Here is a 62,633-nt window from a genome sequence, read left to right on the forward strand (position 1 = left end):
AGTAGAACTTTCAAATTTCACATAAAAAAAGATATGTTATGATGGGTGAAATTACGTACACGGATTCTTTACAGTTGTTGCTACTCTTTAGTTAAGGTTTGGACCTCTAAGCAGGTTATGTGTATGAGTTTGGGTTTATGTTACTCCGTAATTGGGAGTTTAGCTTCGTTGCTTAATTGCATATGTAAAAAAAGTGTATTTACTGTGTATATACACATATATATAGACTTATTGAATTATTGACGCATTGAATAATTGATTAAGACACACCGACATATGACGTGCTGAAAAATTGATTTTGGCGCACCAAAAGGTGACATGCTGAAGACGTGTATGTGACAAACTGACCAATTAATTTGATTATGTAATGCCCCGAAATGTGTCTCGTGAATGTGATGCCCCAAAAAGCGTCTAGTGAATGTGACCGATTGACCAAGTGAATATCGATGTACCTAATAGTGTCTAGTGAATGTGAATTATTGAACGTGTATGTATATGGATTGATAGCTATTATTGGAGCATTGCATTCTTGTATAGTTGTTGGTACGCTAAGTAATTTTACTCAGGTATGCATGTTTCTTTTTTATGCAAATTAGGTTACAGGTTCTTTTGGGAAGAGTCGATCAGGGGCGGCTTGGGAAATTTTAAAGATCATGTGTTTTCATAAACGAATAGTTAAAAGATTGTTTTGTATTCAATTTTTGTATTATTTTTTAAAATGTAATGTTTTATATTTGATGGAAATTAATGTATTGAATTCTAACTTACTGTGTAAGTGGCACGTCAGCCTTAACCAGGGTTAGGTGTTACGTATACACATGCAACTCGCACAAATAGACGTGCGGAGAATACGTTGTAATACATTGACACTAAAGTTCTAACCTAATTTAAAGCAAGTAATTTTGTAAAAATCATTAAGTTGACTTTAATTTAGATGCGGTCGTTATGTGAGAATGAACAAAACCTTTAGCAAAGTATAAGAGTGAGACTGAGAATATTTAAGCATGTCGAATAATTTAAAAAAAGGGAAACAATTGAATGTTGTCGAAATGTTGACAGGCTAAAGGTTTTAATAGTTAGTTACGAATAATTGAATAATCCTGTCGAAATGGATTAAGGGTTTCCACTGTTCAAATATGTAGACAAAATTATTAAAGTTAAATCTAATTTGCCAAATTCAACATCATGCGTGCATATTCGTTAACGTTGATATGCATTAAGTAACAAGAAATTAAGTTATATCAGGGGGGGGGGGGGGGGGCACATCATGAAAAAAAAAATTAAATGTCTTCAAAGTTATATTAAACTTGTTTGTTGCCATTTTCTCGACTTCTGTTCGATGTACATCGTTATCAACGAAGGTAACTAGAAACCTAAACCAACAGCTCACCCACAAATCATCATCCTCCTTGTTCACCAGAGTCAAAGCTATTCGACGAACCCAACAAGAAAAAAAAGGTGGCCATCAATGGCATAATATAGGTGGTTTCATAGTTAATATGTGTGAGGGGCTACAATGTTTTATCAGAATTAATAATGATTAATACTTAGTTAATATTAAAATAAAAATTAAATGGTCTTTTGTCTAAGAGTATCAAGTTGTTGGATAAAGATGTTCTCATCCAAGTTATGAGGGTTCGCTGCGAGCAAAACGGTAAATTTAGGATGAAATTAAAGCAATGTATAATGATATTAACAACAAAATTAAAAACTTAAATCGACCTAAAATCTTTAGGAGCATTTACATACATCTTCTTGCTAGGTTGCATTATTACGTATTTACCCATCCCTTAAAAATCAATTACATATTTTTCCTCCCTAAACCACACATATTACATATTTCCCCAATTTTATTAAAATTAACTAATTAAATAACTGTTTTACCCTTAATGACATAATTAAATAAGTATTTGCATACATCCCATTCCTTAAAACATCAATTACATATCGCCTCAAGTTCATTCCAAACCAAGTCGATTTAAAGACGAACATATCGAACACTAATAAACCAATTGACATCGAACTTTTTAATCAATAGTCAATAACAAAAAGTTTTTGATTTAAATTTTTTTACCAACAAAAACAACTCAAGTATAATAAAAAGTGTACATGTGACGGTGGTAGTCATTTATGGCTGTGATGAAATGGCCAGAAGCTTGCCATAAAAATTGAGCTTGTCGGAAGTAGGTTGGAGAAGATGATTTGATGGTGTGGATTTAACTCTATAATTACTAATATAACTTTGTTTTTTAATTGATTTATTAATGGTAAAAGATATAAGTAACTTCGTAATTTGATATGAAAATAGCAAATATATAATGGGAAAATTCTCAAAATAAGCATTTATGAAAACAAAATTCTAGTTTTAGGTACTATTTGTAAAAAATTCCAAAAATATGTATTATAAACTAGTCGTGACGAGTAGTTTGCAGAAACCAATTCGAAATCGCCACGTGTCCTTAAACTAACTGTAACGAGTACGTTCACTATCAATTACTCGTCACGACTAAATAAGTTTAATGCCTCGTAATCAACGCCCACGAGTAATTCATAAGTCATTTAGTCGCGACGAGTAGAATATAAGGTTAAATTAGTCGCGACGAGTAGTTTATAAAGTTAAACTAGTCGCGGCGAGTTAACTACTAATAAACTACTCGTGTAGGGAATGTAAACCAGGTAAACTAGTAGTCGCGACTAAGGATTTATAAATAACTCGTGGGCCTTGATTACGATGCATGAAATTTATTTAGTTGTGACGAGTAAATGATTAGTGAACGTGCTCTTTACGGTTAGTTTAAGAACACGTGACAACTTTTAATTGGTTCTACAAACTACTCGTTACAACTAGTTTATAATACCTATTTATGAAATTTTTACAAATGATACCTAAAACTTTGTTTTCAAAAATACTTATTTTAGGAATTTTCTCATATATAATTATTTGTTTGGATGTGAGGATATATGTAATTAAGGGTGTTAACTAGGAGGAAATATATAAAATCCTAAATCCTTAAAATGCACAATTAAAGGGTTAAAAGTTAAAACATATAACACATAAAAATTTAAATAAATAAACTATTATATTTTGATAATGAGACGGAAAATAAGCAAGAGTCAAGAGACAATGTCCCAGATTTGGAAGACAGGACCGTACGGTCCGAATGGAGATACAATCACGTGAGCAGCAGCTGCCGTGTGGCAAGGATTACACGTGGAGACTTATTAGTGGCATTCGTCCCACCAACTAAAAAGATCATGATGGCTTCGACCCTTGGAATTTAAGTTCACGTTTTTACCATTGAATTTTCCACGCCACCGTCTCTATCCACATTTGGATAACGTTAGCCGACACTTGTATATTCCTTCACTTTCACAAAACTAGCATTTGATTTAAGTTGAAGTAATTTATAAGTTTAAAGGATACATAAAACACTCCGGCTTCACTATTGTGTAAAATGGAGGTGGGAAAAAACCATCCCATTGAACAAAAATTTAACTAAATTCAACCATAATCGATAAAATCGAGTGGTTCTGGTTAAGTGAATCTGCTAACCGCATTCGGTTATGGTTAATGTTAACGTGTCACTGTTATTCAAATTTAGCCGAAAGCGAACCCAGACAATGTATGTTTGTGATTTTTCAATTTTACACCTTTATTTCCATCTTTTGTACCTCAATTTCTAGATTCGAACATTTACATTCATGTTGTAACTGTATATAACTGAGCTTGGAACGCCATAACCAAGCTTAGAATTGACATATTTCAGCTTCAAAACTTCATAATTGAGCTTGGAGCACGATAATCAAATCACTTTCAACTTGAACAAAGAAAAAGAAAATGCATTGGACAATCAACCGAAATAACGACACTGATGGTTAACTCATCATTAGGTTATATTTATTGACTTATGGTTAAGAAATTTTTTTTAATGGGAGTCGGAAGTTTTGGGGGATTGATTGTCTATCGCAATATATTAAATAGGCAAATTAGAAATAAATAATCCCAACTTTTGTGTATTGCCCGATAATAATCCCAACTTTAACAATCACTACCAGCGGTCCCAACTTTCAACTATTTTTGTCTCAATGGTCCTCCATTAAAAAATACTTAACCACTGTTATGTTTTTTCCCAGGTTTCAAACCGATGTTTTAGGACTTTTGATCGGAATAATGATACGATTCAACCGATGTAAAACTTATCTCGAAATTGTTATCCAAGCGACGAAACAATGTTTCAATTCGGGTGTTTGAATTTTCAATTAACAAAAATCAAATCATTTGAATCACCATTTCGAGATAAGTTTTGCATCAGTCGAATCGTATAGTTCTTCCGATCAAACGCCCTAAAACATCGGTTTGAAACTTGGGAAAAAACATAACGGTATTAAGTGTTTTTTAACGGAGGACCATTGAGACAAAAATATTTGAAAGTTGGGACCGTTAGTAGTAATTTTTAAAGTTGAGACTATTATCAGTCAATACACAAAAATTGAGATTATTTATTTCCAATTTGCCTATTAAATATTTTCAATCAGTTTGATTCAGGTCACATAATAAAAAGAATCTTTTAAGTGGAGGGTTTGTATTTAACGAAATCTTTCAACATCTGATTTTTACTTTTAAATTTGCAAACCGGAAATATTTGCTGATTACTTTTTTTTTCTCAATAATCAATACACTATAAACATGAGAACGAACGCCTTTAAAGAGTGAGGATATGATAGAAAACATGTTTTGTGTAGGAATTGTGAGAATAAATCCTGGTCATGCATAATCAATATTAACGGTCAAGATCTAATTTACTAATTAGTTTAGAAACTATAACCTTTTAAATACAAGCAAGGGCAATATTGTCTTGTTATTACGTTTACTAAAAAGAAACCCCTTTTAATTTCCAAAAGAAAAAAATAGCACATGATTATATTTCGGCAGTTACCAAAAATTAAAGGAAAATTAATTACAAAAATTATCATGGACTGACAACAATCAAAATAGCATGTAGTAAACAAAAATAGGTACGTATAATCAAATTTTCCTTAATTTTGTGATATATAATGTTGAAAAGCACGATGTTATTATCAAATAACAAAATACTATATAGTAGCACAATGTCATATTAATAGCAGCACATTGTGAATGTATAATAGCACAATATCAAATATTTTTCTAAAATGTGTTATAGATTGTTTATATATTGTTATTGGCTCTGCTACATTTGTGTACTATTATTTAGTGGCAACTAACATTGATGCTTAGTGTTATTAAGTTTTTTCTTTTACTTAATAAACAACACAGATGGGATTGTTTTAAAAATGTGCTAATGCGAGGTTATTCTTTGCATTCGAAACCAACATTAAAAAATCAATACGAAAGTTCTTATATGTAAAATAAACAAAAAAAATTTGTTATAAACACAATGCAATATCCTACCAACACGATCAATCTTGTTAACAATACGGAAGTGCTTATATGTAAAATAAACATAAATTTTCTGGTTACCAACACAATGAGATATGTTACCAATACCATAATTCTCGTTAAAATACAAAATATTTAAATTAAACATAACTGTTTAGGTTACCAACACAACTGGATATGTTACCAGCACCATAATTCTCGTAAACAATACGAAAATGCTTTTATGTAAAAGAAAGATAAATGTTCTGGTTACCAACACAATGGAACATGTTACCAACACCATAATTCTCGTTAACAATACGAAAGTGCTTATACAAAAATGCTTTTATACGTTAAGTTAACGAATTATTTTTTTGGGTTTTAACGCTCTAATTTTACACATGGTATGTATACCGTAATGAACGTAGCGGATACCGACCAAATTCACATCGACCCACCGTAGTAACGCTCGAGTTTCACCGACGCCCGTATTCGACGCTGGTGATTTGTTTGCTGGCTCGGCGCATTGCGCCGGGTAAAAAAACTAAAAATAAAAATAAAAACTATATTCAATAGTCCAAGGAAGAACACAATTGTGAATTAATTTTTGTAAACCAACTTCGAAAATGCAGGTATAGAACACGCAAGTCCATCAAAATTATGATTTGTTTGATGTTGGAAGATCAATTTTTAAAGAATATGGATTACATAAATTAAAAATAAAAAAAAATCGGAATGCATTAAATTAGGACTTGCCTAAATGAACACTTAAACAAAAATACCAAAATGTCCTTTCTTATTTATTTATTAATTTTTCATGGATCAATACATCATTGGTTCCTACTCTTCTCACAAAATAAGGCATTTGTATTTGATCCTTCCTCCGTCTTTAAATTTTCATTTAGAGAATTTGATAAGTAATACTTTTGTTTTTTAACGATCTCCATAAAAAAAGGTATATCTATGTTATATAGAATGTTATTCAAATATATATATATATATATATATATATATATATATATATATTTTAAAATCTTATTAATAGTCTTAAACTAAACAAAAGGATAGACAAATAAGTTATAAAAAAATCAACCGTAGCAGAATAGTTAGATGAAAGGGAGGGAGTGATATTGACCGGTCATATCTCACCAAGACACCGTGTGACATCACATTCCGTCTTCATTTGATTTCAAGAAGGTAATGTTTAAACTCTCGTACCTTATGAATGCCAATAATCGATGGTTGCCACTTGGATTTGGATGTGTTAGTAGTTTCGCCGTCTGACTATCAGATTTAGGAAAAAACATTATAAGAAGAAAAAACATGCTACATGCTATATGCTGTCAAAACGGATTTTGGTCAACCGTAGAGCTTAAGGTTCATGTTAATATTATGCAACAAAGTGACAAGCATTGTTTTAACAGTTAAATCGAGCCAATTGAGGATCTTATAGTTTAATTATAACATTTTCTAAGAGAGGACGTGGCACCAATATGGGTAGAGTACATGGCTTCCAAATTACATGGCATCACCGTCGTCACCCTATGTGGGTAGAGTTCATGACTTCATTCTATGGCAAAGGTTTACCACATAAAATTGATTTATTTTTGACATTTATTGTACTTGAAGAACTAAAAAACAAACAAAAAGTTATAGGGTATTTGTGGGTAGATGTTGCCACTAATATGGCGGTACTGCAGGATTGAGCGGTACATGGGCAGCACCCATAAGTGCCCCTTCCCCCTAATAACTGAGTATTAATTTGATTTAGGTTAATATAAGTTGAACAAAATAACGTTTCAAGTGAAACATAATTATTTCAAAAGTCACAACTGGATGAATATTTTGAGCGTCAAGTCAAATTATTGTTATCCTTATTGTTGGGCTGGACCACCTAATGGGCCGGGGTGCAGGAGACATTTGTCGGTAGTTAAAAGTCCAAAACACGAACCGTTACCGGACGGACCTGATTTCATGTTTTTGTCACCAAATAGATTGTCAGTTTTCACAAATTACAATTTTATAAATATATTTGTAAAAATTTTCTTTTATTACATTGCTCAAAATTTTGGCATTTAAACTAGATACATGTGTTAAATAACTCTGATTACATTTATATAAGTGTGATAAAACTTGTAATAAATATTTATTAGTCTTAATTAGTAAATGCTTTTAAACCTTCTATAAAAGTTGTGACAGGTATTTGTTGTTTGGAATATGTAGGACATGGTCCACATGGATATCACAAATGGAAATTATCTCATTTTAGTAATTTGGGATGCGTCAATTACAAATGAAATAAAGAGATGATAAATGAGCAAATAAGAAGAAAAGAAGAACAAGTCTTAAACCCATGATCTTACATATGACATGTAAGACTCTTGCATTACTACTCTTTTTAAATTTTAGATATAATAAATAATAATTAAATTCTTTTATACATGTTCAACGAGGAAAAAAATTTTGGGTTCCCCTAAGATTTGGACCATGTACGGTTGACTGCTAGACACATGTTTATGCTAAGGGGTATACACCCCTCAACACTATTCCCTTCATTCGTATGTCTGTGTTACGTCAGTTTTCTCCCATCATTCAACATCGTCCTTTAATACCATTCAACCAAGGAAATACGTCATTCTCCTCATTCTCCATCATTATTCATTTTCTATCTTTTTTTATTAAATAAGTTTTTTTGAAAGGAAATGAAGCCATTAAAAAGGTTGGCCCCACCACCATTGGGTGAATGACTCGAATGACCATGGTCATTCCCTCAGGTCACGCGTGAACCATTCTTGGACGGGGCGGTGTTCACTGGTGTCACGCGGATGACATGGCAGCCACGTCGGACCATTTGCCAACCCTTACCTGTGTATACCGGTGGGTCTTAGGGTAAGTCGAGGGAAATGGTTCTATACTTGCTATCTCTCATGCATACAAGTTTAAAATGAATATTTATGTTCCAGTGTTACTAGGATAAAGAAAAAAATAAGTTATATGAGGAACATGCTTATGTTTAAGATAGAGGGATATGCTTGACTTGAAAGGAAGACTCTGCCTGACTTCTTACATCGATGATAGCCGAGTACGAGAGAATATACAAGTATATAACGTTATATGAATAGAGGCCGGTTAAGTATATACATAGCGAAGAATAGAAGATGATGCAAGAGTATTTATAAACATATTTATGCATATCGCATCTTATAGATTCAACTGTATAGAGTAAATGATTAATTGAAAATTGAGTACATATGAGACACATGGAAAATTTGTCTTTTAAATGAGAATTTCACTCTTCATCTCACCTACTATGGTTTTGTTATTTGCAGCCTAAGTTTTAATCGGGGACAAGCCACTTTTAGTTAAAGAATATTGCTCTAGCATTAAGGTGTCAATTTTATGTCCAAACCCGAGTGGCGGATCTAGACATCAATTTCAGGGGTAGCGTTCAAAATTTTTTTTTACAGTATTTCACAAAATGCAAACCAAGGGCCTTCTCTGAGAATCATGAAATTTTTTTACGCCCGAAGGCTGAAAAAATTGGCTCTTAAATTAGTTGAGTAATTGGGTTTAAACATTAAAAACACATATTTTTTAAATATCTATAATTAAAAAATAAAAATTCAGGCCTATCGGGGTGTCGGGCCGGAATCGGTCGACCACACAGCCCTGCCTCATAGCCGCCCTTGATGTATAGAAACACGATAATTCATAAATTTAAACACATAGGGTGCAAATTTCTCCTATTTGGTTTTTAAAAGCTTGAAATCGAGACATTACATCCCCTTCTTTTACTTTATCAAACGTTTCTCTTTCGACCGCACAAATTAAAGCATTGTTTAAATACTCATCATCCATTCGGTTGCACAAATCCGTCTTGATAAGCTTCATTTTAGAAGAACATCTTTCAACAGTTGCGGTTGCAACCGGTAAAAACAACGCTAGCTTCAATGTCGATAAACCAAAGGAAAAGTGGTGCGCTTTCCTGTTTCCACCATGACACAAGCAAGGTCACACATTACACACATTTTTGCAAAATTATCATCTTCCTTTAAAGTGTAATAAAAGGTCGTAAGATCATCACCCCAAATACACCATCTTTCTTCATTACTAAAATCATTCGGACGCATCTCATAAAATGACACTATCTTAAATATATCAAACTTAGAAAATGAATTGTAAGTGTTTAAACCAAACATATTTTCTAACAAACTAGTTGAGACCTCACTTAATCTATTTTCATGTTCTTGAATTTGCATATCCAAAATCATATTAAAAACTTCAACCTCAAAATTGTGTCGAGTGGTAGTGTCTGGTGAAACACTATTTCATGTCTAGCTAGTTTCCAATTTCCAAACAAGTATTATTTTTTAAAATGGTTAATTAGTTTTAATTGGTTTGGGCTTTAAGCTTTGGTTGAGCTCTTCTTAGGTTGAACTTTTAAATTGGTTGAGCTTTAAACAAATAGGGGTAACACCATATGTTTTTAGGGGTAACAAAATACGAAAACCTGCCTCAAAAAATATTTTTTTACGCTATCGACGAAAAGTTGAGGGTTAGCAGAGGCTACCCCTGATGAAGAGCTAGGTCCGCCCCTACTATCCTCTTATTTTGAGAAGGCGAGTCCCAGAATTTAAAGAAAAGCTATTTGATACCAGCCAAAGAGGGGCAGGACTCTTTTAAACATAACACTAATAATAGTTTCGTCATTAAATTATATATTCACATGATGTCGATAAGAATAGCCAAATGATTTTTTTTGTAGAGTTTTACTAATTATACTTTAAATAATATATCCCTTTAGTCCATTTGATTTTCATTCAGATTCAACTTTTCTCAAATCATGTTCGCTCTATAACTTATAAAAAAGGCCGAATACAAGGACATGTCTAAATTATTTTAACGACATTACGGTATAATTTTGTTGAAAACAAAGTGATATTCAAAATTGATTATCTTTTTTGTATCGTAAGCTATGCTTATCGTATCGATACCATGACGAACTAAACCGATTCTGACCGATCAATGATGCTAGAATGTCGCTATATAGTAAAAAACTATTAAATTCAGTTCCTAATCACCTGAGCAAGCTAGGGTAAGTAGGGTGTCGAACCACGAGGAGTGTGTGGTCAGTGTAACGTGAAACTGGTTCATAACATTATGAAGTAATTTGTCAAAAGTGCTGATCACACTAGCAAATAATTTGGTTTTAAAATCAATTATGTTATTAGCAAAGATTCAATCAATAAACAAAGCAAATCACACTCGGGAATCCAAATAAGCAATTAAACCTAACAGATTAATTATCCTAAGTCAACTAAAGGTTATTTAACGAGCTAAACCGTAGGCATCAACAATAGCTAACACACGACACTGGTTCCTGCAAGTGTGACTCAACTAAGGGCAATTGTACGCTTTCTTGCAATTAACTAGCCAACACAACCCTATTAGCAATTATTATAGTACCCGAAAAAACTAATCGTTCTGATCGACAAAAACCTAAACCGACTGAATGCACCGAAATACTAAACATCAATACTCACATATTAACAAAGATAATTACAATTAGTTGTTCTAATACATGAAGAATATACTGAATAATTACAAACTTTGAATCCGGGTATGACTCGAAAGGATTAGTCGCGATTCGTCATCTCTCGGTATTCGATTTCGATGTTATGGATCATGTAGTTGAAGCAGAGATGATTGAAATTGATGGTTTTCTCCTTTACTGCTCTCAAAATGCTCTGGTAACTACTTCTAGAGATGTCTTTTCTCAAACCCTAACTTTTTCCTTATATAGGGTTTTTAATTAATGTTGTGACTCCGTAGTTTAATTTAGTCCAGCATATGGTACTCTAGTTTCAGCAAATGGTACTCTAACTTTAGAGTATGATACTCTAATTCAACAAACCATACTTTAAAACTTCCTGATTTGCATCCCTTCTCTACGTAGCATAGGATACTCTGATTTCAGCAAATGATATGTTAAGCCAACTTTTACCCAGATTCTTCAGTTTTGATCATACACTATCATACATCATCCCGGGTCTTCATTATGTGCTCGTACAGGTCCATATTAACTGCTTTAATCACCTGTGACCTGAAATATAACAAACACGTATGAAGTACCAAAGTTCATGAAATAAACAACTAAATATCTACAAATTAATGAACTAAAATATGTACAAACTAACCGACCATCAATCAACATCAGCGTCAGCATCATATTATCAATAATTCAATATAGCATCGAAATTTGTTATAATTTCTGTAGTTGTGTTTAAATATTTTTCTCAACATTCTGGTATTAAATCCATTGAGACGGAATTGAATTTTAAATAGAGTAACGCAACAATCCAACTTTGATCGAACAACATCGAATCCTGTATTGGTATTATCGGAACCGATCATGCTATTTGCTTTTATGATTTTCAATCGAATCGATACCGACCGAATGACCACCGAATTACACGGTATTTGTATGACTGTATCATCAGAATCGATACCGGTATTTGTTTTATGATTTAGGGGTGTGTTTGGGATTGCTTATTTAGTCCAAAAGGACTTTATAACTTATGACTTTTGAAAAGGAGTTTTTAAAAAAAGTGTTTGGATTAGCTTCTGTGGGTATATATGCATTTTTAACCCAAAAGTCATAAATTTCTGACTTCTCAAAATCAGTTTTTTTACACTAAATGAAAAGTTAAAACCTAAAGTTCTTTTCCCTTATCCAAACACCTTTTCTATTTTCTCCTTTTTGCAAAAGTTAAAAAATCTAAAGGAGGAGAAAATAAGCAAAATCCCAAACACCCCCTTAAAACATCTTTATATTTTAATTATTATCAAAAATATAAAAAAGAAAAGGAAAACAAAAATGAAAAGCCTCCCAAATGCCATTAATAGCAGTTTCACACATCCAGATTTGCCTGTAATTCTTGGGGCTTTTGGGAAATGAAATGATTTACGATTTTACGATTATTAACTCACTCACTCACTCACCGATCACAAGCTGACTTTTGCCATTAATTGAAGCTTCATCATATCTCACTGGGCCACCGTTCCATAATAGCATATTCTCTTCTTTTCTTCAGGTATCATCACAATTCCCGTTTACTTTCATTCATACGCGTTTTGATCTGCTTTATTTCTCATTTGATCCGTATGCACGCCAACTGTTCGACGTAATTCCCAGCCCACCTTACTTCTTATTATTCGATTTCGTCTTCCGATTAAGTAATTTAAGTCAAGTTTTTATTTTGTTTTGTAGTAAAACGTATTAGGAAAAATACCCTTTATTCTAAATTATGGAACTGTGATGTTTGTGTGAACAATTTGTGAAAGTTTTGCCTTTTTGTATGTGGGTTTGTCGGTTTTTTTCGTTCGGGTGAATAAGTTTCGAGTGCATTGCAGATTTGCAGGATCAGGGTTTACTTACTTGAACGTATTCGGAGTATGATATTTGCGGCCGCATAAAGTTAAGGATGAAGCGGTTTGTGTACGTCAACGATGACGAGTCGTTGCACGAGCTTTATTGCGATAACCGTGTGTCGAATAGGAAGTATACGTTGTTAAATTTTATCCCGAAGAACTTATGGGAGCAGTTCAGGTAATGTTATTGTTTGAGGGATATAATGGATTTGTGTATGTATTGTGACTTATTGTGTGAATTTTGGTTTCAGTCGGTTTATGAATCAGTACTTTTTGTTGATTGCTTGCCTTCAACTGTGGCCGCTTATAACGCCTGTCAATCCTGCTAGTACGTGGGGTCCGCTTATATTTATATTTGCAGTGTCGGCAACGAAAGAGGGGTGGGATGACTACTGTAGATATCTGTCTGACAAGAAAGCGAATGAGAAAGAAGTATGGGTTGTAAGACAGGGTTCTAAGAAACTAGTAAGTCAATATATTGCAATGTGTATGTGTTTTTAAACAAGCTCAATAATCCCATATCCTTTAAAATCAATTGATTGATCTTGTTATAATAATTGGTGTTTCACACTTTTACATAATTGAATTTTAACTGAAGATTCAAGCTCAAGATATACATGTCGGTAATCTGGTGTGGCTGCGTGAAAATGATGAAGTTCCATGTGATCTTGTTTTACTCGGTACCTCTGAACCACAAGGAGTCTGTTATGTGGAGGTATATTTCCTGATTTATTATTTGTTGTATATGAAAATGAGTATTATTTTTAGGACATCTTTGTTGTGCGTTAAACTCTAAGTTGAAGGGTTACCATCTGAATAACAAGGCAGTGTTCTAATTTCATTGCCTCCAAGTTTTGGGAGCATTTAAGATTGGCAATTTGGTACTAATATACAAATAAATGCTTATTACTTATATTTACAATTAGGCCTGTAAATTAACCAAACGTTCAGTAAACAGTTCGTGAACTGTTCGACGGAAACTTTGTCTATTTAATAAATGAATGAACATGAACAAAAAGTTTTGTTCATTTAGTTAATGAACAAACATGAACACATGTCTCGTTCGCTCATTTACATTCGTGAACGTTCATTTATGTTCGTTTGTTTACGTTCAATATATGTTATTAGTTTACGTTTGTTTACGTTCGTTATAAATTTTCATTAAATTTTTATATTCCCATTACGACTTTGTTTAGTTTTAATAACCTTTTATATGCCCATTACGACTGTTCGTTTATACTGTTAACAAACGAACATGAACGAAAAAGAACATGCTCATTCTCTTAAAGAACGAAAACGAACAAGAAAACCCATTCGATCAATTGTCCGTGTTCAATCATTTGTTGAACGAACACGTACATGTTTCGTTCGTGTTCGTTTACAAGTCTGTTTACAATCATGCCATGTGTTAAAGTTTAATTCTAACTGAATTCAAAATATCTCATCGGTTCTATTGGTGGAAAGTAGAGCAATTAGATCCAATTATTCATTAGTTTTGAGACTATTTAAGTGCAATGATATTCGAGTCTTCCAGTTTTCTGATCAAACTATTCATTACTATGTTTTTGTATTTATAACCTTAAATTATACAACATAATATGCAGACATCCGCCCTAGATGGTGAAACCGATCTTAAAACAAGGAGCATACCTCCCTCTCTCATGGGTATTGACTCTGATTTGTTGCACAAAATCAAGGTAATATTTTCATATACTTTATAAGTTGAGGCATTCTGATCATCATCTCACACCTTTTTAATAAATATTATAAATTTGTGTATTTGTTTGGGCAGGGTGTGATTGAGTGCCCGAACCCAGATAAGGACATTAGAAGATTTGATGCAAATCTACGGCTTTTTCCTCCTTTTATAGATAATGATATGTGCCCTCTAACCATAAAGAACACAATCCTACAATCATGCTATTTAAGGAATACGGATTGGGCTTGTGGTGTTGCTGTATATACAGGCATGTTTTTATCTTCTGAGTATTATATGCCTCTCTTTAATACAAGTGATTTATAATAATTGTATGTGATGCATGTTTTGTTTTCTAGGCAATGAGACCAAATTGGGCATGAGTAGAGGTGTAGCAGAACCAAAGCTTACTGCTATGGATGCAATGATTGACAAGTTGACCGGTGCTATCTTCATATTTCAGATTGTAGTGGTAATTGTTTTAGGTATAGCTGGGAATGTGTGGAAGGATACAGAAGCAAGAAAGGTTTGTCACTTTCATCATTTGCAAGAAAAATAATATATATTCATTGTAATTATTATGTGATCTCGATTTAAATGATTTACATCTTCTTTATGCAGCATTGGTATGTTCTATATCCAGATGAGGGTCCGTGGTATGAACTACTGATCATTCCTTTGCGATTTGAGCTTCTTTGTTCTATCATGATACCCATATCTATAAAGGTAAAAACTCTATGATGTCTTTATATTTTGCATGCTTTGTTATATATGAACTTTTCCATTATAATTAACTATTTTTTAGAAGATATGTGAAGAACAGTGACCCATATAATTGAACAGGGACTGGAGTGATGGTAAAAAGGCTGATTTTCTCTTTTTTTGGCAGGTGTCATTAGATCTAGTTAAAAGTTTGTATGCAAAGTTCATTGACTGGGATAAACAGATGGTTGATGTAGAGACTGGAACTCCAGCAAATGCAACAAAGTAAGAGAAGTACAGTTTGTTTGTTTGTTACTTTGTTTACACATGTCTATCTCACATTACTCACTTTATTGCTGTGCGTTTTCTTATATATGCCAGCACAGCAATTAGTGAAGACCTGGGACAAGTTGAGTACATACTCACAGATAAAACAGGGACGCTTACAGAAAACAAGATGATTTTTAAGAGATGTTGCATAGCAGGGACGTTCTTTGGCAATGAGAATGGAGATGCTGTAAAAGGTTACCTTTTTCCTACCTTGACTTCATTGACTTTTTATGTACTTGTGCTTTCATATCTGGAGTTTCTCTTAATGTTTTAATTGTACCAGATGTCGAGCTACTCAGAGCCATCAATACTGGTTCTCCAGATGCCATTAAATTTTTGACTGTCATGGCAATATGCAACACTGTCATTCCTATCAAAAGGTTTTTGCTCATTGACTTTGCCTTTTTCTTCTTTACGCCATCTAATCTGGACACATTGTTAATAAGTAGATCAGTAGATGTGACTGTTTCAATTCATTATGGTTCTATCTCACTGGCATGATCTATTTGTTCTTGCAACTGAAATTATCTTCTGCTTACAGTCCAAGTGGCATAGTTTCATATAAGGCTCAGTCTCAGGATGAAGAAGCTCTAGTGCGTGCAGCTGCTTCAATGCATATGGATTTTGTCAACAAAAGTTCTAATATTCTTGGTAAAAGTTCTTCTTTAGCTCTAAGCTTAGCCAGATTAATACAGTGACATTTTTAATGAACCACGTGTTGGTTTATTGCAGATATCAACTTTAATGGTTCAGTAATTCAGTATGAGGTCCTGGACTACCTTGAGTTTACCTCTGACAGGAAAAGAATGTCAGTGGTTGTTAGAGATTGTAGTACCAACAAAATCATCCTGTTGTCCAAAGGAGCAGATGAAGCTATCCTTCCTTGTGCATATGCTGGTACTCATTAATTTGCAAATATTGTCTCATTTTTTTGTAACAAGTTTTAAAATTTAATCACTTTTAACCCTTGTAAAACGTGGTAGGGTTTCAAACGAAGACATTTTCTGAAGCTGTAGATCAATACGCCCAAATGGGTCTCCGTACATTCTGTTTGGCATGGCGTGAGTTAGATGAAGCTGAGTATCAAGAATGGTCTTTGATGTTTAAAGAGGCTAATAGCACGTTAGTTGATCGAGAGGTACAGCAAATACCCAAACATTCTCTCTGTTTGAGGGGCATTAATGTAATTTATAACTCAAAATTGGTTTTTGCAGTGGAGAGTAGCCGAGGTTTGTCAAAGATTAGAGCATGACCTTGAAGTACTGGGAGTTGCTGCAATTGAGGACCGTTTACAGGTAATGAATGCTATATTTTTTTCAAAAAAGGAATCATAATAAGTAAAAAAGCTGTATTTATATCTTGTATGTTGTTCAGGATGGTGTACCAGAAGCTATTGAAACGCTAAGAAAAGCTGGTATAAATTTCTGGATGTTGACCGGAGACAAACAGAATACTGCTATACAGATTGCTTTGTCATGCAATTTTGTTTCTCCAGGTAGGCCTTTTACATACGCATACATTTTATGTATATATTATAACATAGAAGTTGAAGCTTTTACAACTTACTTGCTGGAAGTATGCAGAACCAAAAGGTCAACTTCTATTGATTAATGGGAAAACAGAGGATGAAGTTTGCAGAAACCTTGAAAGAGTTTTGCTTACGATGAGAATAACAAAAGCAGAACCTAAGGTAAAAAGTAAAAACTCACATTTGTTATGTAACTAGCCTTAGGTTTTTTACCTTTTTTTTTCTTTTCATTTTATAGGACGTGGCTTTTGTCATTGATGGATGGGCTCTTGAAATCGCACTAAAAAATTACCGGAAAGCGTTCACCGAGTTAGCAATATTGTCAAGAACAGCTATATGTTGTCGTGTCACACCATCACAGAAGGCACAGGTACACTTTTTACTAATCGCCTTTTGTTTTTTAAGCTTTTATCTTAAATATTAATTAATTTTGTTACAATTTGTAGCTTGTAGAGCTTCTTAAATCTTGTGATTATAGAACTCTTGCCATTGGGGATGGTGGGAATGATGTGAGAATGATCCAACAAGCTGATATTGGTGTTGGAATAAGTGGAAGAGAAGGATTGCAGGCAGCAAGGGCTGCTGATTATAGTATTGGAAGTCAGATCTAAAACTTAACTAACTAACTAATGTATGATTCTTTTAGACCCCTAATTGAAAGCTTACTATTTTGTTTGATTTACAGAGTTCAGGTTCCTTACAAGATTGATACTTGTTCATGGACGGTATTCATATAACCGTACCGCGTTTCTTTCACAATATTCGTTCTATAAATCCCTACTCATATGCTTCATCCAGATATTGTGAGTTTAGTCATTAAAATGCCTAATCTATTTATTTTAATTTTCTAATATTATTATGCAAGCACTGACTTAAATTCTTTTCAGCTTCTCGTTTGTTTCAGGTGTTTCTGGTACTAGCCTTTTCAACTCTGTCAGTCTTATGGCTTATAATGTTTTCTACACAAGTGTTCCTGTGTTGGTTAGTGTTCTTGATAAAGATTTAAGTGAGAAAACCGTTATGCAGCACCCGCAAATATTGTTTTACTGTCAAGCAGGGAGGTTAGGATTCTTATGAGTTATGACTGAAACTTATAATAACATTCTTTTTTGTGATTCTAATTTTACATGGGATTGATCAATATGTAACAGGCTTCTGAATCCTACCACATTTGCTGGGTGGTTTGGCCGTGCTCTTTTTCATGTGAGTTGTGTTTCTTAATTAGCATTTTCTTCATCATTATACACACACATACACACACACACACATAGAGGATCAGGATCGTTTGAGAGCTTCCAAAGAATTAATGAACTTCAAGAATTCCTAACAACCAATCATTTTATTTATCTGTTTTATCTATTTAATATTATTTTAATCATAGTTTTGTCATTTATATGTAATTTTGTGAGAACATATCACCAAAATGTAATCCCAAGTTTACATATGTGCAATAACCAATTTACATATATGTAATCATAAAATTACATTTAATAAATGACAAAACTACCCTTAAATAATATTAATTATATACAATAAATAAATAAATAAATTATTGGTTGTTAAGAGCTCTTAAGTTCTCATATTATTTGGAAGCTCTCAAATGATCCCGATCATGTATATATTACACACACATACATTTATATGTTGATATAGACTATTTATTGTTGTGATAATTAATTTTTTCAGGCAATTGTTGTGTTTGCGATAACTATACATGCGTATGCATTTGAGAAAAGTGAATTGGAAGAGGTTTCAATGGTGGCGCTTTCTGGGTGTGTTTGGTTGCAGGCTTTTGTAGTCACATTAGAAACCAAGTAAGTTATCACAATACATTCTGTGCTCATTGCTATCTTTTGTCAGTTATCTGTTTTTGATTCAGTTTGCTTATTGTCTTATTGATTTTTTTATCCGATGTGCAGTTCGTTTACAATATTGCAACATGTTGCTATATGGGGGAATTTAATAGTTTTCTATATTATCAATTGGATTGTGAGTGCTTTGCCACGATCTGGGATGTTCACAATCATGTATCGCCTGTGTAGACAGCCAGCTTACTGGAACACCATGTTTGTAAGTAATCCTTCCATTTATGATTTCTACGGTCGTGTTGCGTTGGCCTGAATAATTTTTTGTCCAAAAAGTTAATACAAATAATTATTGCATATGATTACAAAAAACATGTTAATTAGATAGTAATGTAGTTTCTTAGTTAAGATAACACTTTGTGCTACTTCGGCCCTTTTCATTTTTTACTTCAACTTTTTTTAGATGGGCTTGTAAACGAATTAGGCCAAAGTCGCACAATGAATGAACAAGATGGGCAAATATAAATGAACATACATAACGGAACATAGATGAACCATAAGCGAACATAATTGAACAAACACCAACTAAAAGTAAACTTGAACATCAATTGTTGGGCCTAAAAAAATAGACTAAACTACATGAAGTTTTATGGACATGAAAAAATCAAATGAATAAATAAAGGAACAAACATAACAAACGTGATCTAATGAACATAAATGAACGTAACGAACAAACACAAATGAATTTAAATGATTGAACGTAAACGAACGTTTATGAGCATAAATGAAGAATGAGACCTGTGCTCATGTTCATTCATATATTAAATAAACGAACTTTCCACTGAACGGTTAGCAAACTAATGATGTGTTCTTAACTTGTTTTTCCTTTTCAGCTCATAGTAGCAGCAGGGATGGGCCCTGTACTAGCTTTGAAGTATTTCAGATACACATACAGATCAAGTAAAATCAACATTCTCCAACAAGCCGAGCGGTTGGGTGGGCCCATCTTGTCACTGGGAAACATAGAACCGCAACCAAGAACCTTGGACACTGATAATCTGTCCCCCTTGTCGATTTCTCAATCTAAAAACGGGAGGAATTCGGTATTTGAGCCGCTTCTTTCTGACTCCCCAAGCGCAGTGAGACGGTCATTTGGACCAGGTGCTACATTTGATTTTTTCCAGTCTCAATCCAAATCTTCAAATTATCCAAGAAATAAGGACAATTAACACCGCATTTCTCAACTTTAAGATAATATAGTATAAAACCATAGAGCCCATACATTTTGTAAAGTTGTACTCGAATTAGCGATGGGTTTATTCTGTATGTCGAGCGGCTTTTTTGCTTTCTATGTTCTTGTCATGTCAATTTTACTCGAGTTTTCGGATGGCATGAGTAAAGAATGCATAGGCTAATTATATCACAAAAACAAGCAAACATCTTTGATGAGAATCTATAGCTCTTTTTTACGGTATTGGTTTGTGCTCGTTAATCCTTGACCCGATTCAATGCATTTGTGTGAAGCAACAAAAACGAACATATTAACTTATTTAGCATGAACATGTATTCTTGCTTATAGCAAAGCTATTGGTATTAGTATGGTATAGGGATGGTAAGATGAGGCAAACTTTTCCTTTGTCTTGAAAGATAAAGAGACCTGCATATCTTAGAAAGTATATAGATAATATAAAGTGTACGACAGGGAATCAACACAACAAAACAAGTACTAAAAAGTAAAAATAATAGCACTATAGCTACTGATAACACAAAAGATGTAAAAGATAGAAGTAGAGATACTTAAGGTGGCACGTAACCCTCTCTTTAAAATGCGTATATTCTCTCTTATAACAAATTTAGGCATCAAGGTCACGCTAACACAAAACTAAGGCTAAGCCAATTAATAACTAGCAAATTTATTTGCATTGACCAAGCTAAGACAACAGTAAGGCTAAAGACAATTACAATGGAAAACTAAGTCCCTAAGAAAATATCAGGAAAAGATAAGTGATTAATATATAGAACTAGTTGTCATTGCTCGACAATTGACATGATGCAACAGAAATTTTGTACATGTATATCTACAATCTGACCTATCAAAGTACGTGCGAAAGTCGTTTATGATATCGGAAAATACTATACTCCTTCTCCAATAAAACTTTGTTTTTGATTATCATTAGCATGGGCTTTCATAATCCCAAATGTGAAACTAACCAATAACCGAACCAAACCCATATGTAAATTAAAAACCAAAAAACAGGATTAATGGTTTCCTAAAATCGAAATATCAAAGTTATGTTTTGACCCGCTTGAAATCCAAAGCTAATCCCGTAATACAAATATAGAACTGAATGTGTCCTCAAAACATATTTGACATTCATACAATTACGTTTTGAATAATAATTTTATCATTTTGGATGACATATTCGTTTAATTAGGGGTTCATCACTTCATCTGGTCTGCAAAATGTTTATGAAAGACTTGAAATTAATTCCATATGAATTATATGGTGTTTGGTTCATCATTTATGAATGAAATTAAAATGTTAAAAATTGCCCTTTGAAACAAAAAAACTCCCCCTCCAGTCCTCCACCATATCTCTAATCATCAGTGTAACAGAAAGAAGTTATAACTGAAAACTGATCTCTAACTAACTCAAACAACTGGTAACTAATCTGCAACCAACTCATATAACTGATAACTAACTTATATAACTGAATCGATGTAGTCTTCAACTCTTCATTGCTGGTCAAACATAGGAGAGTTCTTTCTTTATTTATTTTTATAGTATGAAGTTTCTCCATTATTATAAAGGAAAGTGAGATCTCTATAAATTCGATGGACATAATTTTAATATTATTTCATTATTAACCAATCTAATACATTCTTTGGTGGAATATTTTCCATTTTTAATTGTAGTTCCTTCACATTATGTGACAGAGCTTAGGCTGAGGGGTGCGGGGCTTCAACGGGGGCGCTAGAGCCCCTCCGCTCGCGCCCCCAGGCGCTAACACCACACCACCGGGGCGCTAGCGGGGGCGCTAACGGGGCGCTAGCGCGAAAAAACATGCAGGCGTGAGCCTGTTAGCGGGAGAAGAGAGAGAGAAAGGTACATAGGTTTTCAAAAAGAGCCGTTGAGCTCATTCCAAATGCAAAAAAAATTATTTTCACTGGAGCCCCTCCACACCAGGGGCCAGGGCTCTAACGGGGGCTCCAACAACCTCCTTATCCAGTTTCTCTCTCTGCCACACGTCATAATATTATTGGTTGGAGCCACCGCTAAAACCCCCATTAAAGCCCCCCACACCCCTCAGCCTTACATTATATAAAGTATCACTGTTGACAAACTATACCATTTTCTATATTTGTCTATAAAGTTTGAAAAGGGAAATGTACATTGTATGACAAGTTATACCATTTTCTTTATTTTGTCTATAAATTAAAAAAAAAGGAAAATGTATGACAAATTATGCCATTTTCTTTATTTGTCTATTAACTTTAAAAAGGAAAATGTATAACACATACAAAATAGATGTACATTTCCCTTTTCATATTATGACACGATAATGCAAAAAACGAATAATTTCCAATCTATGTTTAACATAATAAAACTGCAAATAAATCCAAAACAAAAAAACCTTGAGACTCGCTTATGATTAAGTTAAGCGATCAAAGAATACATTAACCTAAAAAATAAATATAAAATATACTGACGATGCTGATATGCCATAATTCAATTGCAAAAAAACACAATATTCCATCTTTCTATCATTCTACTAACAATGAACTTTGTATGCTTTTCAAAATAATATTTACAAGTTAACCCTACACCAAAATGAAAGTTTCTTATATAATAATTCTTATATCAATTTACTTAGATTCGTTAACAAACATTACATTTTTTTAGAACGGCGACTTTCTTGTATTTAGGCTACCGCATCCTCTAAATTTAGAGAGTCCCGATGCCCTACTCTGGCCAGACTATGTTGTCTTAACCGGGCCCACGCTGGCTTCAGAGTTTGGCTTGGGCGTTCACCCGGGAAACCATACCGCTGACTGCCACTTGACAGCCGTTGTGCCACATCAAGAGTAGAACTCTTTGGCGTAATACACGGTGGGATGAAAACCCGGGTGGGCTCAGGATTCGAACTGACAACCTTTGCACAAGGCCTAGCTCAAATCCATCATTGCCAATATCCACCCAAATATGACACATATGAGATTCGAATTGGAGTCTCCATTAAAAAACCCAAGACTCCTACCAGACTACCACTAGACCATAACTGAGGGATTTTAACAAACATTACATGAATAATAATAATAATAATATTCTTGGTATACTAGATTAGCACGTGCGCATCCACCTGTTAAATCACGTGCTAACCTCCCGTATTAGATTTCAAATCTCTCTTAATCTCTCATCATCTCCACTTTCTTATTAAACCGCTTTTTCTCTTTCTCTCTCACACACTAACACACCATAAAAACACACACACACACACACAACTTCCTTTCACAATCAATAACCGTCACCTAGGGTTTCCATTCATCCCAATTCCACACTCAAACCCTAACAATCTCAATCGCATATGCTCTGCCGATGATGCAATTTGATTGATGCAATAACAACAACAATGATTCATTGATAATAATAATAATGGCGCGGAATCTGTTCTCGATAACCGTGTTATTGATTCTGTTTGTTCCGATCGTTGCGGTATTGGATTGGAATGATGTTGATGCTGACGGAAGTTTGTTCCGGCAGGACTACTCGCCGCCGGCTCCGCCACCGCCGCCGCCGCGTCCGTCGTCAGCGTCATGTGAGGATGACCTAGGTGGAGTAGGCTCGTTGGATACTACTTGTAAGGTTGTTTCTAGTTTGAATTTGACTCGGAATGTGTATCTGGCTGGGAAGGGGAGTTTTATTATTCTTCCTAATGTGACTGTCAATTGTTCGGTTGTTTCTGGTTGCGAGATTGGCGTAAATGTTAGTGGTAATTTTAGTTTAGGTGAGAATGCGCAGATAGTTGTTGGATCGTTTGAGTTAGTGGCGACGAATGCGGTTTTCGGAAACAGGTCGGTTGTGAATACTACTGGTTTGGCCGGTGATCCGCCGGAGCAGACCAGTGGGACGCCTCAGGGGGTTGATGGATCGGGGGGAGGGTATGGGGGACGAGGTGCTGCGTGTTTGGCGGACGGTAAGCAGGATGTGGATGATGTTTGGGGTGGTGATTCGTATATGTGGTCGAGTTTTGAGAAGCCGTTGAGCTATGGGAGTAGAGGTGGGACTACTAGTAAAGAGGTGGATTATGGAGGCGGTGGCGGTGGGAAGATAATGATGGTTGTTAATGGTAGTGTGGAGATGAATGGTTTTTTGTTGGCGGAAGGTGGAGATGGGAGTCCAAGAGGCGGTGGTGGCTCGGGTGGCAGCATCTACATCAAGGCTTCTAAGATGTAATATCTTTTTCCTTTTTAGAACTGTTTATTAGGTAATGTGTATCTTGATTGGATACATTGCATGGGTGGCAAGTGATCTCTATTGCTGTTTATAACGTAACAGTAAATGCCATTGTGTGACTTGCTAGATTTTATTCTATTTATATCATTTGTGTTCCATAACCTTGCTGGATAATTACATGATATTTTGAAGTTTCCTTCTATGTTCAACTGTGAAATATGAGTGCTACTTTTCAATACAACTCTCTTCTTTGGTGAACATGTTACATGGATTATTTTAGTGGCAATATTATTTATTGTTCACAAGCTAGAAACTATGCATTGAAATCCTTTCCCTGTATTATGGCTTCTGCCAAAAGAGAAGTAATCTTGATGATATTAAAGGCCTAGTAATGCTAGATATGATGCTCTAAGTTTTAAAAGAACTTTGGTTCCTAAGTGCGTGAAATGATATAAAACATAGGTAAACTAAGGTAGGTAACTAGATTACTTAAGAAGCAGAAGACGGTGTTTGACTAATAATCTTATTCAAAATAGATTGATTTCTAGTCATATCAGTTGATAATTTACATGGATTCTTAGGTTTCACTCATGATAGATTGTTTGACAATTATATTTTTTCATATAAAGGATCCTTGGTTTAATAAATCTGTTTATGATGTATGAGGAATTGAACATGCATATGATGATGCTCCTCATGTTTTACACATTTGAAGTGCCCCTGTATCTGGTATGGTAGTTTGTCAGTTTCTTCTTCCCATGTTACCCTTGGGTCCCAGTATACTGATTTGGTAAGCATGTGAAGTTGAAGATATCAATTAGTTCAAGTTCAATAGCATCGGTCATGCCTTTTGAAGTAGGTGAATTCTGATAATGTGTATGTACAGTTTGACTTAATCTGAGCTTGTTTTTAAGTGCAGGACTGGAAGTGGCAAAATAAGTGCTTCTGGAGGTAATGGTTTTGGTGGTGGTGGTGGAGGAAGAATTGCTACAGATGTGTTTAGCAGACATGAAGACCCTAAAATCTTTGTTCATGGTAGGAAATATATGTTCTTGTCCTGTTGACTTTAATTCCTGAGTTATGTCCCTTTTTTTCTGCATATGCTTGTAGTGTTCATTCATGCAGTCTTTTGGCCAGTGAGTCTTTATCTATCTGTACTCCTTGGCAGGTGGAAATAGTGTTGGCTGTCCATCAAATACGGGTGCTGCAGGAACCTTTTATGATGCTGTGCCTCGAAGCCTTATAGTTGACAATTTAAACTTGACAACTGATACAGACACACTCTTTATGGAGTTCCCAAATCAGCCTCTTTTGACCAGTATTTGCATTCGGAATTCTGCTAAGGCTGCAGTTCCCTTACTTTGGAGCCGTGTTCAGGTCAGTAAAATATATGTTCAAATGGATAATTTTTGTATCATATATGTACCTTCTTTGGCTATGCTGTTTTTAATTTAATTTATTTAAAGTATCGTATCTCGTGTTTGTTATATATCATGAATGAATTACCATATGATATGATTTTTTGTTGTTTTATTATGTTTTTTTTTTGTTTAGGTACAAGGCCAAATTAGTCTCCTGGATGGAGCTATCTTGAGCTTTGGATTGAATCATTATTCTTTATCAGAATTTGAAGTACTTGCAGAAGAGCTGTTGATGAGTAATTCTATCTTAAAGGCAAGCAACTACTTTATTCAACTTAAACCTTAAATTTTGTCTGGTGTAATATGTAATTTTCTAATACAAGTTCTGCATTCTTTAGGTCTCTGACAATGTGGTTATTGGTGTTTTTTAGGTTTATGGTGCTCTGCGTATGTCTGTAAAAATGTTTTTGATGTGGAATTCACAATTAATTGTTGACGGTGAAGGTGATAGGACTATGGGGACCTCAGTTCTTGAGGCTAGCAATCTTATTGTTCTCAAGGTACTCAGGAGACTATGTTATTTGCTATGTTCTGTATTCTTTAATGAACCCTTGTACTGACCACACATTTGTTTTCAGGAATCTTCTTCAATACATTCTAATGCAAATCTTGAGGTTCGTGGTCAGGGGTTTCTAAATTTGTCAGGGCCAGGCGACTGTATTGAAGCACAACGATTGGCTCTATCACTGTTCTACAGTCTCAATGTAAAAATCTACTTTTTTGTGACCTGATAATGTGACATTTGAATTAAAACTGAAAAAAAACCACATTTGTTGTTTGAAGGTTGGTCCAGGTTCTATCCTGCGTGGTCCCTTAGAAAATGCTACAACTAACGCTATGTAAGTTGATTTCTCTTTTAGTTTACTGAATATGATGAAACCTAAAAAATGTTTTTATTGAATCAATGAAATATTTTTGTGTTGGATATCCCAGGACACCGAAGTTGAACTGTGATCTTTCACAATGTCCAGAAGAGTTACTTCATCCACCTGATGATTGTAATGTGAATGCTTCATTGTCCTTCACACTTCAAATATGTCGTGTTGAAGATATCCTGATTGAAGGCCTTGTAAAAGGGTCTGTTGTCCATTTCCATAGGTCAAGGACTGTTACTGTTCCCTCTACGGGTACAGTCAGCACATCTCAGATGGGTATGCTCATAAAATGAAATATAGTAATGAATTTTATTAATGGAAGTCTTTTTTTAGTTAACTGGTGTGCTAATTGTTTCTTGACAGGTTGTATGGGCGGTGTTGGTAGGGGACAGTTATTAAGCAATGGGATTGGGAGTGGGGGAGGATATGGTGGTACAGGTGGACATGGTTGTTATGGCGGGACTTGCATTGAAGGCGGTCTTCCATATGGTGATGCTGATTTGCCATGTCAGCTAGGTAGTGGAGGTGGAAATGATAGCATTGCTGACTCAACCGCTGGTGGTGGTGTTTTAGGTGTGCGCAACTGTGCAACCTGTTCGTTTAAACATTTTTATTTGCTATTCATCTTTTTGTGGGGTTTATAATTTGCAATGTAATGTGTAGTAATTGGTTCGTTGGAGCATCCAATTTCAAGTGTGAGTGTTGATGGATCACTTATTGCTGATGGAGGAAGTTATGGAGACAAGACTGCCAGCAAATTATACAATTTGGGTGGCCATTCTGGTGGTGGTTCTGGTGGCACGATTCTTTTGTTTGTAAATTCTTTGTCTGTTGGTGAATCTGGAGTTCTTTCAAGTGGCGGCGGTTATGGTAATCCCAATGGGAGTGGCGGCGGAGGTGGTGGAAGAATCCATTTTCATTGGTCACATATTACAACTGGCGATGTGTATCAACCAGTTGCTAGTGTCAAAGGGAACATATCAATTGGGTTCGTGTCACATTTCTTTCTGTTTGTTTTCATAAACTTTAATATGACAGATTATGATTCAAATCACTTATCAATTTTCTTCTAATGACATCAATGTCTACTATCATGATAGGGGAGGGCTTGGTGGAAATGATGATGGTGCTGGTGAAAATGGAACTGTCACTGGAAAGTCTTGCCCTAAAGGACTTTATGGGATATTTTGTGAGGTATATTTGTGGTCTTTTTGTTTGATCTATTTTCATTATTTTAACAGTTTTTTTTAAATGTTTTGTCTTTTGTTTTGATGCATTTTTACAGGAATGCCCTCTTGGTACCTACAAAAATGTTACAGGATCTGACAGGTCTCTGTGTATTCAGTGTCCATCCAATGAGCTTCCTCATCGTGCACTTTATGTCCCTGTTCGAGGTATTGAGTTACTTCTGATTATATTTATAATCTTCTGTGCCATTTAGTTATAAAACATGATTAAACTCATGAATGCTTATTTGTCACAGGGGGTACAACCGAGACACCCTGTCCTTACAAATGTGTTTTAGACAGATATCACATGCCAAACTGTTATACAGCTCTTGAAGAGTTGATTTACACATTTGGCGGTCCTTGGTTATTCGGTCTACTTCTATTGGGCCTTCTCATCTTATTTGCTCTTGTGCTTAGTGTTGCAAGAATGAAATTTGTAGGGTTTGATGAGTCACCCGGCCCCGTTCCTACTCAACAAGGATCTCATTTGGATCATTCTTTCCCTTTCTTAGAATCATTAAATGAGGTTTTTTTATAACTAATCATGAAGTTTTCATATGCTAGTATAAAAATGTTCCTATCATAATTATTATACATTCTGGCTTTCAGGTTCTGGAAACCAACCGAGTCGAGGAGTCACACGGTCATGCTTATAGAATGTACTTTATGGGTCTAAATACTTTCAGTGATCCTTGGCATCTTCCTCATGTACCTCCTGAGCAAGTGAAAGATATTGTGTAAGTTCCTTTTCTATATTTCTTACTTCTTACTTCTATCTTTTCAACTGTTCTTCAGATTTCGTGGTGGTGATTGTATTAAGATTACTAAATTGACCGTGCAGATATGAAGGGGCGTATAATAGATTTGTTGATGACATTAACGCGTTAGCTACTTATCAATGGTGGGAGGGATCGATCTACAGCATTCTTGTGTTTCTTGCTTATCCTCTTGCATGGTCATGGCAACAATGGAGAAGAAAGCTGATTTTACAAAGAATACGTGAATTTGTTAGATCTGAATATGATCATGCCTGCTTACGTTCTTGTCGGTCACGTGCTCTCTATAAAGGACTTAAGGTTAGTTCTTTTTACCAGGTACTATCATTTAAGGAAAAATAATCTAAAATCTTGGATGTCTCTTGAATGTCTAGGTGGCTGCAACAACTGATATAATGCTCGCCTATGTGGACTTTTTTCTTGGCGGTGATGAACAAAGAAGTGACCTTCCTTCTCAGCTTCATCGTAGATTTCCATTGTCTTTCTTGTTTGGTGGTGATGGAAGTTACATGTCACCTTTCTCACTTCAAAGTGATAATACCATTACTACCCTCATGAATCAGGTTTGTATTTCACCCTCTACAGTTTTCTTTCAAAATTACATATCCTAGACAACCTCTTTTCACAATGCCTTTTACAGGCTATGCCTCCGACCAGTTGGTATCGGTTTGTGGCGGGCTTGAATGCACAGTTGCGGTTGGTTAGACGGGGTCGACTCAGAGGAATGTTCCGGAATGTTGTGATGTGGTTAGAAACATATGCCAATCCTACTTTAAAGAATTATGGTGTACGTGTAGATCTTGCCTTCTTTGAACCCACGAATGGTGAATATTATCAATATGGACTGCTTGTATCTTCTGTTGATGAACCTGATCTTATTTCCTTTGAGAATACTGATACAACTAATAAAGAGAGCCAACAAGCGAGGTAAGCAAATGTATTTTATAAATATTCATGTCGTTTTTAAAGTTATGTTTTAAATAACAAGTTCTCTTTTTGTCAGTAATGATTCAACACGAAAGAATACAATACAAAAGGGGAGTTATGGTAGGATTTTAGATCTTAACAGTTTGCAAGCCTTCAATGAAAAGAGAGACATTTTATTTCCCCTCTCTTTTATAATCCACAACACAAAACCTGTCGGCCATCAGGTTTTTTCTAATTCATTCCCTTTTCTTATGTGTTTGGTGTGTCTAACTGTGTAATAACAATAGGTGTGAACATGTGATGTTGGTTGTTGGTGCAGGATCTTGTTGGATTGGTGATCTCAATGCTACTATTAGGAGATTTTAGTTTAGTTTTACTTACACTGCTCCAGTTATATTCAATTTCTTTTGGGGACGTGTTTCTTGTTGTCTTCATATTGCCACTTGGGATATTGCTTCCCTTTCCAGCCGGGATTAATGCTCTGTTTAGTCAAGGACCGAGGCGTTCTGCAGGCCTAGCTCGTATGTATGCTCTCTGGAACATAACATCCTTAGTTAATGTGGTATTTCACCTAAAACTAAAATATTTACTCACTCACAAACTTGTATTTTGTTAGCCATATATGACTTATTTTCTTTCAGGTGGTTGCTTTTATCTGTGGTTATGCTCACTACTTCAGTCAACACAGTACCAAGTTTCCACAGCCATGGAACATGTAAGTCGAGTCAACTTTAGTGGTCTCATGTATTATGTTTTAAACAAATTACCAGTGGTGTTTTAACATTTTGGGTGGTGTTATTGATGCAGGGAGGAAAGCGAGTGGTGGATTTTCCCGGCTGCACTTGTTTTGTGTAAATGCGTACAATCATGCCTTGTGAATTGGCATGTTGCTAACTTGGAGATTCAAGATCGATCGTTGTACAGTAATGATGTTGAGGCTTTTTGGCGGGCATGAGAAGATATATTTTTGTTCGTTTTAACAGCGTGGGTATTTCGGGAATTTGAATATAGCTGACACAGATATATAGAGAGAAAGATGTATTTTAGAAGGTAAAAAGCGTGTGAAACTTGAATCAATGGTGTTAATTGTAGTTGATGCTTGTGCATATACAAACCGGGGGCAACTCCCACATACTTTACAAATGGGAAAGTAAGAAAGAAAATATGATGTATCATTCTGTTTCTTTTATCAATCGTGCGTGGGCGCTGGGTTATGTGCCAGTTACGCGTTCGACCCGGTTATTCTACTAGCCTTCTTTTGCTAGGCATATAAACCGATTTTGCTAGGCATATAAATCATCAGGCATGCTAAAGTTTTCTGGAGTTATTCTAAACCAATTGCTATGTAATATCAATTTGAATTACATTACAAATGCCTTTTTCTCGTGTAACTCTCAAAACGACTATTTTATTTTTTTTACAACTTACAAGCATTGAAATTTAATATAACACCAAACATGATTACATGGTAAACAAAACTAATTACCTCTGTACATTAATTTGTAATTAGATAATCAAACCTAACTTATATCCTGTATCTTTGTGTGAACCTTCTCATGTATAATTATGGTACCTTTTTTATGTAACCACTAAATGTAAATCTCGGTTAAAGTATTCTCCCACACAATACTTCAAATAATACCACACCGAATGAGTATAAACAATACTCTTTCATCAAAAGCCCATCGCTCAATATTAGTGATCATGATATTCAAGTTTACCAACAATGACTGATAAGGGATGTCAGTGAAGGGGTATGCACCCGACTTAACATCGAGCGGGGCGGGTCAACCCACAAGATATAGACAAGAGGCTTGAAATCAGGATGTCATGAAGACACAAAGCCAAAACCTATGCGCAAGCGCATGAAACATCTGCGCGTGGCGCATATCACATATGCACACAACACACACATTTAGTGTGAGAATAAAGAGAAGACCTTGCGCATCCCCAGGATAGGCGCATAAAGGCCGCACGTAAGCGACACAACAAATGAGACAATAGTCTAATCCAAATCAGGATAAGGACAACCATGATTGTACTCATCAGACAACCTTCCAGAAGGTATCTTTTAAGGAATAAAGAATGTGCTGATGTTGACAGCTGCCAATGAAGGGTGGACAACTCAGCAAAGCCCATGTGCCACCGCGTGATGGCACATGGGTCAGGTGAAATACATTGGTCAGAGAATAATCAATGAAAAAGCACCAGGTGTCCTAAGTACACGTGGCGCGAAGCAATAGGAGGAGGCCAAAAAGGCCCTAATTGGGTCTGAGCCCAATCATTGGAAACCCTAATACTATAAATACCACACCACCTCCACAGTTGGAGCCAGGCAAGAAAATATATTCTAAGTCCTTTACTCATTTTCACATCCTGATTATCCTCTCCTACAATATCTGATTCTCACACCGGAGGGTTACCCCAAAGAGGACCCCTCTGTCCCTTTCTGAGGGGTAAGCTCACGGTACTGTTCGTTTTGTAGGTGGAAGAACTCGTATCTCGGAAAACCATCGGTGATATAGCACACTCGTACCCGAGGAACGTTGATCGTATACAAGTAAGTCGATACACGCTTCTTCATTGGCACCATCACCTGTTACAACGGCAACAAAACCACTATTTCATCAATTTTCTCTCTGAAAATCTTCACCATGGTTTCCGGTGTTCGAAACAACGATCATGTTCTGGAGGATAATGAGCTTGAGGATGTTAATGAGGGACATCAGGTTCTGAGGGCGCCGCGTGACACTGCGCGCACCACCAGTAACCATCCCTTCAACACAACACCTCATAGTCAAACTGAAACTCCCCCAGACGATCTCACGTTCCAAAATCTGACTGGTACAAAACAAAAAGGACCAATGGGCCCGGAAGTTGAAATCAATGACCCTAAAGAATGGCTCATAAACGAACAACGGCGTTTAATGGACAAATACAATGAGTTGGTAAAACACAAAAAGTTAGCCGATTTAACACAAAGGCTCGCATTTGATAAACAAACCATTCAGGGAACAACAAAAAAGATGCGCGCGCTGGAAGACGGTCATTCTGTTCACACCGAACAAGCTGATATTAGTGATGAGGAAGAGGTGCACAGCATGAAGAAGACGCGAGATACTCATGCAGGAGGTTCACAGCTTCGCGCACACATGCACATAGCACCTGGAGCCAAAGCTGATATGGATTTATACACACCATACAACCCACAAGCGAAAGGGCAAGTGGACGTAACCACACCATATAGGCCAGCCATCTTGGTAAAACATTCAAAATTCGCTGAGTGCATTGCGAAGGCTCCCATTCAACACAAAACCAAGATGCCAAGTGGTTTAGGCAAGTACGATGGTACAACAGATCCAGATGATTTCTTACAAGGTTTTTATAACACTGGAAACTTAGAAAGCTGGACGATGCCAACATGGTGTCACATGTTTGCTCGCTGCCTCACGGGTGCAGCGCGTGTCTGGTTCGAAAGCTTGCCCGCAGACACACGCGCGACCCTGATGACATCATGCACTGCGTACGCAGGAATGATGAAACCATTGAAGACTACATAACTCATTTCAATCAGGAATCTCTTGCAATTGGAGGCATCACTGAACAACTCTTGCGCGTGGCCTTTATACAAGGTGCGCGCAGCGATCAACTCCGCAGAGCTCTCGTGAGCAGAGAAGGCATGCCAACCACTTGGGCTAAGCTTATGGAAGCATCGCGAGTCTTCGCGCGAAATGAAAAACAAATTGCCCAAGACAGAGCAAGAGATAAAGGGCATCAAACAGAAGCACCACGCAACAATGAAAGGAGGGGCAAACAAAACTCCGTATGGTCCAGGTTGCAACAAACCAATTATTCTCCTGCAGAAAAGCAAGCGCAACAAAGTTCACCCCAACCCCAAAAAGACATTCTTAATCGCGGAGAAGGTGACAAGAAGGAAGGAGGCAGAGAGCCTAACAGACCTCTACCAAGAACATGGACTCCCCTCACCAAAACGCCTTCGCAAGTGTTAAGCACAGAGAATGTCCAGTTTAAAAACCCCAGGCCATTACTCCATAAGGGACCACCGAACAGTGGCAAATATTGTGAGTTTCACAAATCCACAGGGCACAACACCGATGCATGCCATCATTTGAAGGATGCGATCGAAAAAGATGTGAAATCAGGCAAGTTGGCTCACCTGGTAAAAAATCCAAGACCAGAGAACGAACAACCAGACGGAGCCTCAGCCAGTAAAAAATTCAAAAGAATCTGTGTAGCTGAAGGAAGAAGGCAAGGGCAAGGATCGAGGAAGAGAAGCGAGCAAATCCGAGGGGATTGGCGCGAGCAACAAGTAATCTTTCCAAGAATCAGAGGAGGCCCGTCTATCAGCAGTCCTCTAGTCATCACTGCACACATCGCTCATTATGAGGTGTCAAGAGTCCTGGTGGACACCGGTAGTGAGTCAGACATCATGTATGAGCAATGTTTCAGGAAGTTGGATCCAGCAGACCAAGCAAGGCTCGAAGTTGTGAGTGCACCAATCTCGGGTGTCTCAAACGAAATTATTCACCCCCTAGGTCAGATACAATTCGAACTAACTATGGGGGATGAGAAGCACAAGCGAGCTGAAATTGTCAACTTCCTGGTCTTGCCCACCACTTCATGCCATAGTATGATCTTGGGTAGAGGAACGATTGCCCAATTCAACGCCATACCGTCACCAGCGCATGACGCGTTGGGGTTCCCAACACCAACAGGAATAACATTTGTGTACCAAGATCATTTATGCGCAGTAATAAGTATACCTCGAGAGGGAAGAATGAAGCTTCCAGTGGCAAACAACGCGCCAGAGGAATGGATTCTCAACCCAAAATTCCCAGAACAAACAATCACAATCGGAGCTACGATATCAGATGACACAAGAGTGAGAATGAAAAGATTGCTCACAACGTATATGTCAGTCTTCGCGTGGCAACATTCTGATATGACTGGGGTTCCGCGAGACCTGGCGCAGCACTCTCTCAACACATTCAAGTCCGTGGAGCCAATTGCTCAAAAGAAAAGAGTCATGGGAGACGAGAAGACAGAGGCCATGAATGAGCAAGTAGAAGATCTACTGCGCGCGAATATCATTCGCCCAATACGATATCAAACATGGGTAGCCAATCCTGTGATGGTAAAGAAGAGCAATGGGTCATGGAGAATGTGCATCGATTTCAAGGACCTCAACAAGGCGTGTCCAAAAGATTGTTACCCCCTCCCAAACATTGACATGAAGGTGGACTCTGTGGTGCCATTTAAGCTCAAATGTTTCCTGGATGCCTATAAGGGCTATCACCAAATTCAAATGGCACCACAGGATGAAGACAAGACTGCTTTCAGAACTGACAAGGGTGTTTTCTGTTACACAAAAATTCCCTTTGGTTTGAAGAATGCATGAGCCACTTACCAAAGACTCATGGATGCAATTTTCAACGAGCATATTGGAAAAAACTTAGAAGTCTACGTGGATGATTTGGTGATTAAAAGCATGGAGGAAAAACAAATGCTCAAAGACATCGAAGAAACCCTTCGGCGCCTAAAGGAAGTAAACATGAAGCTCAACCCGAGCAAATGCACATTCGGCGTGGAAGAAGGGAAATTTCTCGGCGTAATGGTCACCAAGGATGGTTTCAAGGTGAACCCAGAGAAGGTGGAGGCTATCCTCGGCATGCCCTCACCATCCACCATGAAGGAAGTTCAAAAGTTGAATGGTAGATTGGTATCAATTAACAGGTTCCTAGTAAACCATGCAAGCAAATCTACCCCATTCATTAACACATTGAGAAATTGCTTAAAGAAAAGCCAATTCAAGTAAACGCCTGAGGCCGAGCAAGCTTTCAGTGAGATAAAAGAATGTCTGATAAATCTGCCTGCGCTCACAGCTCCACTACCTGGTGAAACTTTAATGTTGTACCTGTCAGCAGGAGAGCGCGCCATTGGCGCAGTATTATTGGTGGATCGCAAGGGAATCCAAACACCAATTTATTATGTAAGTCGGGTGCTGACAGATCCTGAGACGCGCTACACCATCATAGAAAAGTTAGTTTTATCACTAACGCATGCGTCGCGCAAGCTTCACAGATATTTCAATGGTCATCCTATTGAAGTCCTGACTGATTACAACATCCAGCAAGTCTTGCGACGTCCCGCGCTCTCAGGAAGGCTGACAAAATGGGCGCTGGAATTAAGGGAGCACACGATCACCTATAAGCCTCGTCTAGCAATCAAGGGACAAGTCTTAGCTGATTTCATCGCCGAAATCCCTGAAGGAAAAGTCGAAGAGGCTCAGCGCGAAGTAGACCCTCCGCAAGCCAATAATGAAGAAAACGTTTGGAGATTATTCACTGATGGAGCTTCAAACAACGAAGGGTCCGGCGCAGGCCTCAAACTGGTAGATCCAGAAAATCATGAGTATACTTACGCAATCAGGTTGGATTTCAAGAGCACCAACAATGAAGCTGAGTATGAAGCCCTGCTGGCTGGTTTGTGCATCGCGCACAAGTTCGGAGTTAAAAAGCTAGAGGCTCATGTAGATTCATACCTGGTAGCAGCACAAGTCAATGGCCTTTATGATTCCAAGGAGAACACCATGCCTCTGTATCTAGAGCAGGCAAAGACACTCACCGAACAATTTGACTTTTTCAGAATCATACACATTCCGCGCAGTGAAAATAAGTCTGCCGACGCGCTAAGCAAGATGGCATCAACCAGCTTCGATCATTTTGGCAAAGATGTCAGGGTGGAAGTAATGAGCAACCTGTCAGTGGGAGCGAAGTCTGTTCTTGTAATTCATACAACACCTTCATCATGGATAACTCCAATAATGGAATTCTTGAAGGAGGGAAAGTTACCAGACGATCGCGCACAGGCGAGGAAGATAAGACACAAGTCGCAGAACTACGAAATGCTCGATGGTACGTTATATCGACGCTCTTATCTTGGACCACTCATGAAATGCCTAGACGCTGAGGAAGCAAGCTATGTGATCAGAGAGATACACGAAGGAATCTGTGGAATACATGCTGGCCCGCGCATGGTGATCGCCAAGGCAATGAACGCAGGTTACTATTGGCCAGGCATGTACTTGGACGCGTTAAAAGAGATCCAAAAATGCAAAGCGTGTCAGAGCTATGCGCCAAATACCATGCGGCCAAAGAACAATTTGATTCCGGTGACCTCTGCATGGCCTTTCCACAAGTGGGCAATCGATATTGTGGGTCCCTTACCACAAGCGCCAGGGCGAGTAAAGTTTTTGGTAGTGGCAGTAGACTATTTCACAAAATGGGTTGAAGCCAAGCCACTGGCAAAAATCACAGCCGAGGCAATGAAGCAATTTATTTGGAGCCACATCGTATGCCGTTTTGGCCTGCCCATGGAAATCGTGAGCGACAATGGCAAACAATTCACTGACAAGAAGATATCCAGTTGGTTCAAGGAATTGCACATCAATCAGGTCTTCACTTCAGTATACCACCCTCAAGGGAATGGCCAAGTGGAACGCGCGAACCAAAGCTTGCTGAATGGGCTGAAGAAAAGGTTGGAGGGAGAGTCCCATGCATGGGTCGAGGAGTTACCTAATGTCCTGTGGGCGCACAGGACATTAAGCAAAACCAGCAATGGCGAGTCCCCGTTCAGCCTAACCTATGGAACGGAGGCTATGATTCCAGCAGAGATTGGATGCCCATCCTATAGAGTGCTCATGATGAGTAAGACGGATAACGAGCAAGAAAGGAGGTTGGATCTCAATTTACTTGAGGGACGCAGAGAGGCGGCTATCATCAGTGAAGCCAAATACAAGAAAAAGCTAGAAAAATACTACAATCAGCGCGTGAAAGAATGCCACTTCAAGAAGAACGATTTTGTCATTCGGAACAATGAAGCTAGTCGCGCAATACCCCCGGGAAAGATGTCTCCCAACTGGGAGGGACCTTATCAAGTCTCGGAAGAATTGGGAAAAGGCGCATACGCTTTAAAAGATTTAAATGGAAAGAAGATCCCGCGCACATGGAACGCAGCACAACTTAGAAAATGTTTCATGTAAAAGTTGTCAAGTTTGTAATCAAGGCTTTTTAAGCCATTATGAATAATGATACGCTCTATATGCGTTCTATTACCTTTTGCATACATGTTTCACACTTCCCTTTATTAATTTTGAGCAATATGACAACATTGTATTGACATCAAACTAAAAATAAAACGAAGTAAAACATACATGCGCGAGCTTCAAGCTCAGACGCGTTAACGAATTTTAACTCTAAAACGTCAGGGCCTTAGCCCAATAATATGAGCCTTAGCTCAAATTACTCATAGCATCCATCCTACGTATTGCGCAGCTGGACCATAAAAATACCTAAGCACAACTAAGGCAAAGCACATGCCAAAGCATAGTTGTTAAGGTCTCAGGTCGGGGCCGCGCATGGGATTATAATGGATATAGGCAGAGTAACACATACTGACACGTAAAGGCTAAAAAACTCATTCATAATTCCCTATAATAAATGCACGATAACGTCGCGCAAAAGAGGAATAATGAAATGCCAAGGCACGTGTCAGCATATTCAGAATATCGCAAAATAACTTGAAATATGACAACTGTTAAGGATTAAGTAAAAATAATTTCCTTACAACCTTGTTCAAGTTTCAATGTGTAAGCATACCTTATATTCAACAAGCACACACATGCAATATAAAGAGATGAATTGGGAATGCGCAAGATGCGAATAAGGGAAAAACAAAATTTCATTCCGAAACATAGAAGTTTACAAATTTACAAATAATGAGGTAAAAACTACAAAAAAAAAAAACAAGAAGGGCTTTTCAAGTCTCTATGTTAATATCAGCCTCTTCATCTTCCTAATCATTATTTCCTCCCTCAGCATCTGGCGCAGCCCGCTCCTCGTCATCTCCAAACTTACTATAATCAAGCTGTTCGTCTTGAATATAGTCGTCTTCTATCATGATAGCGTCAGGAGTAGGTCCTTTGGCCACGCCAGAGCCGCTGGCAGAAGTAGCGTTGCCCGCGCCATCATCATTGCCACCAGTCCCTTCACATTCATCAAGTAATTTCTTTAAAGCGCCAAGATCGGGCTGGTCAGCAAGCGCGGCTATCTGCAAGTCACAAGGAACAGTATAAGTACAAAATATTATGAAAATAAGTCAAGTAAACTCATTAAGGTTAAAATACATGCTCAAGGATGGGAATTGGAGTATTCAAGTATTTCTCCCCCACCTCAGCCATGTCAGCGCAGACAGCGTCGAGCTGATAAGGGTAGTCGGATGAATTCTTCTTTAGCATGCCATATTCATAACCATCCTTAAACCCCTCAGCCCGACCCACCAAGCGCGACGCCGCATTACAGTCCATCACAAGAGTCTGAAACTCGTCTGAGTATTTCATGGCATAAGCACAACGAGTCACACCCTGTGAAATCAGCCATTGACGGTCCTGCGCGAGGGAAGAAACAGACGTCTCAAGAGCAGGGATTTGAGAGTTTAACAACTTAACAGTTTCCTTGGCTTGTTTTAGCTCTTCTTTGTCAGACGCTGCTGCCGCCAAGGCTTCATTCTTTTCCGCTCGCGCAGCATCGAGCTCTTTCTTCAGGCGCGCAACCTCACTCTCCAATAAAGATTTTTCAGTATTAACCTGCGCAATAGTTTGGTCATGCGCCTCCATTGCCAACTCCAGGTCACGCGCTCGACGCGCGTCCTTGGCCGCATCTGCCTCTGCCACTTGCAGTTTTTCCCGCGCAGCTTGCAGCTCAAGCCCGCGCTTCACAAAAGCAGCGTTGGAACTTGCCCGGTTCTCGCTAAGTTCTGCTTGGTTAGTAGAGACATATTTCTGATAAACTATAATCAGAAACTTTAACAGTCGCTATCACATGAGATTAGAAGTTTGAGCTTTTGATGTCGCTGCGGGGAACTCTTTGTTGTGTGGTGAGGAGATTATGAAGGTAGTATAGCTCACGCATAGCTCCAAGCAAGCGTACATAATATGTTGCTTCCATGTAGAACTAGTGCCATCAAGGGTACGACAAGGTATATACTCGGTCACAAGGATTCGCTCCATGTCTTGGTTGCAACATATAGAAGATAGATCATGTTCCATCCCTGTATATGGTTTTCAGCTGAAACTTGAGGTGTTAGAATATATTTCAGTCATTTGTGGATCAATAATAGAAGCTTGAACTCTTAACTCTTAAATAAATTAGGCAGTACCCTTTAGTGGTGGATCTTAGCTAGCTTTGCCTTGCAAAAGAAAGTGACTCACTAATTAATAATATCTTGTTCCAGTGGGTAATAATAAATGCTCGAGTCTTTTGGGTAATTAATAAATAAACATGCGTGATGCGGCACTGAAAAAAGCAGTTGAAGAGAAAGAGGAACTGTATGGAGATTTCCAGAGTGTACTGGGCACAATGTGATGGTGGTAGTGGTAACCACGTGCAAGCATACCTTTTATTTGGCCAACTTTAAAATTTATATTATTATTATTATTATTATTATTATATGTTCGTACGGTATGAATCATTAAATAATGTGACTAGAAGGATCGTGAATCTTCATTTCATTGATTGGTAATGCAGTAAGTAATTCAACCGTGCCAATGCTGTTCAAATATTCTTGAATTTGATTCACGGAATTACCAAATCAGCCACAATTTACACAATTTACTAAAAGTTTTCAAAAAAAAAAAGACATTAATTTTTAGCCAATCTAAAAAAACGCGGGCTAATTAGAAAACCCATGTACATTTTTATTTTTAATGAGTCTAAAATTTTACGGTGTTGTGGTGAAATGTATTTAGTACGTTTAATATGATTTTTCAACATATAGGTAACAGTTTATGAGGGTTTAGCGTTATTAATGCTTTTAGTCTAAATTAGAATTAGTCACTGATACCGCTTGCGTCCCTTTTCTTGTATGAAAAATACCCGTCTATTGGTTACGTGTTTGGCTATTGAAGTGCAACGAGTAATCCATCAAGTTTATTGGTTACGAGTTCCCTATATATCATACCAGATTGCTAAACAATCGTGTTAGGATCCCAACACTATATATTTTTTAGTTACTCGACTTATCGTAACAAATTAGAGTGTTGATGGTAGATTTTATATACGCTATCACACTGTATCTTGAAAAGCGATTTGCCACAAAACCAAAACCATGTGTACAATGTTTAGTAACTATAACATTTATAATTACATGATAAACAAAACTAATACTAATAAAATTTTATTCTTTTATATATCATCTACGTACATTCATACATGAACTTGTAATCAGTAAATCAAACCTATAATATGTTAATTTGGATCCTGACATGTAATAATGTCATATCTTCTTGTCTCTAATTCTTATCAAGAATATTTCTTTCAAGTAACAATAATCTCCCACATAAAACTTCAAATAGAACCACTCCAAAAGAGTATACGCAATACCCTTCTATTAAATGCACATATCTTAATATAACTGACTACGTACTCACGTTTACCTACAACGTTGGATAACTGATATGAATGTTGTTGGTAAACCGCAGTCGGCAACTTTAGCATTCGTTTTTACATGGAGTAGGATATCTGAGCTTTTAATGTCTCGATGGAGAACTCTTTGTTGGCTGTTTACGAGATTATGAAGGTAGCATAGCTCACGTATAACTCCAAACGGGCATATATACCTAAGACGTGGCCGGTCATCTTTCAGCTGAATCTTTAGGTGTTTTAATTCATACTTGAAAGCTGTTCTTTGGTGGATCTAAAAAACTACCTCTGATTTACTTAAATAAGTGAGATGCCCTTCTGTGCTGTATTTATAAGCTTAATTTGTTTTACAACGTACGGTCTCGTCTCTATCCTAGCCATGTGCATGTGTTAGATGCTGCATTTTTGCTAATTCCGATAGGAAGTTATTATATATATATTAATCAAAGTGTTCAGTAATATCTTGGTCCAGTGGTATTAATGTAAATGGTCTGCACCCTTTGGTTTAATAAACGATGCATATCTTAAAAATGTCGTTCTGTTCTCGAGATATGCAGATGTATTGGGCACCCCTTGATGGCGGTAACCACGTGCAAGCCCTCCTTTTCCGCCGACTTCTAGTTTTATGTTATGAACTAGGTAGCAGGTTCGGCGCGTTGCGCCCGACTATGTGTAATCAGTAAATTAGCTAATCAGTTTCAATGTCAAAAAATTTCACACCTTTTATTCATAACTAGTTTATTACCCGGCGTATCGCGCCCGGGTAGTTCAAATATGCTTATGCACCTATCACGTTGCGATAGTGCCCTAACGTGGATTCGGTTGGTGCCGACACAAATTAAATAAAAAAATTAATCCGTATTACACAGAAAACAGTAACAATGCTCGCATAACTTATAATAAAAAAATGTCAGCATATTAAAAAGTCCGTAAGGGTAATGATGGATAATTCGTTCGGTAAAACCCAGTGTCGCAGCAGGGAGTCAACACGAATTTGGTCGTTGTTGGCTACGTTTGTCACGGTACCAGAACTAAACCTAGAAATTAAATTTGACAAACTAAAATGTTTAAAAAACCTAGCGGCATTCGTATAACATATTGTAAAAACAATTAACACATTTAAAACAATGTTTATTCGGTCGGTAAAATATGGTTGTTGGTTAAACCTGAGCGTTGCGACGACGAGTCGATGCGTATTCGCTCGGTATTGGTTACGTTCGTATGGTACCAGAATTAAGCCAAAAGATAAATTAGTCAAATTAACTTTTAAAAAATTAAAATATTTGAAACGAATTTAATTCGGTCGATAAAACCTAACCTTTGTGGGTCCCGAACGTTGTGGCGATGAGTTGGTACAAGTCCGGTGTTGGTAAAACATGAGCGTTGTTGGTCCCTGGCATTGAGATGGTGAGTCGACGCAAATTCTGTCAGTTTCGGTTATGTTCGTTATAGTACCAAAATTGAAACAAAAAGGTCAGTAAAAACCAGTCATTGGTAAAACCCGAGTGTTTTCGGTTCAGGGCATTGAGATGGTGAGTGTACGCGAATTCGATCGGTTTCCGTCATGTTCGCTACGTGACCGGAAATAAAACAAAAAATAATAATATAAAAATGAGGTAGACCAACAGAGTGGCGTCAGCCGTAAACTCGGGTGTTGTCGGTCCCAAGTGTTGGGGCGGTAAGCCTATGCGAACTCGGTTGATTTCGGCCACGTTTGTTTTAGTATCGGAACTATACCAAAAAAATGGCGTTCGATCGGTTTGCGTCGTTCGTTACACGGTAGCTGAACTAAACAACAAAATTTACGGATCAATACGATGCTGCCAAGTGGCCCAATAAGAGCCTTGGCGGCAGCAAAATTCTTAATTGTTATATAGTAATAATATGAGTCAAAGAACAAACTATTAGAGATGCAGAATAAGTTTATTTAGGTGAATATATATGGGGTCAGACTATTTTATAAAGGGGAATAAAAATAAGAAGGATGCGAATGATTTGTAGTAAAAAAACCCTTAAAAATAATGAAAAATTAATAAAAAAATCATAACTTAAATTTTAATACAAAACAAAAAATGTAAAAGACAAAAATGTTTCCACCGTCTTTCTCGTTCTCAAGAAAAAAAAAAGACACAATGTTGAGTGAAAAAGATCATTGTCTTTTTGCTTATCATTGTGCTTTGAGTTTATTTTCGTCATTCATTGTGTCTTTTTTTCTTGATATTGTGTTATATTACTCAACATTGTGTCATATTTTGTTCACCATTGTGTTATATTTTGCGATCTGTTGTGTCTTTTTTGGTTTATATCATTGTGTTGTTTGTTCATTTTCCGCATTGTGTCTTTTTTCTCAGTATTGTTTTTTTGTTTTTTTTGGATCGGGAATGACGGGGGAAACCTTTTGGTTTTTTTAAGTTTTTTCGTTTAATTTTAATACAAAAACAAAAAATGTAAAAGACAAAAATGTTTCCACCGTCTTTCTCGTTCTCAAGAAAAAAAAAAGACACAATGTTGAGTGAAAAAGATCATTGTCTTTTTGCTTATCATTGTGCTTTGAGTTTATTTTCGTCATTCATTGTGTCTTTTTTTCTTGATATTGTGTTATATTACTCAACATTGTGTCATATTTTGTTCACCATTGTGTTATATTTTGCGATCTGTTGTGTTTTTTTTGGTTTATATCATTGTGTTGTTTGTTCATTTTCCGCATTGTGTCTTTTTTCTCAGCATTGGTTTTTTTGTTTTTTTTGGAACGGGAATGACGGGGGAAACCTTTTGGTTTTTTTAATTTTTTTCGTTTTTATATTTATATATTGAGTTTTGAATTTTCTATTATGTTTTTTGAATTTTTTAGGGGTTTTTTATGTGGCCACAAATCCCTTTCACACTTCTTATTTTTGTCTCCCTTTGCATCTTAACTTTACCCGATATGTATGATGCATATGATCACCTCCCATAATAACTTTGTATCATTGCCTATATATGAAATCAACCATTCACATTATCGTATCCTCAAATGCGTCCACTGCCATGGAAACGAATTTAATGCGTTACAGGAAAACAACAATGTGAACTAGTACCTCGACTGAAGGATAGCCCGGTCATTCATTGTATGTGGTTGTTCCGTTACAAGTTCAAATACGACGAATCACTTGATAGGTATAAAGCGCGATTGGTAGTTATTGGAAAATTGCAAACGATGGGTGTTCATTGTGATGAGACATTTTTAACCCGGTTCTTAAAAGGGCAACCATATGCACTGTCCCGAGTCTTGCAGTAACTCATGAGTGGCCGATTCATTAGTTGGATGCTAAATAATTTTTTTATGGCTCCTTAAATGAAATGGTTTTATGCACTAGCCACCGGGTTTTGTAGATCCTGAACTGACGAACCATGTGTGTCGTCTTAAGAAATCACTAGATGGTGTCAAACAAGCACCCCGAGCATGGTTTCATTGGTTCTCAACTTTATTCCTTCATGAGGCTTTAAAAGTAGTGTTTGTGACAATTCACTATGTACTTATTCTTGGGGGTATCAACGCGCATACATCTTACTCTATATGGATGATATTGTCCTCATCGCTTCTTGCTCAGGGCGGTTACGTGACACTATCTGTACTCCTTTAGGTGAGTTTTTTATGACCGATCTTGGGCTGCTTCATCAGTTTCTCAGGATTACAGTATCCTGGGACATCGACATGCTTTATCATAGACAACCTATACTCGTGACATACTACGATGCGCTGGGATGACCACATGTAAACTACGTGCTACACTGGTGGACACGTCCAATAAGCTCAACGCCGACGTATTTTTGCCCGACGATACTCTGTACAGTACCTTTGTGGGCGCCTTAAAATATCTCACATTTACATAACCAATTATCACATATGCGGTATACCAGATATGCTTGTTTATGCATGCCCTGGATAACCTCGCTTTAACTTCATGAAACGTGCTCTCTGATATATCAGTGGCATGATCGATGTTGAAAGGTCAATACAAAATAATTATAAAACTCCTGTCTTATCTACCTTTATTAGTAAGGACAAGTAAGGTCGTCTTCACAGGAAATTAATGGAAAGTGCTATCAAAGTTCATTGTTTATATTCTAAGGTTTGACAATCAATGCCAAACAAATTTTTAGAAGTTTAATTGTAAAAACAGTTGTGACTTAACGAACTACTTAACTTTGTAAAATCAATTGGAGAAATACTAACCACTTTTCAAGGTTTCAGGTTATGCAACAAACTGTTTAATTATAACTCATACCAATTGGAAAATCACATAGACATGATTTGTTTACTCGGATTGATAAATAATCAAAAGACACTGTAATTTGTTATAATGATTTACAGAACTCAATCCGACAAATTGGTACAGTTGAACACGGTCTAGTTAACTACAAGCACACATTTATAAAACTTAATAATAATAATAATAATTATAGTAATAATTGATTAATGGTAAGAATATGAACTTAGTTCTAAATGTTGATGAATTCAAACCAATAGCTGTTGACAACATCAAACCCTAGATAAACATCTGTTTAACTAATCCAAATAAACATGAAAGCTAGATTAACCAAATGATTAATTAGAAATCAATCCAAAAATAGGTAGAAATCATAAACTAACTAGTTCTTACATAAACTCTACACTTGAAGGAGCCATGAGTGGTTTAGTCTTGGCTTTGCATCATGATTAGTTTGCTTATGGTGTGGAATCTTGAAACCAGGGAAGAATTGGTGATCGGGAAGCGGTAAGATGGTAAAGAATCGCCCTAAACTCGTCCACAACGACTGAGATAAAAAGTCACTCGAATAGAGGCTGTAAAATATTGATATAATCGATTTAGGGTTTTAACCGGTTTTTAAGTTTTTCCCATGTTGTCACACCCCAACCTACGGCGGAACATGCCAGGGTACGACTAAATTTGTATCATAGCTCAAAAGACACTAAAATAATGTAAGTGTCAATATCTAATTTATTCCATTCATAATAATGTACACAGCTTTTAAGAAAAGAAATAAATTAAAATTACATCAACTTAAAACAAACAAAATATTTTTTATTTTATTAAAACCTAAGGTCTAAAATCTAAATTCTTCACTTCAAATAATCTTACACGCCAACCTACAATAACAATGCATGTTTAATGAGCAACCACAGTTTGATATAAATAATAAATAAATAAAATAAAACAATTCCTTGCAACATGTGAATCACAACAACTAGTATAAATGTGACAATCGTCAATTTCAGGTTAACTCCGTTAACGCAACTCCGTCAATTCAAACTTTAGATTATTGAATCTAAACGCAAACCTCATTACATTTAAACTAGGGTTTAAATGACGCTTAACACTTACTACATGTGTAGTAGTCTTTCGGGATTTGCACCGAAACGCAAACGATTGATGAATAAACGAAAAACACTAAAACACTAATTATGTGATAATTATGTGTTAGGATTATGTGTTATGTGATAATATTATTGTCATGTTAATTTAATGTGCAAGTTATGATAGAATGTTCTAGAAAAAGTAATACTTAATGTTAACTTAATGTGCAAGTTATGATAGAATGTTCTAGAAAAAGTAATACTTAGGAGTTGAGGGGCCAAAGTGTAACATATTCCTTTATAAATACATGGTAAACCTAAACCCTAACCTCCTACCTATTCCCCTACTAAAATCGGCAGCCATCCCCTCCCTTTATTTCCTTGAGATCGATTAATATACACACACACACAATCAAGATCTTTCAAGTTTGATTGAAGATTAAGGTGCTAGGAAGGTATACACAACTATTCTATGTATCCTCTATGTTTAATTGTTAGTTTTATTGGGTTAATTGTAAACCTTTATGGCTGATTTCTTGGTATTATGTTATTCATGTGATTCTTGATTTAATTGATGATGATTGATAACTAGATTTGATATTGTTGCATGATTATTGTTGTCTTTGAGTTTGATATCAAGTAAAACCCTAACTATGTATGTATGGTATGATTGATAGGAGTTATGATGTCTAGAATGTTCTATGAATGATTTGTGATCTATAGATAGTTAAATTGTTGAGTTTGGATGAAAACAGTTTCTGGACAGATTGTGTTGTTGATGATGGAATGACTGTAACGGGATGTAAAAGTGGTAAATGAATGAGATAATTGATACTACAGTAAACTAGGTTGAGTCTAGTTTCTAAAGAATATAAATTTGTAATTTTTGGACGTGTGAAAGTTAACTTTTATGATTTTACAAAAACGTGGTGCAAAGCTGAGTTGTTAGACCTGCTGTTAGGTTGTTTTGTAAATGTTATATCTCATGACCTACGAGGCCAATTGGGTTGGTTCCACTTCTGGAAGTTGACTTATTGAGTTAGGAACCTAACCCAAGTGGTCCTGCATTTATTGGATTTTTCGTTTAACGGGAATTGCAAATAACATTCTGTTGCGCATGAATCTGACTGATATGAGTTTGCTGTAATGTTTTGGTCATTATAAGAAAAATATGTGGAATAAAAATAAGATAAAATATGTTCTGGAAACCTAAGATATGTATGCTTCTGTGGTGATTTTTGGTGAATTAATTGAGACGTTATGATCGGTGAAATAGTACAATCTTTCAAGTAGAAATTCTGTCATAATGAAACTAACTGCTGAGTTGTGTAAAAATGCATGAAATATGATAGTTTTTGTATATTTGTTATGTTTTGACCAAAATACCCTTGCGGGGAATAGTTGCTAATTGATTGCCATGAATTGACCAAATTGCCCTTATGGGGAATAATGGTTAGTTAGTCTTTGTTTGTTGACCAAAATGCCCCTACGGGAATAATTGCTAATAAGTATGTTATTAATACGTGACACGAAAGTAATTGCTCACTCATGTATCGTATCACAATTTTACTTGTTTAAGTCACACACGATTCACAAACGAAACACGAAACATGTTACGTGCATAGGTATTATGTGCCGAGTCTAGAGACTCGTTAAACATTCCGATACTTAGAAAATCTCTTTGTTATTTTAGAACGCTAGAGAGTTTTCTACGACGCGCATCACTCGGTGATCTAGATCGGATATTCTTCGCAAACAGTGAGTTCACTTACCCCACTCTTAAACTGCTTTCAAATGTTTTTCCACTTGGGGGAGATAACATACTCCGATAAACATATTTTCTGAGATAAACGCATATGAAAGATTTTGTTATAAATTATATATCACTTGTAAAGGCTAAGCGGCATTTGTAACAACTTGAAGTCCCACACATCGGACCGGTTAATATTTGGAATAGCGAGTCACTTTTGGGTAGTACTACTGGGTTTGACAAACCCCACCTGACGCTAAGCTCAACTGGAGGTTGAGTGGGTGTAAATTTTGGCTAACACTTACCATGGTCTGGAGGACCTGGTGACGGGCACTTGATAAACAGTCAGCTTCGGTCGCGAACCACTTAGCGATACTTGTTGTATAGATTAGCTACCTATCGATATATAATTTGACATAACACTATCTGGTAATGCAAAACACTTAAACGCTGTAACGTGGTTACACACTTAAACGCTGTAACGTGGTTACACACTTAAACGCTGTAACGTGGTTACACACTCAAACGCTGTAACATGGTTACACACTCAAACGTCGTAACGGGGTTACGCAACACTTAAACGTCGTAACGGGGTTACGCAACACTTAAACGTCGTAACGGGGTTACGCAACACTGAAACGCCGTAACGAGGTTACGCAAAACGCTTAAACGCCGTAACGTGGTTACGCAAAACGCTTAAACGCCGTAACGTGGTTACGCAAGACACTTAACGTAAAACGCTGAACGCAAACGCTAAACGATTTATTTTTATATAACTTGTGAACTCACCAACCTCGTGTTGACCCTTTTAGTATGTTATTCTCAGGTAGCCGAGGCGGGCGCGCGGTCTAGGAACATGCATTGTTTGAATCATCTTTATTTATATGGTTTACGCTTCCGCACTTATTTGCATTTAAACGTTTTTATGGTTTGAGTATAACTAATGATTCCGATCCTGTTAGTTCACACCCTCTGACGGTAAAACTCCGTTAGTGGATTTTGAGGGTGTGACAGATTGGTATCAGAGCCATTGGTTATAGCGAACTAGAAGCTGCATGCATACTAGACTATAACCGCGACGACCCATTAGTTATAATGATACGCACTGCATAGGTTTGTGTAGTCTTTGTTGTCTTATCTCTTTACCTCTTTCACTCATACGCGCGCATACACGGCATACCTGTAGAGATGTCGACGCCATCCTCATCATCGTCCGATCTGATGACTCATGCTCACGGGAAGGAACCGCAATTACCTACCGCATTGCCACCCCGAGTAGTCCCGGAACTCGAAACACCCGCACCAAAGAGGTACCCGCCTATCCGGAGGCATTTACGAAAACGACGTTAGCTGGGATTGGTACCCTAACATGATCAGACGTATGGTCTATCGCGAACAAGTTCCCCCGTTACCTCACCCGAACCACCCTACTTATCCCAACCCCCTACCACCCATAACCGAACCTGTAGAGCGAGTTCTCGCAGCTGTCGTTTCTTGTTTGGAGCGTGATGTGGGTTACATGCGCTACACGAGAGAAAATGTTTCCAGACTGTTTAAAGACGGAACCGAGACTCAGGAGGAGATTGCCCGCATGGCAGCGGCAATGAAAGAAATGCAAGAGACTAGTGAGCAACAAACGAAGGTTATGATGAAGATGCAAGCCGAGATGATAGACTTGCAAGAGCAACTCCAAGAAGCAAGGACCCGAACCGAGATAGCACTCGAGCGTTGCGATGACCTACAAATGCAACTTGCTCAGAACGCAGCCGAACCCGAGGCAGAGCCTGAGGCCGAGCCTGAGGCAGATCCTGAAGAAGATCCTGAAGAGGAACCTGAGGAGGACCCCGAGGAAGATCCCGAGGAGGAGCCTGAAGAAGAACCGGCTGAGGAGGAGGCACACTCAGAGGTGTCCTCAGACGATGTGCAAATGTGCAAATTCTTGGATTGGAACTAGCTAACGCTATGAACTGAGAGGAGTTCAAAGACTTGATGCGAGAAGAGTATTGTCCGAGGGAGGAGATTTCAAAGTCGGAGTCAGAATTTTGGTCATTGAAGATGGTGGGTTCGGAAATCGAAGCCTACACTACCCGTTCTCACGAGTTAGCAGTGATGTGTCCACGGATGGTAGATCCGCCGAGTAAGAGGATTGAAATGTACATTGATGGGTTAGCACCGCAGATTCAGGGCATGGTGACGTCTTCCAGACCAGCCACGATACAACAAGCGATCCGGTTAGCTCACAAACTGACGGATCAAGCAGTGGCCCAAGGTGCGTTACCACCTAGGGGTTCAACCACTAAGGCCCGTGACAACCCGAGTAATGACAACAACAGCAACAGCAACCCGAGCAGCGGAAAGAGGAAGTTTGACAACACCAGATCCTCATCCTCGAACCTCCCACCGCAACAACACTACCGTAAGCCCGAATTCACTCGGAGCTTTAACAATCAAAGTCACAACAACAATAACAACGGTAGCGGGCAGGGTTCGAGCGGATATGCTGGGAGATATCCAAAGTGCAATAGGTGCAACTATCATCATGTTGGTCAGTGTGACCGTGTCAAGTGTCAAAGATGCGGAAAGATAGGTCACCAAGCGAAGGAATGTAGAGTTGACCTTGCGGCGAAGGGTGCTCCTAAGCCACCGATGACGACTAAGGGATGTTTTGAATGTGGACAGGAAGGTCATTTCCGGAAGGATTGCCCCAAGCTGAAACAGAATGACAATAATGGGGGTAATGGAAGTGGCAGTAATGGTGGAGGAAATGGCAAAGGAATAGCGTTTGTGATTGGATCGGGTCAAGCCCGCAATGATCCGCATGTGGTGTCTGGTAAGTTCCCTGTAAACGATTGTTTTGCTTCTGTTTTGTTTGACACTGGAGCTGATAGGAGTTTTGTGTCGAAAGCCTTTAGTCAACTCTTAGACTTAACTCCAACTCCGTTAGATGCTAAGATTCATGTTGAATTAGCTGACGGTAAGACTATAGTAACGACTCATGTACTTGCGGGATGTAAGTTAAAACTGTCAGGTCATATTGTTGATATCGACCTTATTCCTTTTACGCTTAGTAGTTTCGATGTCGTTGTCGGCATGGACTGGTTATCCGAGAACCGAGCGGAGATTATATGTCACGACAAGATAGTTCACATTTCTACCCCTTCCGGCGAGATCATTTCGGTCCGAGGCGAGAGAAGCGGCATGACCACCAGCGTCATTACCCTTTTGAAGGCACAGAAGTATCTACGAAAGGGTCATCCGGCAATTTTGGCACAGATTGTTAAGAAACCAGCGGAGGAGAAACGAATTGAAGACATACCGGTTGTGCGAGACTTCCCGGAAGTTTTCCCAGAGGATTTGCCCGGACTCCCTCCTATTCGTCAAGTCGAATTCCAAATCGAGTTGACACCCGGTGCAGCACCCATAGCACGAGCCCCGTATCGGCTCGCACCGGCGGAACTTCAGGAGTTGTCCACTCAGTTGCAAGATTTGTTGGATAAGGGTTTTATCCGACCTAGCTCATCGCCATGGGGAGCCCCTGTCTTGTTTGTCCGAAAGAAAGACGGGACTTTCCGAATGTGCATCGACTACCGGGAGTTGAACAAGGTGACGGTCAAGAACCGTTATCCTTTACCCCGAATTGATGATTTGTTTGACCAGCTTCAAGGATCGAGTTACTACTCGAAGATTGATCTACGATCCGGTTACCACCAGCTGAGAGTGCGCGAAGAAGATATCTCAAAGACGGCTTTCAGAACACGGTATGGTCACTACGAGTTTTCGGTTATGCCTTTTGGCCTAACCAACGCGCCAGCCGTATTTATGGATCTCATGAATCGAGTATGCAAGGCGTACCTCGACAAGTTCGTGATTGTTTTCATCGATGATATTCTCGTCTACTCCAAGAACGAGACTGACCACGAAGATCACTTAAGGGTAATTTTGGAACTATTGAAGAAGGAACAACTGTATGCTAAACTCTCGAAATGTGAATTTTGGCTTCGCGAGGTTCACTTTTTTTTGGACATGTGATCAACGAGAATGGTATCCATGTCGATCCCGGTAAGGTAGAGGCCATCAAAAACTGGGAAGCACCTAAGACTCCGACTGAGGTGCGGCAATTCCTAGGACTGGCCGGCTACTACCGGCGTTTCATCGAGGGATTTTCAAAGATTGCTCAACCCCTCACTGCTTTGACTCACAAAAGGCACTAAGTACAACTGGGGTGACGCGCAAGAATCCGCTTTTCAACTGTTGAAAACCAAGCTTTGTAGCGCCCCTATTTTAGCCCTCCCCGAGGGAACGGAAAATTTTGAGGTACACTGTGACGCATCTATACAAGGTCTCGGTTGTGTGCAGATGCAACTCGAGAAGGTTATAGCCTATGCCTCTCGACAACTACGGATTCACGAGAAGAACTACACGACTCATGATTTGGAACTCGGAGCTGTGGTGTTTGCCCTAAAGATATGGAGGCATTACTTGTACGGTACCAAGTTTACCATATACACCGACCACAAGAGTCTCCAGCATATCTTCGATCAAAGGGAGCTGAACATGCGACAGCGTCGTTGGGTCGAGTTGCTTAAGGATTATGATTGTGCCATCAAGTACCACCCTGGCAAGGCCAATGTAGTGGCCGACGCACTCAGTAGAAAAGAAACCGATAAACCCAGACGAGTACGAGCATTGCAACTCACAATTCATGCTAGCTTACCCGACCAGATTCGCGATGCACAACTTGAAGCTTTGAAAGATGATAATCTTCCATCAGAACTCATGCGGGGCATGGACAAACAACTTGAAACCAAATCGGACGGGGTCCGATATTTTGAGAACCGGATTTGGGTTCCACGATACGGAGAGTTGAGAACTCTAGTGATGGACGAAGCTCATAAGTCCCGATATTCTACCCACCCTGGCTCAGATAAAATGTATCATGATTTAAAGGCACTTTACTGGTGGCCGAACATGAAAGACGACATTGCCACCTACGTGAGCAAATGCTTGACTTGTGCCAGAGTCAAGATAGAATACCAGAAACCATCTGGTCTACTGCAACAACCGGAACTCCCAATGTGGAAATGGGAGCACATCTCAATGGGCTTTATTACGGGTTTGCCTAAGACACCGACGGGATGCGATACCATATGGGTGATCGTTGACCGGTTGACTAAATCGGCACACTTCCTAGCAATTAAGGAAACAGACAAAATGGAAAGACTGACTCGCGTATACATGAAAGAAGTGGTGCCTAGACACGGAGTGCCTGTCTCGATCATTTCCGATCGAGATTCTCGTTTCACCTCGCACTTTTGGAAGTCGCTGCAAAGCGCACTGGGCACCCGTCTCGATATGAGTACAGCATACCATCCTCAGACGGATGGGCAAAGTGAACGGACTATTCAGACCCTGGAGGACATGTTGCGTGCATGCGTGTTGGATTTCGGAAAAAGTTGGGAACCCCACTTACCTTTGGTAGAGTTTTCGTATAATAACAGCTACCACGCAAGTATTAACGCAGCACCGTTTGAAGCACTAGACGGACGGAAGTGTCGATCACCGCTCTGCTGGGCAGAGGTGGGTGACAGCCAAATCACTGGTCCAGAACTGGTACTCGAAACTTCGGAAAAGATTGTTCAAATCCGAAACCGCATGGCAGCAGCACGTGATCGCCAAATGAGTTACGCTGACAAGCGCCGAAAACCTCTCGAATTTCAAGTAAACGATCGAGTGTTACTCAAAGTCTCACCTTGGAAAGGTGTGGTTCGCTTTGGAAAGCGAAACAAACTCAACCCACGATATGTTGGTCCTTATCGGATAACGGAACGCGTTCGTCCAGTGGCGTACCGACTGGACTTACCAGCAGAACTCAGTAGTGTACATAATGTTTTTCACATGCCTATCCGATGAAACTCAAGTAGTCCCTTTAGAGGAACTACAAGTTGATGAACAGTTACGCTTCGTTGAAGAACCAGTTGAGGTTTTGGATTGGGAAACCAAAACGCTCAAGCACAGCAAAATTTCAATTGTTAAAGTTCATTGGAACTCGAGACGTGGACCGGAGTTCACGTGGGAACGCGAGAATCAAATGATGAAAAAGTATCCTCACCTTTTTGAAGGGCTGACCAAACATAGAAAACCGCGAAACCCGGCAAACCGTCAGAAATCACCGGAGGTATGAATTAAATTTCGGGACGAAATTTCTTTCTACTAGGGGATGATATGACAAACTGAAAATTTTTCTTACTTTTTCAGACACTCATCACGACTTGACTCAAATTTTCGGGACGAAAATTCTTTAACATGGGAATGATGTGACAATCGTCAATTTCAGGTTAACTCCGTTAACGCAACTCCGTCAATTCAAACTTTAGATTATTGAATCTAAACGCAAACCTCATTACATTTAAACTAGGGTTTAAATGACGCTTAACACTTACTACATGTGTAGTAGTCTTTCGGGATTTGCACCGAAACGCAAACGATTGATGAATAAACGAAAAACACTAAAACACTAATTATGTGATAATTATGTGTTAGGATTATGTGTTATGTGATAATATTATTGTCATGTTAATTTAATGTGCAAGTTATGATAGAATGTTCTAGAAAAAGTAATACTTAATGTTAACTTAATGTGCAAGTTATGATAGAATGTTCTAGAAAAAGTAATACTTAGGAGTTGAGGGGCCAAAGTGTAACATATTCCTTTATAAATACATGGTAAACCTAAACCCTAACCTCCTACCTATTCCCCTACTAAAATCGGCAGCCATCCCCTCCCTTTATTTCCTTGAGATCGATTAATATACACACACACACAATCAAGATCTTTCAAGTTTGATTGAAGATTAAGGTGCTAGGAAGGTATACACAACTATTCTATGTATCCTCTATGTTTAATTGTTAGTTTTATTGGGTTAATTGTAAACCTTTATGGCTGATTTCTTGGTATTATGTTATTCATGTGATTCTTGATTTAATTGATGATGATTGATAACTAGATTTGATATTGTTGCATGATTATTGTTGTCTTTGAGTTTGATATCAAGTAAAACCCTAACTATGTATGTATGGTATGATTGATAGGAGTTATGATGTCTAGAATGTTCTATGAATGATTTGTGATCTATAGATAGTTAAATTGTTGAGTTTGGATGAAAACAGTTTCTGGACAGATTGTGTTGTTGATGATGGAATGACTGTAACGGGATGTAAAAGTGGTAAATGAATGAGATAATTGATACTACAGTAAACTAGGTTGAGTCTAGTTTCTAAAGAATATAAATTTGTAATTTTTGGACGTGTGAAAGTTAACTTTTATGATTTTACAAAAACGTGGTGCAAAGCTGAGTTGTTAGACCTGCTGTTAGGTTGTTTTGTAAATGTTATATCTCATGACCTACGAGGCCAATTGGGTTGGTTCCACTTCTGGAAGTTGACTTATTGAGTTAGGAACCTAACCCAAGTGGTCCTGCATTTATTGGATTTTTCGTTTAACGGGAATTGCAAATAACATTCTGTTGCGCATGAATCTGACTGATATGAGTTTGCTGTAATGTTTTGGTCATTATAAGAAAAATATGTGGAATAAAAATAAGATAAAATATGTTCTGGAAACCTAAGATATGTATGCTTCTGTGGTGATTTTTGGTGAATTAATTGAGACGTTATGATCGGTGAAATAGTACAATCTTTCAAGTAGAAATTCTGTCATAATGAAACTAACTGCTGAGTTGTGTAAAAATGCATGAAATATGATAGTTTTTGTATATTTGTTATGTTTTGACCAAAATACCCTTGCGGGGAATAGTTGCTAATTGATTGCCATGAATTGACCAAATTGCCCTTATGGGGAATAATGGTTAGTTAGTCTTTGTTTGTTGACCAAAATGCCCCTACGGGAATAATTGCTAATAAGTATGTTATTAATACGTGACACGAAAGTAATTGCTCACTCATGTATCGTATCACAATTTTACTTGTTTAAGTCACACACGATTCACAAACGAAACACGAAACATGTTACGTGCATAGGTATTATGTGCCGAGTCTAGAGACTCGTTAAACATTCCGATACTTAGAAAATCTCTTTGTTATTTTAGAACGCTAGAGAGTTTTCTACGACGCGCATCACTCGGTGATCTAGATCGGATATTCTTCGCAAACAGTGAGTTCACTTACCCCACTCTTAAACTGCTTTCAAATGTTTTTCCACTTGGGGGAGATAACATACTCCGATAAACATATTTTCTGAGATAAACGCATATGAAAGATTTTGTTATAAATTATATATCACTTGTAAAGGCTAAGCGGCATTTGTAACAACTTGAAGTCCCACACATCGGACCGGTTAATATTTGGAATAGCGAGTCACTTTTGGGTAGTACTACTGGGTTTGACAAACCCCACCTGACGCTAAGCTCAACTGGAGGTTGAGTGGGTGTAAATTTTGGCTAACACTTACCATGGTCTGGAGGACCTGGTGACGGGCACTTGATAAACAGTCAGCTTCGGTCGCGAACCACTTAGCGATACTTGTTGTATAGATTAGCTACCTATCGATATATAATTTGACATAACACTATCTGGTAATGCAAAACACTTAAACGCTGTAACGTGGTTACACACTTAAACGCTGTAACGTGGTTACACACTTAAACGCTGTAACGTGGTTACACACTCAAACGCTGTAACATGGTTACACACTCAAACGTCGTAACGGGGTTACGCAACACTTAAACGTCGTAACGGGGTTACGCAACACTTAAACGTCGTAACGGGGTTACGCAACACTGAAACGCCGTAACGAGGTTACGCAAAACGCTTAAACGCCGTAACGTGGTTACGCAAAACGCTTAAACGCCGTAACGTGGTTACGCAAGACACTTAACGTAAAACGCTGAACGCAAACGCTAAACGATTTATTTTTATATAACTTGTGAACTCACCAACCTCGTGTTGACCCTTTTAGTATGTTATTCTCAGGTAGCCGAGGCGGGCGCGCGGTCTAGGAACATGCATTGTTTGAATCATCTTTATTTATATGGTTTACGCTTCCGCACTTATTTGCATTTAAACGTTTTTATGGTTTGAGTATAACTAATGATTCCGATCCTGTTAGTTCACACCCTCTGACGGTAAAACTCCGTTAGTGGATTTTGAGGGTGTGACAATAAAACACAATAAAACTTGTCATTTTCGATTGATACCGAATTGATGGTTGGGTAAAAGTTATGTATAATATTATATTAATTGGTTAGATTTAGTTAAATAATAGAGTGAACATTGGTACTTCAAGCGTGTTTATATGTTTCATGGCATTGGATGCTATGGATGCTTATTGGGATGATTTATGAGCTTGGATTAAAGGCTTAGAAGAGCGGAATTGGATTGGCATGCTTCTCGATGCAGAAATAAAGAAACAACAAGATTTTTGTCTGCCACTCTGGTCCTTAGCGCGAGCCGAAGGAACTTGGAGAAGATTGGTTTGCGCTACGCGAACCAAGCCAATCTTGAGCCTGACTATTTTGTCCTCCGCGCGACGCGAAGGACAGACCCATTACCCATTTGTGCGACGCGAACCGCCAGAAAACGAAGAAAAGAAATCTAACTTATTATATATTCATTTTTGAGCCTCTTTTCGACATACCACTTGTTCCAGGAGCTAAAGAAGAACCCTAAGACGAATTTCCATCATCTCGAAGCTTTCGGTTCATCAAATCATCACATGTTCTCATCCATCCATAAGATAAGCGAGTTAATCATTATGTCGATGCTAGGCTAAACACTTGTGTTCATTCTAGGCTAGGATTTGTGTAAAACAACTTATGACCAGATTCATTGTGCTTAATGTTTAAGAATTTGATTTAAGTTTTATGATTTGATCTTGTTTGCTTTATGATTTGATTGTTTAAAAAGTTTGTATTATTGGTTGTTGAATCTTGCATCACTTGTCTGGTTGTGTTCATCAACACTTAGGGTTAGTTCTTGTGCCATTGAACTAAGAATCGCTAGTCATTGCAACCTAATTGATTTTCATAACACAAACTGGTAATTGGGTAGACTGATTTCAATTGTGTTAACAATTTGGTTAGGGTATCGTTTGTCATCACAATCAAACTAATAGGTCTAGTAATCACTGGGCAATCGAGTCAGTTGAATCTGCGATTAGTTGAATATCACATTACCTGAACCTAGAGTGAATACCTTTTCTCATAACTGTTTACAAATACTAAAAGTAATCGTGTGTTTTAAATCATCTTTTAATCTGCTTGACATCGTGTGTCCGCTAAGATAATTAATTAATTAGTTAAAATTATGAGTACTACTTTCACTTTCCTTTGATTCCCTGAGGAGACGACCTTACTTATCCATACTAGTTATAGGTATTTAAGTGAATTAAAATACTTGTTATTGATTAGAACGCGATATCTACATCACAGATTCAGTCAAGTTACTCTGAAAATTTGAGTAGTAGCATAAATAAAGTTTGTCATTTCCCCATGACACACAATGGGACAAATTACTCCGACGACGTATGATCATACTATGAGGATGAGGGCCAGGATGAGGATGTGATACCAACCAACCAAAAGCAGTAAATACATAGACATGTAGCATTTAACAACTAATCATGAAATATCACAACCATGTCATTATTGGAATTGTATTGAGTATATAAATAATATGATAAATGATGGAGTTTTGTATGCATAAATCCCCCAAAACAAAATAGGAAAAAGGGGATGTGATTATTCACTTTGATATAGGCGAGTTGATAAAGTAGATGTGATATGCGAGAATAAGCAAGTCATTTAATTGTAAAATCCTAAAAATCCAGAAATATTAAACTATATTAAAACCGAGAAGAAACGAATTGGAATTATATTAAAATGCAAGCTACAACACTCGTTATGGAGAAAACGAGAGATAAGCGAGCTGACTGACTTAAAAATAAAATATTCTGGAAAATTTACAGTAGTTATCATCTCCTAACTCTAGTTATCGACAAAAGTAAAGTTAAACAGGTGTCGGTCTGAGACTGACCAGGATGTCAGTATGTGACCAAATTCAGGTCCAATAGGTTCAAAATGATGAGTTAGAACTAAAATATAAAAGAGTTAGTGGCTAATTCGGGACGGCTCATGATGTAATAAAAAATCCCCAAATTAGACTTACATAAATCCTAAATGGGCCAAATTGAAACTGACCATCGAAATCCCAGCAATCATTGAAATTGAATGAGGGATTTCATTTAGAATGTGAAAAGAACAACTTTCGTGCTTACAACTTACCCGGAAAATCGACGGAACAAGCAGAACCGTAAAGATGAACAACTTGGACTTTTAAAGTCAAAACTAGCAAAATCTAGCAGTTGGACACCAATAACGTGAAATGAGGGTTAAGAGAGTTAGCGTAAATGATTTGCAATAGCTAGGGATGGTTTATATAGCATTAATTGATCTTAGGGAACAAGAAATTGTTTGACTATGAATTAATTGCAAAAATGACCAAAATGGAATAAAATCGATAATTAACGAAATTAGCTCATTTCGTGTTCTCTACTCTAAGGAATCGATGAAATATGCTTGGCATGATGCCAAGGCATATTACAATCATTCTATAAAGAAGATAATGAAGTTGATTCCGTTTCTTAATTTGAGTGTCTGCATCTGTTCTCTGCATTCATAACTAATGTAATGTTTAGCTGTTAATAAATATTAAATAAAACTTTGAGCCTATCAGGGTTTTCGTCTCACCGTGTGTTACGTCAGAGAGTTCTGCTCTTGTGACAGCACAACGACTATCAAGTGGCAGTCGGCGGTTTGGTTTCCCGGGAGAATGCCCAAGCCAAACTCTGAAGCCAGTGTGTGCCTGACTAAGACAACATAATCCGGCTAGAGTGGGGCATCGGAACTTTTCAAATTTAAAGAGTGCGGTAGAGTAAATAAAAGAAAGTCGTCATTCTAAAAAAGGGGCACATGAAATAAAATCTTAGAGCACATGAAATAAAATCCTGTTACTAAAATGGTAATTTTGATTCACATAAGCAAGATTCTAAACTTTATAAAAAAATAAATTATAAAAATCATTTATGATGTATTTATTATCTTTTGTCATCTCCAGGGTGATTGGAAGGAAATTTCTGAATTCTGATATTGGTAATATCGATTGCCGAATGAAGCTTGTCCATGGGCAATTGGTTTGAAGAAGAAAAGAATCAGCATTGAGGCGAGGGTCTTTATCGACGGATTTGGGGTTAGGGCGGGCTAAAAATTGAAGATGAGAGGAGATTTGGTTAATTAGAGTTGAGCTCTAAGAGTGTTGAGAGTTCTTTATATTATATAGAGTACGTGTAAGAAAAATATTATTCACCCTCTATAATTTTCTAATATTTTTAAAAGTGAAAGAAAGAGAAATGTATGTAATGATTAACGTACATAAAAATTAATCTTTAATTAAAAAGAGAGAGAAAATATAGTGTTTTTAGTGCTATTATAGAGATGGAGATAGACATGCAGGGAGGGTTTTGATATTATAAGGATATTGGCAAACATAATCTTCTCATTGATATACCTAACTAATTTAAAGATTGATTACAACATTTAAATATAATATTTAACATAAAACAATATATGAGAGATATATTGGGCTCTATTATTTAGTTAGTTTTGCTAATTTTTTATACTAATTTCTCCTTTGCATATGTTCATTGCACTTAACAAATTTCTTCCTTGCGGACTTGCGGTTTGAAACCAGCGTAGAGGGTCCTTGCTAGTGTCTAGATTCCTATGTAAACTTTTTGTACGTTAGTTTGTTTTGCATGAACTAATTGTTTAATAATATTTAAAATCTTATCAGTATTCATCGTGATCAATCTCTTGATTTCTGTTAAGTGTTATTCTGATATCAACATTGTGGTAAGAGAGCTAGTATATGATAATCCATATATGTGTTCAGAACAAATCAAGATCAATATCCATATCAAGTGACCGACGCATCCGGCAATTAGGGGCAGATCTATAAGGTTAGCAGGGTTAGCATCCGCATCCCTCAACTTTTCGTCGATAGTGGAAAAAAAATATTTTTATGTCGGTTTTTGTATTTCGCTACCCCTAAAAAAATATAATGTTAGTTTAAAGCCCAACTAAATTAAAAGTTCAAACCAATTAAAGCCCAAACTAATTAAAGCCCAGTAACTCATTAACCCTATTTGTTTTATGTTCATTATAATCTAATTTTGTTTCAACAGGTCAGGGTCAAGGTTCTGATGGTGCAAGCAATATGCAAGGAGAGTTTAATGGATTAAAAGCTTTGATTTTGAGAGATAATTCATCAGCACATTACATCATTACATACATTGTTTTGCTCGTCAACTTCAGTTTGTGATTGTGGCAAAAAAAAAAAAAGCCAGTGTTAAATGACTTAATGAATTTCTTGGCAAGGTTGTTAATACGGTTGGTGCTTCTTGAAAAAAAAAAGATATGATGTTGGAGGTAAGAGAGAGAGAGAGAGAGAGTGAAAAAAAAAATTCTTTCTTCATGAAATTAAGATAGGAAAATGATTAAACCAAGAGATTTCCTTTGCACGAGCCGGAGACACACAATGGGGTTCTCATCATAGAATAATCATAAGTTTGTTAAAATTATTCTCGGAAGTTATTCAGGTACTTGATTTTATTAAAAAAGATGGGGAGAGTGTGCAACAACGATCTAGTGCGAAAGATATCATATTTTAAGAGTTTGAATTTGTGTTTTATATACTTGTTGGATGATATTTTAGGCCTCATAATGCACTATCAAAACATCTTCAAAAAATGAGTCAAGACTTATTAGAAGCATTTATTTAAGTAAAAGAAGATGATATAATAGCTTGATTTCAAGTTCTCAAAGATCGAAGAGGAGAAATTTGTAGCTCATGAGTTTAAATTTATTTATTATCCTCTTTTTGTTTTTGTTTCGTTTACGTTGTATGAAATACGATAAAAAAAAAAAATTTTTGAGCGTTACCCCTGAGATTTTGGTCTAGATCCTCCACTGCCGGTAATCCCTCATGTACTCAATCAGAACGTTAGATCTCATAATCAATGAACCGGTTTTTAACCCGAATTAAAACTGGTTTAAGAAACCCTAGTTTGGACCCAACCGGAACAGTAGGGCTCTATGTTGAAACTTGAAACCGCTTATGACGTAGTTTCAACCCGAACCGGTTTGGCTCCAGAACCCGATTTATGCACCACAAACGGCTGGATAGACCCAAATTGCCATTTTCATTCGGAACTTTTTTATAATTATGTATTGGTAATGAGAGTTTTTCAAATATATACGTGGAAGATTTTATCACTTTATATATTAAAGAAAAAGAGTATTTTAATTTTATAGCTATACGTGTTACATTTTTAATTTACAATCTTACTCAAGTGCTCTTATGTTACAATCTTATGATGATATTATAATGATTGTCATCCTCAA

General features: G+C 37.3%; 1 protein-coding gene and 1 pseudogene across 2 annotated transcripts; both read left to right on the top strand.

Annotated features, from left to right (window-relative positions):
- The first annotated feature begins 12,846 nt into the window (after positions 1–12,846).
- On the top strand, positions 12,847–20,171 carry LOC143576152 (phospholipid-transporting ATPase 2-like). The gene is made up of 24 exons (XM_077060316.1): positions 12,847–13,007; positions 13,081–13,294; positions 13,428–13,544; positions 14,434–14,526; positions 14,622–14,796; positions 14,885–15,051; positions 15,147–15,251; positions 15,415–15,512; positions 15,609–15,751; positions 15,841–15,937; positions 16,099–16,208; positions 16,290–16,454; positions 16,541–16,695; positions 16,772–16,852; positions 16,932–17,052; positions 17,141–17,247; positions 17,324–17,455; positions 17,532–17,685; positions 17,771–17,888; positions 17,973–18,146; positions 18,237–18,288; positions 18,772–18,899; positions 19,005–19,155; positions 19,784–20,171. Exons 1-24 carry the CDS (start codon positions 12,883–12,885, stop codon positions 20,117–20,119), a joined length of 3,318 nt encoding a protein of 1,105 aa, XP_076916431.1. The 5' UTR covers positions 12,847–12,882; the 3' UTR covers positions 20,120–20,171.
- A 3,363-nt stretch (positions 20,172–23,534) lies between these two features.
- On the top strand, positions 23,535–30,720 carry LOC143576153 (uncharacterized; annotated as a pseudogene). The gene is made up of 20 exons (XR_013142899.1): positions 23,535–24,341; positions 25,265–25,380; positions 25,514–25,722; positions 25,900–26,019; positions 26,138–26,266; positions 26,345–26,470; positions 26,550–26,605; positions 26,700–26,917; positions 27,005–27,214; positions 27,305–27,629; positions 27,742–27,835; positions 27,927–28,035; positions 28,125–28,396; positions 28,480–28,607; positions 28,712–28,946; positions 29,021–29,209; positions 29,287–29,797; positions 29,893–30,135; positions 30,215–30,288; positions 30,381–30,720. The product of XR_013142899.1 is annotated as an uncharacterized LOC143576153 (transcript).
- The last annotated feature ends 31,913 nt before the right edge of the window (positions 30,721–62,633 follow it).

This window comes from Bidens hawaiensis, unplaced genomic scaffold, assembly GCF_021521415.1.
Source record: "Bidens hawaiensis isolate Kalapana, Puna unplaced genomic scaffold, B.hawaiensis_p1.1 tig00028006_1, whole genome shotgun sequence".
NCBI classification, from domain to species: Eukaryota; Viridiplantae; Streptophyta; class Magnoliopsida; order Asterales; family Asteraceae; genus Bidens; species Bidens hawaiensis.

Excerpts from the sequence above, each read along its gene's own strand:
- LOC143576152 (XM_077060316.1), top strand. The coding sequence starts at position 12,883 with ATGAAGCGGTTTGTGTACGTCAACGATGACGAGTCGTTGCACGAGCTT. Across the intron at positions 13,295-13,427 it reads GACAGGGTTCTAAGAAACTA|ATTCAAGCTCAAGATATACA; the intron begins GTAAGTCAATAT and ends TTTTAACTGAAG. Across the intron at positions 15,513-15,608 it reads ACTCCAGCAAATGCAACAAA|CACAGCAATTAGTGAAGACC; the intron begins GTAAGAGAAGTA and ends TATATATGCCAG.